General features: G+C 47.9%; 2 protein-coding genes and 3 long non-coding RNA genes across 6 annotated transcripts in view; 3 read left to right on the forward strand and 2 right to left on the reverse strand.

Moving 5' to 3' along the window:
• Positions 1–986, reverse strand: part of LOC107321242 — an 8,340-nt gene extending 7,354 nt beyond the window's left edge. Inside the window, exon 1 of the long non-coding RNA XR_001558510.2 lies at positions 804–986. This is a non-coding gene — a long non-coding RNA (uncharacterized LOC107321242). The remainder of the gene's footprint in view (positions 1–803) is intronic.
• A 72-nt stretch (positions 987–1,058) lies between these two features.
• Positions 1,059–15,788, forward strand: RAB35 (RAB35, member RAS oncogene family). Its single transcript, XM_015877962.1, has 6 exons — positions 1,059–1,276; positions 5,142–5,192; positions 5,936–6,059; positions 12,262–12,386; positions 12,476–12,600; positions 13,151–15,788. The coding sequence occupies exons 1-6, from the start codon at positions 1,114–1,116 to the stop codon at positions 13,277–13,279; spliced, it is 717 nt and encodes a 238-aa protein (XP_015733448.1). The 5' UTR covers positions 1,059–1,113; the 3' UTR covers positions 13,280–15,788.
• Positions 15,789–18,760: 2,972 nt separating this feature from the next.
• BICDL1 (BICD family like cargo adaptor 1) lies at positions 18,761–57,474 on the reverse strand. Its single transcript, XM_015877960.2, has 11 exons — positions 57,136–57,474; positions 52,590–52,805; positions 32,699–32,815; positions 32,068–32,079; positions 30,669–30,815; positions 29,025–29,204; positions 28,540–28,758; positions 27,867–28,010; positions 26,267–26,397; positions 23,614–23,734; positions 18,761–20,568 (listed from the first exon to the last, which is right to left on the reverse strand). The coding sequence occupies exons 1-11, from the start codon at positions 57,472–57,474 to the stop codon at positions 20,368–20,370; spliced, it is 1,827 nt and encodes a 608-aa protein (XP_015733446.1). The 3' UTR covers positions 18,761–20,367.
• LOC107321244 lies at positions 30,750–37,590 on the forward strand. The gene is made up of 4 exons (XR_004309041.1): positions 30,750–30,858; positions 31,592–31,692; positions 32,537–33,054; positions 34,368–37,590. It is a non-coding gene; the product is annotated as an uncharacterized LOC107321244 (long non-coding RNA).
• LOC107321243 lies at positions 46,362–57,138 on the forward strand. 2 transcript variants are annotated; one of them, XR_001558512.2, is made up of 3 exons: positions 46,362–47,384; positions 49,491–49,650; positions 55,973–57,138. It is a non-coding gene; the product is annotated as an uncharacterized LOC107321243 (long non-coding RNA). The 2 variants fall into 2 exon arrangements; XR_001558511.2 differs by lacking the exon at positions 55,973–57,138 and adding an exon at positions 54,561–55,955 and having other exon boundaries at positions 46,365–47,384.
• Positions 57,475–60,948: the final 3,474 nt, after the last annotated feature.

Consider the following 60,948-nt stretch of genomic DNA (forward strand, 5'->3'; position numbering starts at 1 on the left):
ACAGTGTTTCTGTGGGTATCAAAGCAGAACTGCACACGCTTGTGTCTGGTAGCACTCCAGCCTGGGTGTGGTGTGTTACACATGTGAACTGTAAAGTCCATTGCATAGGATCATGACATGGAGGTGGTGCAAATGGATTTCAGGATGAGGACGTGACAGGGCTGAGCTCTGAAGGCCAGAACACTTTTCTGTAGGTTAAGATCAAGGAATGTTCCTAACTAAAAGCATAGTTGTGTTTTCAATCAGAAGTATTCTATTAGGCAACGCCTACAGATGCCATTCACCCTACAGATGCTATTGACCCTAGAGATGCTATTCACTCTAGAGATGCTATTTTAGCCATACTGGCTTGGTTTGTTTTCAGATGCATCTACCCAGAAGAATCTGCAGCTTTTTAGTCACCAAAAGCTGCAGGTACATCCTGAGGGTCTTTGTAGGCTCAGCTGATGGCAAAGATTGTGTTCTTTCAGAGCTGATCCAGCTCTCACTTGGAAGCCCAGTGCATGCTAATGAGATGCTTCTGTCAGTGAGCTGTAAAGCTGATGTTTCTAATGTTACACATATTTTAATTAAACGGAGTCATTATTTTGGTTCGAACTTCTGCTAAACACGAATTGGCGGAGGAATTATTTTGAAGGACTTGTGTTGTCTGTTGTCGCTTATTTTTGAGCTGAAAAATAACGAAGTCCTGAATAACGGAGTCCAAACACCAACACAAAGAAACGCTCCTGTGGAAAAGAAACCACAGAGAGACCAGCGCACCTCTGGTCAGCATCCACCTAAGTGACAGCGCCCTTCCTTACCCCAATCATAAGCAGATCTCTGCATTAAACCCCCAAGAGTCGAACCCCAGGTTGAAGATGCCGCCGGTCCTGGCTTTTTCTTATCACTTCTCCTTGGACTCAGGCTGGGCGCTCACTCCCCTCCCGGCGCTGTCATGGCGTCCTGAGGAGAACCAGCGGCACCGCCCCGCCCCACCCAGCTCAGGGAAAGCGCGCATGCGCAGCTCAAAGCCGCGTTGGGCGGGCTGCGCGCACGCGCCGCAGGGAGAGACGTTGCGCATGCGCGGCGGCGTGCCGGCGCAGCTGGAGGCCTACGGCGGCGCTCAGACGCATGCGCGGTTGTGCCGCTGTCAGTTCCGGCTGTTTGTTCGGGAAGTGGATCCGGGCCCGCCGCCGTCCCCTCCCCCTCCTCCCTCCCGCCGCGCTCCCGCCGCTCCCGGCCATGGCCCGGGATTACGACCACCTCTTCAAGCTGCTCATCATCGGCGACAGCGGTGAGGGCTCGCGGCCCGACCCTCCCCGGCCTTTAGGCACTGAGGGGCGGGGGCTGCGCGGCGCGGCGGGGCCTGAGGGGGGCGGCGGGGCCGGGCTGGGCCCGGCGGGGTGTGTGTGTATGTGTGTGTATGTGTGTATATGTGTGTGTGTGTGTGTATGTGTGTATGTGTGTGTGTATGTGGGTGTATGTGTGGGGGGGTTGGGGCTGTGTCACCCTGTGGGGACCGCAGCGCTGTGCGGGATGCTGCGGTGAGCGGCACAGCCACAGCCAAGGGTGGGTGACATCGGTGTGTGTGGGGCGCAGGATGGTCGCTGTCGGGATGGGAGGGAGTTCCCTCCTGAGGTGGCCGAGATAAAGGCCCCGGCAGTGTTGCTTGCACTGCAGCAGTCGCCGCTTTCTCTTCGCTGTTAATTCTTCGTTATTAACCGAGCCGTCCCTCGGGACTGCCTGAAATCTCAGTTCTGGAGTTCGACGTTTCTTTAAATCCTTGATGAGATCGAAGCGTTTGTAGTCCTGGTATGTGTGTAAATACCTGGGAGAGCTGCAGAGAAAGGGTCGTTACACGTTTTGGAAATAAACCATTGAATGATTCTACAGCACTTTCAGAAACTTCTGGAGGGCCGGCGGTGAGCTCAGGTTGTGCCCAGTGCTTTGGACTAGGATGTGGGGCTGGGAGATCCATCCCACCCTCGGTCCCATTCAGTGCTGGTAACCCTCCAGCAGCTCACAGTTACATTTCCATAAGCCGGAGTAGATGGCATCCACCCTCTTCTTTTAATAGAGGTGTGGTCCATAAGGCAGCAGGTCCCAGCACGCAGCGTTGCTCGCTCTTGGCAGTTGTCATCTCCAGAAGCTTTTGCTGTATGTAAAAATATTTTATTCTATGCTAAACTGTGTCTGCAAGAAGGAAAAGGCTGTTTTTAAGACGGGAATGGGAAGAAAGGCTGAGAGCTTCAGAACAGCTTAAAACCCTGGGCACTTCTGAGAGCTCGTGGATTATTAAAACCAAATGCTGCTTTCTGAGTAAAGCAGTAACGCTGCTGCTTGCTGATGAGTTCCAAACTGTTCAGGCAAGATAAACAGGATGGTGAAAACTCTGAGGAAGGCTTCCACTTGTCTTGAACAATTAAATGGAACGTCTGAGCTGAGTCATACTGTGCAGAGTCCTTGTGCTGCATCCAGAGAGGAGAAAAGTGCTGTAAGAACGGTCTGGCTGTATGAGGTTCTCTTTTGCTGTAATTAAATCTCACTGTGTAATCTGGAGATTGATTTTCCTTTTTCTTTTTTTTTTGCTTACCACAACAGTAATGCTTTGTCCCTGCTTCCACACATCAATCTGTTCGCCTTGTTTGTTGCTGTTCAGAAAGGCCTTGTAATAGGAAGTGGACTGATATCTGGGTGAATGATAGTGTTTCATCCACTTTCCTCTGTAAGCAAATTTGTCCAGGGTAGTAGGTTTGTGTGTTTTTAGATCACGTCGTCTGGAGAAGCTGCTGTTAATCTCAGTTGTTCCAAACGTTTAAAAATAACCCGGATGATCAGTGCTTTGTGTGTGTGTCACTTCATTTGTGCTTTTTAATTTGCTTCACTGCTCAGTAAGATACGGGTTTTAGAAACCAACAGGGCTCAGAAATTTGCTTTTAATGTTGATTTTGCCAAGTCAGTAGGCTGTTTGTGTTTTGTTTCATTTGACTGTCTGCAGCAAGACAGGAGCCCTGTTATCCTTCTCCCTTCAGATCTTCAAATAACTCTATGTAGGAAGCAGAGGATGAAGAAGAGTGTGGTTTCTCAGCACTTGCAGCATGCGGGTCAGGGGCAGCGTATGTTCAGTGTGATCGTTGTCATCTGGAGCTTAAGGAACTTGCTGAGCTCGGGAGGCTTCTCTTCTTTGGAAGCCAGCTGAGAGCTGTGCATGAGGTTGAGTCTCTACTGCAGTGCACGGGCTGACGGAGCAGTGGTCATGTGCAGCCCATGCAGCTCTGCAGCATAGCTTGGGGCTGGCTGGCCTCTTCATAAAGTGCTGTGGTCTGACATGTCTGTGGGTTCCAGCGTCTATTTTCTTTTTATTAAGCTGGAGGCGAAGGCGGTTTGATGAGAGAGCAGGGTACTTGCTGAAGACTTGTATTTTCTTCTTCTTTAAGCTGACTGGCACTTTGCATGGGATTAGCTCTTCCTAAAGAACTAGTGTGTTATTAAAGTTTGGGAGCTGCTCTGCTGCCTTTTTTGAGCTCTGAGACATATCTTCAATATATATGTGCTATGTCTGTGGGTTTTTTTCCCCCTCTCCTTAATGAGAAATGAGTAAACCATCTCTGAATGTATGGTGACTTAAAGTGCTGTTGAGATCTGGTTTACTGGTATAATGCTGGTTTTGGTTGTGGTTTTTTATTTTTTATTTTATTTTTTATTTATTATTATTTTTTCCCTTGGATTTTGTTCCATTTTTTTGCTGACATCTATCTTCAGATGTGAACAGAGAAGAAATATTCGTAGGAGCTTAAAGTGCTTTGGGCTGGAGGGGACCTTTAAGACCATCCAGTTCCAACCCCCTGCTATAGTCAGGGACTGAGCAGGTTGCTCACAGCCCCATGCAACCTGGCCTTGAGTGCTTCCAGGGCCTCAAGGCATCCACAGCTTCTCTGAGCAACCTGTTCCAGTGTCTCACCACCTTCAGCTTCTATATATGTGTGTGTTTGTGTATATATAAATGTAAGAGTTCTATATAGCCTTTACATCTACCTTTAGAACACTGATGTTGGGAAGAACTTTGAAGTTATACGTCATCAAAATAGTTAGCTTAAATAACTTCTACCTGAGAAGATTCAATAGATAATCACCCTGGTGAACTTGAATTTCCTCTTCATGCTGTAGCAGGTTTTTTTTTCTGGGGGGGGGGTGGGGGGGGGGGGTTGGAGGAAGAGGGAGGTGGAAGGGACAGCTACAGAAGAGTTGTTATGCAGAGTTAATAACTTGGAAGCATTCTGATCCCCAGATTCCCTTGGCTGGGTGTGCAGGAATGAATTTCTTGTGATTCTTGTTTCTAGAGCAGTGAGAAATGTTTCCATGCAGCAGGGTGTAATCAGGGTGCACACAGTTGTTTAGGGAAAGCAAAGCTGATGCTCAGATCATGTTGGAAAATGTTTAGTAGAACATTTTGGCAAAAGGTACGATTTCAGAAAGGTGTGTATCCTTCCTGCTAAGTGTAGAACAAGCCTTTTTTGGGTGCTCTAAAGCAAACAGCTCCTCTGTTTGGCTCAGGGTTCAGTTAAATTGTGGCTATGATAATCTAAGCTTTATAGTACCAAACCCTGGTCTGATTATCTAAGTAGTCCAAATTCCACTGCTGTTCAGCACAGATGAATGGGAGGTAGGCAGTGTTGTAAGCCCGATGTGCAAGTGAAATTCAACAGAGGAGTTTAGAGTAGTGTTCTGAACACTCGGTAATTAGCAGGGCATCCTCATTTTTGGACTTTTCCAGAGCAAACATAAACCAATGGATCATAATATGGCTTTTGGTCATTAGACCCTTGAGACCTCTTTGAACTGTGGTCTGCAACTCATTCTAAAAATACTGTTTTGAGCTTGCTGAGGTCTGGAGAAATGAGTGGACATAAAACCCATAGCAGCCCTGTGCTGCCACAAGAAGGATGCCACATCTTGGAGTAACTGCATTGTGCTACTTAACAGCTGATCAAATCCTCAAGAACAGTTCTGAAGTGACTGCTCAAAGGGGATGGTGCTGAGGTATCTGCTGAGAAAAGATCTGACTTAAAAAGTAAATGCAGTGAGTGGTTAAAATATTGTTGTTACCTGACATCCAAGATGACCGCATTGAAGGCTCTCAATGTCTTTATTTGTCATAGGTGTGGGCAAGAGCAGCTTGCTGTTGCGTTTTGCAGATAACACATTCTCAGGTGAGTATTTTGTTGACTTGGGTAAGTGAAATGGTCAAGGTCTGCTCTGGGGCTCCTGGCTGGCAAGGAGCTGTTGTGCTACATTTGCATGCTGGTAGCTGTACTGGGGATACACTGTTTCTAGCTCTGCTGCTTCTGCTACAGGCCTGTATAAGCCATCCTGTTTGATCTTCTCTTACTGCTGAAAGTACCGCGGTATTTAAATACTGACATGGTTCCAGAAATAGCTTGGGTGTTTTAGCTTAATCAGTGCTCGGTGCAGACTTCCCATTGGCCCCTTGGGATTTAGGCTGATTGAATATTGTAGCTCAGTCACTTACATTTATGACATAGCTAATTTATTGGGAGGAAACTCTTAGAACAGACTGTATTAAAACAAGCAATTGCATTAGCATTTGAGGAAAAGCTTTGTCTCAGAATTTTTCCACAAAGAATACTTGCATAGTTACTTAAGATACAAAGATAGAAGGTGCAGACTCTTGACCGCCAATAGAAGAATAGTATTTCAACATTTAACAGTTTTTAGGATGGCCTGGAAGATGTGGTTTTATGGCTGGAAAAAAAATATCTGTGGATAAAAATATCCAAATCAGCATAACCTGAGAGGGCATTTTAAAAGATGAGCAGATGGTGGGGGGGGAAAGTTGTCCTGCCCAGTCTGAAAGCTGCTGCCAAACAGGGGTCAGAAGTGTGTTTTGAGATATACAAATAAACGAGACTTACATTCTCACTTATCCTTTCAGGCAGCTACATCACCACAATTGGAGTGGACTTTAAAATCCGGACGGTTGAGATCAATGGAGAGAAAGTGAAGCTACAGATCTGGGACACAGCTGGACAGGAGCGCTTCCGAACTATTACATCAACGTGAGTGGAACTGTGACTTACAGCTTGGTGTATGGAACTTGTAGCTGGGATATTCTAATGTTGCAGCTGATCAGCTAATGATGGCTTTGCTATTAGTGTAGTGGGACTTCTCTCAGCTGGTTTAGGGCAGGTGGGGTGGTCTCATTCTGGATAAGCTTGAAACTGAGATTTCAGATTTCTTCAGCATTCTTTGCGTTTGTGACAGCTTTGTCTTACTCCTCTGCTTCTAGTTCTCAAAGCAGAGTTATTTCACTGGTTTGCATATACTAGAAAACTTATCCTGAAAGCCTGCCCAGAAAGATCCATCCTCTGGTTGAACGTGCTGCAGAAGTGTGGGTGCAATTTCTCTGTGCTGTTTAACTGAGTAGCTTAGGGGACTAAGAATGGGATATCTTTCTTCTAGAACAAATGTGTTTTAGAGGCTATCTTTGTGTCCAGTTCTGTGGAAGCAGACACCCACACAAAGTTAACCTTTTCCTTGGTTTGGGTTCAGTTTCATGCTCATTGTCCTTTCGAACAGCGTGTGCGCAGCTTTTCCTGTTCCTGGACAAACCACACCCAGAGCTGCAGCAGTGGGAACTAAGAATAAAATGCGTTTGTAAATGGATTGCAGCAAACATTTGGACTGCTAATGCCTGGCTGAGGGGAGTAGGAAGAAACTAGGAGAGTGGTTAGGTCCTGGAACAGGCTGCCCAGTGAGGTTGTGGATGCCCCGTCCTTGGAGGTGTTCAAGACCCGGTTGGACGGGGCCCTGGGCAACCTGATCTAGTAAAGGCGTATGTTTGGTGGCCCTGCCGGGCAGGGGGGTTGGAACTACATGATCCTTGAGGTCCCTTCCAACCCAGGTCATTCTGTGATTCTGTGATTCTGTGAAATGTCTTTGGAAGTGGAACTTTTGTTTCCTTTGAGTATTAAAAAATGCATATATTCTTGAAAGACTCAGGTATTTCACTTCGTCTCTGATGTCTGACTTCTTTATCTTTTTTTGGCTGCATTTTGAGAGGAGGATCATTTTTAGCTGGTGTATTGATTAAATTACTCAGACATAAAAACAGTGGGATTGCTTGCATCTATTATGCCTGAACAGCTAGGAATGGTAAAATTGGGCATGTGTACCCCGCCCCTTTCCTGTGCACTTCTGTACAGATACTACTGGGTTACTTCCATTGTTTCCTAAACGTTTAGCTTGAAAAAACTCAGTTACCTCTTGTAGGGTTCCTGTGTGTGACATCACTTTTTGTTTCAGCACTGCAGCAGCTTGGGGCAGGAAGCAGTGAGGGGAGGGAAGCAAAGCACTACTGCAGCTCCTATCAGCTGTGCATGCAGGGCAGGCAGTGCCCCAATTAGTGCTGAGTCAGCAGAGGGCCTTCCTGTTTTCTGATTCCCTGACACAATTCAGAGCTGTGTTAATGAGTGTTGGTTCATGGGGCTGAGGGGCTGATGCCAGCTAGTTTAAAAAGCCATGGTATCCGGCACTGAATGGGGAATACCAGGAAAAGAGGCTTCCTTTTGTGAACAGGAATAGCTACAGGTCAGACTTTGCATAGTATTTGATGGATTTTGTTTCTTCAATTGCAGTAGAAAATGGACAATCTGAAGGGATTGGAGGCAGTTGTGCCATGACCTGTTTGACTTCAGTTCTTCCTTTATTTTGCATGTTTTGCCAGAACAAGTACAAATCATGCTCTCAGGGAAGTGAAGGCCGCAGCCTTCCTGGCCTGATGCTGGTAAAGCAGCTACAGAATCTTGCGTGGCAGGGAAGAAAGGTTTGAACTTTGTGCAGCTGTAAGCAAAGAAGTTCCTCTGTTGGAGTGCATTTATGCTGTTGAGGAAAACACTTTGACAATGCTGATTACATTGTGGTGAGGGCTTCTCTTGCTGCTGGGTGGGCTGCTGTGACTGTGTAGCATTCCCTGGTATTTTTCCAAGGGCACTCTTGACCTAAATGTATCACCTGTGAAAACAATATGTAACAAGATTCTGATTTTGGAAAGGGTTTTTTCTCTCTCTCTCTCTGTTTATTGGCAAAGTGATACAGGAACTGATTTGCTGAGGCCAAACTGAGCCTCAAACAAATAGAGTTGTGGTGTTAGTATTTATGAAAGGGCTTGGCTCACCGCATCATGGGTGGGGTGCAGTCAACTGAGTGATGTAAAGTCTTTGTTACAATGACTGTTCAGATTGAATTTAAGAGTTGAAAATGTGTTCCTTCAGTGTTACTGTAGGCTGGAAGTGCCTTTACACAAGGCCAACAAGACAGAAATAAGAGTCCACTTGGTAATAGTTGTAATAAGTTGGAAGTGCTGCAGTTTAGACCTAGGATTGCAAAGTGACTGAGACAGTGGAAAGTTAATAATAAAAAATTGGGAAACATTCTTATGTTGTTTCAATTGTACTTGACTACAGGCACAGAAACCGAAGAACAGATTAAAAGTGCTAAGGGATAGAAATAATATAGAAATAATTGAGAGTATTCTACAGAAATGGAGGAAAGTCAAACATCAGAATTTCAGACTGAAAATTATAAAAGACAGCCACTATTTTTACTGCTTATTAAATGTGAAAGAACTGGGATGGCTGCTACATGCTGGTGGGAGAGGACAAATTGTATGCATTTGGTTGGTGTGGAACTTCATCCTAACTATACATTTGATTTCAGTTCAACAGAGATGTGTGTGCCACCACTTTGTTGCATTAGCAGAAACTCTTGAGGTGTGTGAACAACTTGGTTCTGTACTTTATTTGCAATTGGACTGCTCTTATTCTGATTCAGGATTCTGGTTTTAGAATTAAAATTTTATGTTATAGTTATTAGATGATAGCAGATAAACTTTTTTCCATACCTTTATATAAATATATATATATATATAGGAATATATATATATATCCCTATACATTGATAGGGATAAGCTTTCTGAGATGATGGAACTGTTATATTAACATGTTTGTCACTGGGGGTTGTAGGAGATGCTGCCTCTTACAAGGGCTGTGGCAGAGTGCAGCTACCTTACAGAGGAAAGCTACCATGAGTTAGTTATGTAGTCCTTCAGCTGGACTCTGAAATTGAAGACTTCATTTCTCTTTTGCTCTCATTCTTACAGTATCCGTCTTCCATGAGATGTGGATGGGAAGATGTTAAGGCATTCTTTCTCTAGTGCCAAAGCCTAAACTACCTCTTGGTTGCCAAAAGCACAAAACCTACACGTCCTTATCCCTGAATGCTGCAAGCCCCATCTGTTCTCTACTTGCCAAAGCCTACAACTTTTTATAAAAGCAATTCTGCACTGCATCATTCTGAAACCTGAAGTATGGAGTAGGATAAGCCAGATTTTGTATTTTTTAGTGCAGTCCTGCTCTTGGGTTTGGAGCATCTTTGCTGTACTTGTCAAGCCTAAAATGTTATCTAGGACACAAGGATGTATCTAACAAATGAGAAAAAATAGCATGGCTAGCTTTTCGTTTAAAAAACCAACAACAAAACAACTATACTTTTAAGGCTTAGGAGTTAAAGAATAAAAGGTAGTCATAGTCTTATCTCTTGAGCTGCTCAAAGGTAATGTCAGCCAATGGGGAAAGTGGCATTTTAGTGTAAATGAGGGGTTGGCAACCTTTCTAGAAGGATGCGCCAGGCAAATCTCTCTTCCAAAAATAGAAGCAATGTATGCTGATAGGAACTCAGCAGGAGTCAGGAGGTGCTGTCTTGCACAAAGGAAGATATTTCTGATGAGGTGGCTGGTGATATTAGGAGATCCCAGCTCCTCCAGACTTTTGAATGTCATAGTGGTCTGTGCTTCATGGCCCAGCCCACAGCTCTCATCTCTAGAAGTAAATGACTGTGTGCTGACAGTGTGTTAGGATGGGGACCTATATGTGCAAGGTGCCTGTTATCCTACTCCCTAACACCATATGCTTCTGCTTAGAAGAAAACCTGGGTGCGTGGGCAAGGTAGGAGCTGCAGGATGCTGCCTTCATTGGGTCCCTGGTCTGGATGACGGGGATACAGGGCATGGTTTTGTGGTGTGCCCAGCAGAGTGAAGCAGCTCTGCGTAGGTGTAACTGAGCCATTGCTTTTCTGTAAAGGCCAAGTGTTGTCTTGTGATGCTCAGAGCTGGGAGGAAGTGGTTGGCCAGCCTCAGAGATGCTGAATTAAAAGACTATGAAGGGACAGGGGTGAGCTTGAAGTCCATATATAGTGAACTCTAGTGTTTTGATAGGATCAAGATTCTTTCCCTTTCTGGTACTGTCACATAAAACAGTATTGTCGGGAGGTTTTGAATGTGTGGATTAAGGTTGTGGAATGCTTTTTTCTCTAAAGGATATAAATTTGTAACTAAGTAAAGCATAAGTGCAGCGCTGTGACGAGTTTTCAGGTGTTAAAGGAACTGATTGGGAATGGATTAGGATATGAGATAGTGCAGGGCCTCTTACTGGCTGTAAATAATTCTCACCTGAGTTCTTGCCAAGGAACATGGGTGTGCATGCATGGATGTCTGGTAAAGCATCTGAAAGCACTCAGGTGAGCAAGAGGAATGGGTTCTACTCCTGTAGAGTATGCGTCATCATCACAGAGAAGCATTGATGTTCCTTGACTATCACTGCAATGGCTTGCTTGAGTATATTGGTAGAAGTGAGACAACGTTGAGTTCTTCTAAAAGGTTGCACCTTTGGATTAGATTAAACAGCCTTGAATTTTGCTGTGTTGTAAGAAATTATCAGAGCCAGGGTGGTCACAGCTCACATCTAAAATGCAGCAGAAGGGAGTCTGCTGCAGTAAGTAGTTGTGGTAGAGCTCTAGAAACACTATCACAGTGTAAAGGAAATTCCTAAGGCTTCATATGCATTTGTTTAATTAAGGATCTTAATATAAATTATAAGAAAGAAGAGGTGAATGAGGAAGAAATAAAGCTACGTGAAATATGAAAACTGGATACTGGTGAAAGCGTTGCTGTCAGCTGTTTCAATTACTCTTTATTGGTCAAAGGTGCCAAACTTGCAGTAAATACCTGGTGTTCCTGGGAATATGGCTGGAAACTGAGGATCTACAGCTTGCTTTATATAGCTCATTATGGTGGGCATACTGCCTGCCTTCAGCAGCTTTGTGAAGGTGGTAACATTGGAACTTGAATTTGGTTTTCTGTTTTTGTATCTTTATTACTTATTTCTTAGAGGTGCCGATTGCCCAGGTCTAATAGGAATAAACCAAAGCAAAGCTTGTTTTTAATGGCTGGAGGTAGCAGTACACACTGAATGTGCATATGGAGTAGATCTGTTGAGTAGGAAGGTGTGATTGGAGCACAGTTGTTCAACAGGACAGAAATTTTTGTGAGCTCAAGAGAACTGTGACTGGGGGTTGAGTATATTTGGAGATTTTAATCTGGAAGTAATCCTTCACAGATAACAAAATTACTGCAGGGAGTTGATGTGGCTGACGGAGCGCTAAGGTTCACAATACAGCCAGTTCTGAGGGCGTGCTGGGAGCAATGCTGCCTTTTGCTCACATTGCCAGGAGACGCTGTCATCTTTGAGGGATTTGGCAGCATGAACAAGGCAGTCAGCAACAGGCTTTGGGCTTTGAAATCTGTTGGAATGGACTAAGTGAGCAGGGAAGTCTAGATCTAGAAGAATTAAATGGCTTCCATTAGAAAGGAATCACTTGCCAGTGTGACTCCCATTTACAAGAAGGATTGCAAGGAAGGTCTGGGGAGCTGTAGGTATGTCGGCCTGACCTCAGTGCCAGGAAAGGTTATGGAGCAGATTATCTTGAGGGAGACCACACACATGGCGTGTGCTGGACAACGGGGGGTGTCAGGCCTAGGCAGCATGGGTCTGTGAAAGGCAGGTCCTGCCTGACCAACCTGATCTCCTTCTATGATATAGTGACCCATGTGATGGATGAGGGACAGGCTGTTGATGTAGTCTACCTAGAATTCAGCAACGCCTTTTGACACTGCCTCCCACAGTATCCTCCTGGAGCCCATGGCTTGGACAGATGCACATTTTGCTGGCTAAATATTGGTGATAGGTGGATGGTGGGACTAGATGATCTTAAGAGTCTTTTCCAGCTTCGGTGATTCCATGAAGTGGGGGCATTTGACTGCCTTGACTTGGGGATTTATTATGAATCTTGTCAAAACTAAGTGCAAGAGCTGAGAAGGTGATGCATAACTTGAGTTAACGTTTGTTGTCTTTTCCTGCCCTGTAGGTATTACAGAGGAACGCATGGAGTCATTGTTGTCTATGATGTAACCAGTGCAGAATCTTTTGTGAACGTAAAACGGTGGTTGCATGAAATTAATCAAAATTGTGATGATGTTTGCCGGATACTAGGTAAGTTTTTCATCAGAGAGTTAAAGCATCTTGTTTAGTGGACAGACCTGTCAAAGTACCATGATGACTTTTTCCTTTCTTTTTTCTAGTGGGGAATAAGAATGATGACCCAGAGCGAAAAGTAGTAGAAACAGAAGATGCCTATAAATTTGCTGGGCAGATGGAGATCCAATTGTTTGAGACCAGCGCCAAAGAAAATATTAATGTGGAAGAGGTAATATAATATGCGGAGCAGAGTATGGAAAATAACTACTTGGAGATGCTGGCTTGGGAAAAAGGAAGGGTTACTTTATTTCTGTTGAGGAAGAAAGATAAAATGCTTCGCTCAGATTGTGTGTGAGTAGGTAGTGTGACAAGAGATATCTGACTGCATTTGGAAGAGGTTGAGAAGCAAAGTGAAGACCCCACTGTATTTTTACTAGCTTTACAGCTCTAACATACTAGGCTTGTTCTCAAGAAAGATGTCTCACTGGGGAGGATACTTACAGACGCTAGAACTGCTCACTCTTCACTCTAGGCTTCAGTTGCCAGACTCACCTGTTTTTATTTATTGGTTTGGGAAAGGGGATAGCAGCATTACTGATGTAGCTTGGAAGTGACTCTGGAGGATACCTGATATGAGCTTGGTGTGTTCTGGTAGGTTGGGGAAGGTCTCTGAACCGTTACTGAAAAGTTTAAGAGTGGACTTTATTTTTTTTTAAAGCAACTCCCTGATGAGTAGCCTTAGTTCCTAGGTGGTCTGATCTTGCTTGTTTCTCTTGCAGATGTTTAATTGCATTACAGAGCTAGTTCTGCGAGCAAAGAAAGAAAACTTAGCAAAGCAGCAACAGCAGCAACAGAATGATGTGGTGAAGCTAACGAAGAACAGTAAAAGGAAGAAGCGGTGCTGCTAATGCCCTTCCCCTGCTGCAGAGACTCTGCTCTGACAGATCAGCCCTTCCAGCTAGACTCGGGCAATTCCACTGGGACAGGCTTTGGGAGGACTTCCTCAGTTTTGTGCCGTTATTTAAAGATTATTTTTTTTCTCCATGTTTTCTATCAAGAGGCGCTGGCACCTTACCACTTCAGTGCCAAGAAGGTATCGGATGGAATCTTGCCCCTCTCTCCTCCCCTGCTCATTCCAGTGCGCCTTGTAGACAAGAAAGGACGTTGCCTACCAAGTGGACTAATTAACCCAAGAGTTTGTATATAATGTATATTGCGTTAACCAGCCTCGCCTCCCTGTTGTTGCTTTGGCTTATGCCTTCTTAATGTCAACCAATCATGGACTGCAGAGTTCACCTTTTTAATGAAATAGTACCAGGTTCTTAATTCAAGTTGGCCTCAGGCTGGCAGCAATTGCTTCCTGGGGTCTCTGGCTTCACTTCTGTTGGGCTCCAGGCTGGCAACTGGTGCCCCTGGGGCCTATGGCTTCACTTAGAGTTCCAGGCTTTTACTTGGAGCTCTGGTTTTCTTTTTCTAGGTACCGGGATCGCAGGTGTTGTTGCTGGAGCCTGGGGTTTCTCTTCTCAAGCCCCTGGGCTGACAGCTGGTGCTGCTGCTGGGGCCTTGAATTTCAGTTTGCCACGATCCAGGTTTGTGGCTGGGTCCTTGGGTTTCATCTTCTTGTGCTGCAGCTCAGCTGTACCTGCGCTCTCCTTCCATTTGTATCAAGATACTGAAAAAAAAACCGAAACACCCAGCCTGCAGAAGTGGGATTTATTTGGATAAAACTTTTTTTTTTTTTTAAAGGGTGAAATTAAACTCCTTTGGCCTCTGCTTCTGGTTCTGCCACGGTCCAAAGTGAGGGTCCATTTCTTTTGAGAACAAAAATCATGTGGTTCTGCCAAAAAAAACACAACAATTCCCCTTTCTCCTCATTGTCCTGTCAACAAATAGGAGATCTGAACGTGAATGTGAATTTTGATGGCAAAGCTGTGTTTTTCAGTGAGAAAAGGCATGACAATAAATCTAGCCGTTCCGGATTGATGTCTGAAAATGAAAGCAGCTGCAGGATCATTCCCAGGGCTCTCCTATTAGAAATGAGGATTGCTTTTTAATGTAAGGAAATGGAAAACTTGCTTGGGGGTTCACCTTTGAAAACAAACTGGTCTTGCTGTGCCCAGTGATGTTTTCCTTGCCCGTGTTGGCTCTTTTGGGAAAACAAGGGCTCAGTCTGTTGCCCTGGATAGATATAGTTAAAGGTGGAGAGATTGTTTGTGTAATTGAAGTATTAGATTTCTGGGCTGAATGTACGTGCTCAGCACCTGAATAATTGCCTAAATAATAATGAAGAATTTTCTTTAAGATGACGAAAAGGCCTGGAAGATTCGATTTCCTTTAAGACCTTGAAGGAAGACTTACTCCATTTGTCAGTGAGCCCGATGGAATTGCTGGCCTTGGTTTGGTAGGATGTGATTCACCGATGTCCACGAGCTCTGGATCAGCCCTCCTCCTCTCTCCCTTCCTCCCCCTCCCCCCAGGAGAGGCTAAAATTTAGTCACTTATTTTGTCTGTATTTTTTTTTTTAAGGTTTTTCCTGGTTGTGGTAGGAGCCCTAATCATACAATCACATCACGGTCAATCACTTTGGAGACTTCTTTTTTTTTTTTTTTAAAATGCCAAGAATGAATGTGTAAACACATTTTTAATCAGTTCAGGTGCTGGGAGTACATTTCCAGCTGCCTTCACCCATCTGTTTTCTTCACATATCTTGTATTGGTAACCCAAGAAATGAGTTGGGGTGACATTGCTAGCGTGAGCTCTGATGATGGTTACACTCAAGCAGCTGTGGAAAGGGGCAGCTTAAGTTGCACCAGGTGTCATTCTGTATGCTTTCTCATGTTGAATGTGGTGTATGCACAAGGAAGGAGCTCTGTCAGTCCTCAAAGCCTTCCTGTTGGAATGAAGCTGTCCTGTGACAGTTACCACTTTCAGATTAACGGGTCCAACTATGTTTCTTTTGGGCTCTGGTGGTAGCGAGCGTGCAGATCCAGGAAGGAACAACTTCTTACAGACTGAAGTAAAGAAATGTCTGAAATGACTGGAACCGATGCAATAAAATGAGGAAATGGTGCACCCAAACCTGGAGTGTTCTCTTATGTGGAAAGGTTGGTTCTCTTTGAGTCCAGGTCTTTGTGGCCACAAATTGAACTCTGCCAACCCAGGTGTCCAACTTCCTGAAGTGGGATTTTTTCCCTAATACTGGCTGTAGAGGAGTGGTTATATCTGCTCTTGCCACTGGCTGTTCAATTGGAAGGGGTGGGGACTGCATCTCTTGTGGTGTGCTGATGTGAAGTTTCCTAAATGTCGAGCAATGGAATGTCTAACTGGTTTGCTAGGATTATTTCTGTAATGAAAGTTTCTAATTATGCTTTTTAAATAATTTTAAAAAACTAAAAATAAAGGTTACAAGCTGCCAAATCTTTTTTGAGGCTTTGTTTCCTCTGCTGTCCATCATCTGGAGGTGGAGGGTGGCAGGCCAGGGCTGAGCCCTTCTGCTGGGTGTGGAGGGGTTTTCTTTCTGGGGAAGGAGGTACTGGTGAAATAACCATTCATGTGTATCTGTCTAGGAGCTGTGCAGCTGACGTTGTGCTGGTTGCCAGTTTACACAAGCAGGCTATTGAAAGCAGAAGTGGTGTGGAAGTACCCCCCAAGTGTTATGGAAGGATGCCTTTTCACCTGCCTGCCTTGTTCAGGTATGACTGTTAATGGGAGAATCTTCAGGACATGCAGATGGCCTGAGCTGCAACTGGGACATGCTGGATGTGTCTCATTGTACATTTGAGGTTTAGCTAAGTTTGTTAGAATACCCCTCCATGTAAAGGCCCCTAAAGGATACAGATGGTTGGATGGTGGAGGAGACCTGAATTTGCCTGCTTTCCTGTGCAGCAGGAGGTGTAAATGCTTCAAATATTCTACTCCTTCTCTGCAGAACACCTGCAGGTGCTGTCTGGGCGAATTTCCTGGGATGATGAGGTGCTAAAGATGCTGATAGGTGCCAAGATGCTTCTTCAAGAAGTGAGTTTGTTCTGCAGGTGGGCAGGATAAGCAGTGACTTCAGAGCTGAGACAGTATATAAACGATCCGTTTTATTCTGAAGAGAACTATTTACAAAAGAAAAGCTTTTTTTTTTTTTTTTTTACTAAAAATATGCCTTTATAGATTTTTCATAATATGTATCTTATAAAAACCATACATTTATTTACATGACTGCTACATACAAAAATTACAGCACTGTGGTTTATGTACATATCTATAGGTACATTCTTTCTGCTTGTCCCTGCTGTGTGCTTTTCCCTTTCAGTGTAAGGGAATGGTTACTGCAGCACCCAGACGCTTCCTTTCTTGGCTTTTGGTTACAACAATCTTGCTTTTTATAGCCGAGTGGGGAGTGGAGAGTTTGCCTGCTGCCGAGGCATATCTGGAATTTACCATTCTAAGTAGGCCAAGTGCATACAGCTATGAAGTCCTTGTGCATGCAGCACTGCCTCTAACCTCACTTCTTGCTGCTCTGTGCAAAATTCTTCTGTTGTCATTAATTGGCGTAGCGTTCATCTTGATGGCAAGTTGCTGATCTACATTTGAATTAACATAAAGTGCTAGTGACTTGCCTTTCGTTTACACGTTCCTTGTTTACTGTTGCTTCTCCTGCAGAGTTTACTAAAGGGAGAATCATTCCTTTTCCCTTATGCTAACACAGAAAATACTTGCCCAGTCACCTGTTGCTCAGCTGTGGGGAAGTTCTTTGCAATCTTAATGTCAGCAGGTGTCTTCTCCATGTGCAAACTTGAATGGTGACTGTGCAGCACTACTGGATTATTTACCGTCACCTCAGAGGGGGTGAGTGTTGTATGTAGAGCTGCTGATCCTGCTTGTTAAGTCTCCTCTGGGATCCTGAGCACCTGCTGGATTAATGCATTTCCTCCGTTCCATTTGCTGGAGCTGATGTTTTCTTTATGCCATGTGTATCCTAAAATATAGAATACCACAAGCGGAGCATCTTCCAACCCAGCCCGGCAAGGACAGTTCCAGGTTCCTGGCCACCACGGAAGGGGATGAGTGCTTCAATGACAGTTCAAGGTGAAATAGTTGGGACCTTCTTAAAACACAACATGACATACAAGAATGTGAAGGACTGAGTAAGTTTTCAAACAACAAAACGAAGCTTAGCTGCTATGTTAAGGCAGTTTCTGTTCCTGTTGAGTAGCAGCTCAGCACAAGGAGGTCTCCTTTGGTCTGTTGTCCAGTTCGTTAAACCCAATTCTCTTCTATTTCTGGGTTTAGTAGTGCAACTAAGTCTTTAGGATTAGGGGGTTACTTTGAAGAAACCATACCCAACTGGCACCTTGGAATGCACTGACTTTCCTTTTGCAATCTCTACCATCACTGCTATTAAATAAATCAAATTGCAATGGGATTAAGGTAGGTTTCTCCTTAAATGCAGAGATGTGCTGTGCATTTCAATTGCCTACCCCTGCAACCACATGAGTCACTTTCCTCTCAGCAAATGTGTAGCAGAAGGCACCTTTCTTCATCTCATTACTGCATCTTCACTGGGTAACTGAAGGCCCTTTACTTAGGATTGCATACAGACAGACAGATATCTTCAAGGGGGGAGGGTCCCACTCAGCTGCTCAGCATGAGGTCTGCAGAGAGCTGCTGGGGCCCGGGAGGTGATTGCTGATGGCAGAATAAGGAGCTGTGAGGGCTGAGATGTTCACACAACTCCCAAAAACATGCAGTGTCATTTTCAAAGAACTGCTGTGTCAGACAACTGCTCACAGCTATTGCTGGCATCCATCTACCCACACCTCATTCTGCAGGTATCAGAGTTTCTTAATGCGTGGGGGCATGAGTGAGTCCTGACAGCAGGAGATGCTGAGCACGTGCCTCGTGTCTCCATCCTATGAAGAGTCATAATGTAGGTACGATGGGAGGGTGAGGGTTTTCTGTGCTGAGAGCACTCTTGGCACTGCACAGAGTCCTTCCACTTGCATAAGTGGATACAAGCAGACTCTCGGCAGGAGGAGATGTTTGCTTTCCTTTCCTGCTGATGAGGCTCCAGGCTCCCTTCCCTGTTAGCACCAAACAACACTGATGGTGCTTTAATTATTTCCTGGGTAGGACCTGGAATCCAGGTTTCATTGCTTTCAGGTAAATGGGTTTCACAACTCATCCTTCTCAATCCCCAAGAACGCTCTGCTTTTTGCAGAGCTGACCTGATGCTTCCTGACTTTGTACCAGTGTGACAGCTCCGTGCTAATAAGGAAATGTGGGGATGCTCAAATCTTTGTGGCAGAAAGGATATTTCTACTGAGGTATTGTATATGTTCTATGCAATAAATCAGGCAAACAACAACCCACCAACCTCTTACCTGCTTCTTAGGAGGAGGTGTTGGATAGCTAATTCTAGCAGCAAGCCTGTGACTGTAAATATGGAGCAGCTCCCCTTAAGAAGGTGTTTTAGCACCTGTGCTGAGCAAGGCAGAGCTGAGCATGTTCCTGGTTCCAGATGGGAGCCTCCTTGAAGCAGCATGGAAACAAATTGGGGACTGTGGGCATTGTGAGCTGGGATAACATGTGAAAATGGCACGGTGGAGGCAGGATGACTCTGAGCTTGGCCTGGCTGCTTCGCTGTCTCATGAAGGCAGACTCTACTAAAGGGTAGAGCTCTGAGGTGCCCATCCGGTGCATAGGGAAATGTATTGCAGGGTTTCCAGCACCACTGTGTGCATACACCAAAAACGCTATTTTCCTTCTTGTTGGTCAAGTCTTGGTTGCAGCAAAGCAGGCTTTGATCACCTTTGGTTAAAAGGAGATCTGGCTGCCTGCTGGCTGAGGGGCTGAGTGGGAAATGACTTATGGGCAGGATAAATCCTCATTGTTCCCATCTGGTCACAGCTGATGGTACTGTGTGGGCCAAAGAGCCAGCTGCCGGATCCCCAGAGCTCTGCAGATGCCCTAATTGCCTGGGGCTTTAGCGAAGGAAGGTGCCTGTGTGTTTCCTAAGGATCACACCTGCCAACCTAGCATTGATTTCATTATGGACAGGATCTCGGTGAGTTGTTAGTGGGTTTTCTGGGCGGGTGGGAGGGTATCCTGTTACAATAACAGGTTTCTTACTCAGTTTGGGAGGGATACATGGCTTTGGGGGAAAGGTGCGTGTGATGTGCTGAAGTTCCACATCTACCTTTGACCTTTGGAGGACCTCAGGACTGAACGTCCACAACGCTATTCAGTTTGTAATCTGCTGTAGATGGCCATTAGGGATGGGGAGAAGTCCTTAACGTTTTTGTGCACCTACAGTCTCTGCAACTCTTCTGAGAGATGGAAGAAGACACAAACCTTCATCTGCCCTGACCTGCAAGGAGCCTGGGTTCCCAGCAAGGGATGAGCAGCTCCGCAGAGCCACGGGCACAGGCGGCACCCAGGTAGGACGTGCAGTGAGGGTTCGTCTTCCCACAACATGGCAATGCTGCAGCCAGAGCAGCTCTGCTCCCAGTGGGATGGATGAAGGACATCAGCTGCCAGGCCTGGAGAGCTGTGTGAGGGCCGCCTCTCTTCTCTTGCACTGGGCTCTCTTCTTCCCCCTGCACTCGCTGTGATGGCAGTTCCCAATCCCCTGTTCTGCTTTGTCTTGGGGCTGCTTATTTCCTTCTCCAGCATCAGAATGCTTTTAAGACGATCAATCGGATTATTCTTCACAGCAGAAACTAAACTGTGTCAAAGCGCCTAAAATATACCCTGAAGTTCATAGCTTCACTTGAAGAATAAGAAAAAGTTGCTTTCTATCAGTAGCACAATGTCAATCTGCAGAATTCCAACTCATGTAAACATTTGGTTCAGACCAGGTGCGGCGTTAGTAGTGCAGAGTCTCAAGGTTAACTCCTTTGCCCCTTCTTATTCCTGGTGGATCAGTGTTGGGTCCATCAGCAAGCTGGGCAGCTGCCTCCTCCCCATCTCGAAGCAAGAGTGGCTGGAGAGGTTTCTCTTTTTCAAGTTAATTTTTCTTGAAAAAGGAAAAGAGACGGTGCCCTTCTGCCCCGCTGGGCTCGTCCCCCTGTGGCTCTGGCCGGAGCACAGGGGAGGGTCTGGCACTCTGCTTTGCCACGTAGCCACTGGAGAAGGAATAAGCAAGCTGGCTCCATTCCTTCGGGTGTTTGTCCATCAGCTGCTGGTCAATGACCCTGTGCATGTCATCCTGCGGCAGGGGGAGAGGAGATGGGTGTTAGAGGCAGCTGATGCTCGAGGGGAGCTTGTGTGGGGATGTGGGTGTGAAACGTGCTGCGATGAGATGGAGGAGGGATGATGAGAAGCATGGGGACAGCCCCAGCTCCCTGCCCAGCAGCAGGCTCAGCCCCAGTTGCTACTGTGAGGTCTCCTAGTGAGTGAGAAGGTAACTCACATTGCTTGGGGGATGAGTTGCAAACAGCAAGACTTGCAAACCAGGAAGTGGCAGAGCTGCTTGTGCAGCCCCACTGAAAGGCCTGCCTGGGGGAAGATGCTCCCGAGAGCAGAGGGACTGGGGTCAGGCACAGGCCCACAAAACCCTATGTGGGGTTTGTCACTTTGGTGCTTGTCCCTTAGCCCAGCTCCTTCCCAGTGGTGCTGGCAGAGCAGTGGGAGCTCTCTGACCGACAGCTTGGCACCAACAACTGCACTCTGGTTTTTTGGTTTATTTTTTTTTTAAGCACCAGAGATGCTGTGGTTTCATCCATGTTTGCAGCACAGTGAAGTTGCTCTAGGCAGAAGAGTTGGTCAGCTCTATTGCTGCTAATGGCATGTACTGATGTGTTCCTTGAAACCCCAGCTACCAATCTGACAAAATCTTAAACTTTCAGATACGTTATTTCTGCTGTAATTGTATAATTAAGCTGAGGATGAGTGAAAATCCACACACGCAGAATATCCCTACAGGGGAAGTCACCTATTCTCCACTGTTTTGGTCCCTGATTAGGACTAAGCAGGGAGTTGCTTCTCCATCTGGGAAGCTGCAACATGACTGGTGTTGAACTGGTATGCACCTCTCTTTAGCACTTCCTTTATTGCTCCAATCTCAGTTTCCCACCTGGATTTAGACATCAGGCTTGATGCTGCTCATAGCTGCACTATTTGGCAGCCTGGGAAAATTAGAGTTCCCTTTGCCAGCCCTGGGAGCCACAAGTGGGGCTCAAAGGGTAGAAGATGACATGGGAAAATGCCACTTCCAGGAGGGAAAAGGATTGATGGCCATGGCCAGGACCTGAATTCGGTATGAGGGTTTCTCTACAAAGCACAAGGGTGCAGAGCTAAGTAGACAGGGGAAGCTTTGGACTGGAAGGGGAAGAGGCAGAGGGAGAGTTGAAAAGGTTAAGGTAAACATCAAAGTTAATGGTTTCCAGAGGTGAAGCTGCCATGTAGAAATTTATAGCAGTTGGATTTGGAAAGCAACTTTACTATCAGATGAGGTGGACATCCAAGCTCCAGCATGGCAGATCCATCTTTGGTTAATCACATAATGAGAGATGGGTATGATTTTATATAGAACCATTGTAGAATCATTTGAGTTGGAAGGGACCTTTAAAGGGCATCTGGTCCAACTCCCCCGCAGTGAGTAGGGACACCCACAGCTCCATCACAGCTCCATCACAGCCCCATTCCCTGACACTGGGTGTCTGCAGGGATAAGGCACCACCACCTCTCTGGGCACCCTGTGCCAGTGCTTCACTGTCCTTGTTGTATAAATCTTCTTATTTCCAATCTATATCTCCCCTCTTTTAGTTTGAAACCATTGCCTCTCATCCCATCATGACAGATCCTGCTGAAGAGTCTGCCCCCCTCTTTCTTACAGACTCTCTTTAGATACTGAAGGCTGTTCTCAGCTCTCCCCACAGCCTTCTCCTCTCCAGCTGCACAGCCCCAGCTCAGCCTGTCCTGATGGAGCTGTTCCATCCCTTGGAGCACTTTTGTGACCTACAACAGGCTCATATCTCTCCTGTACTGAGGACTCCACATCTGGATGCAGTGCTCCAGGAAAGCTGCAGCATGTGTATATGATTTACATACACGTATATAGACAGGTAAATAGCGTGTTACTGAGTGTAAATGCCTGCTGTCAGAAACCTAAGCTGGAGATGTGCTATGTGATACAGGCAGTACTAGTAAGCAGGTCTGAATTTACACCACTCATTCAAACTTGCAGGATGCAGCATATCCCTTACCAGATGATGAGGGTGAGGAGTAAAATCCCAGCAGGGATTCCCATCAGGAGTTTTCCTGATGCTGGACAAGCTGAGCACGCAGGATTAGTGACATGTGGACCTCAGCTTGGCTTTCCCCATGATGCCCTGTGGGCAAAGCCTCACTTCAGGGTTCTGGCCCTGGTGCTGGGGGATGCAGGGCCCTGAGGGGTGACGAGGAACCCCCGCTGGTTTCTTGCCAGATGGTGGTGAGGACAGAGGCGGATGCAGGTGGAGACAGCAGTGAATGGAGCAGGCAAAGTGATGGTGGGTGTTCAGTGGGTGCAGGGATCTCACCTCAAAGGCAGGAGGGGTGTACGACTAAAGCTGTTGGTACAGGAACTGAGAAAGGCCACTAGATCAGAAACCAAAGGAGCCAGATAGTAAAAAGCCCTGAGGAAGCAAACTGTAAGCAGGAGAAAGAGAAGAAGAAAAAAGAAACGAAAACACGGTGGAGTTGAAACAGGAGTGAGGTTGTATGGGAGAGGTTTCTACCGGTCAGGTTGGATGGTAGTAGAGTTGGGGTCTTGCAGGGTCTGCACCAATTTCCTGTAACTGACCCGGACCTTTTCTCTTGTATCTGCTCATTTTCTAATAGTCATGCTCCCTCAGTGCCAGTTTCTCAGAGGACTCAGCTTTGTCTGCCATCCAGGCTCTCTGCTTGGCACGGGTCTGTCCCACTGACCCTAAGAACATCTCTGGGGCATCTGCCCTCACCTGCTGTGGGTTTGGGATTCCATTATTTATGTATTTATTCATTTTACCTTGATTGAAAGCTCTCATTTTAGCTTTTCCATCGTGCCGCATCTTCCGCGTTGACAAAAAACAGTGCTATGCAGTAGAGCAATGACCACAACCTCCCCACCTCCCACCTTCTGCTCGGCTATAGGAACAGATGTGCTGCATCTGCGTATCTCGATGCTGAGGCTGCCCAGGGGGCATCCTCAACGTGGAGACCCAGGTGGGTTCCTCTGCTGTGTACTCTGAATGCCCTCAAACCCTGCCCTGCTGCAGTGGGCACTGCTCACCTGCCAGGCCTCCAGCTGCTGCGAGAGGTTCACCTTCTGCTGGATGGCATCCAGCAACTGGCTGTTGAGGGACATCATGTCAATCTTGCACTTGGCCAGCTCCACCTCCACAGCGTTCTTCCTGGGGGGAGAGCAAGAAATGGGACTTTTCACTTTATTATTGTTTTAAGGAAATATTGAACGTACCCCTCGGAAGTCAACAGGTTATTTATTTTGGTCTAGAAGGGGTGTCAAAAGAAAGAAGGGGACAGCAGGGTCTGTGTGGTAGGACAAAGGAAAATGGTTCCAAATGGAAAGGAGAGGTTTAGATTGTGTATAAGGAAGAAGTTGCTTACAGTGAGGTGCCCAGGGAGGCGGTGGTGCCCCATCCCTACAGACACCCAGTATCAGGGAATGGGGCTGTGAGCACTAATGGAGCTGTGGGTGTCCCTGTGCACAGTGGGGGAGTTGGACCAGATGCCCTTTAAAGGTCCCTTCTGACTCAGACCATTCTGTGATTCTATTTAATTGGCAAGTCCCTAAATCCTAAGCAGCTTTCCATTGTATTCTGGTCTACTTATCAGAATTGTGTCTATTTATTGTTGTGACATTGTATTGTGTTTATTTATCAGAAGAGTGGGCCAGAACTGCAGACATCCTTACCATAAGATGAGCAGATTTTAGGTAACAACACCATGAAAAATAGGAACAGATATTCAATCATGCTGCTCTACAGAATCATATTGTATATCTGAACAACATGCAGGACCCACCATCAAAAATGGAGGACTAAAATGAGTTACATGTTTGCATTTCTTCTGTTTGCTGATGTATGGGAAATGAAATAGAATGCTCTAAAAAACAAAGACCCTCCCTGTGCTCAGCTGAGCAGCAAGTTTCAATATGGAAAAATAACCCTGCAAGAAGTACAACTCTGCTCTCAGTTTCTAGAGATGGTGCTTGGGCTGAGCAAAGGACCTGGCCACAAACCTGGAGTTACTGATTAACTGCTGTGCGATGGGAAACCATAATGTGACTTGCTGGGAACCATTTTTCCTTGAAAATATTTTGGGGAAGAATCACTGCATTTTGTGAACTATCTCTAACCCATCACTTCCTAACAGCTCCCTCACACTCCCCTGCAGAAGAGCAATGTGGGTATCTGTGTTTATATCCCAGGTAGCGATTGCTGAACGCTTCCTATTCTGGAACTCTCTTTTCCTATTGCTTCCCATGTTTGCCAATCTTCAGCTTTGAGCTCAATGTTTTCCATGCCAGATGTCTGCTGCAGGCGGTGATTTTATTTGCGTGCAGTGTTGGGTTGGTTGGTTGCTTTTTTTGGGGGGAAGCACTTCCACAGCCGTGATTTAACCCTTAAGGTGCAGGTGGGCAGAGCAGTGCATGCCTGGTGGGCAGCTCACTGCTGTGCAGCATCCCCTCTGTCTGCAAGGGAATGCTTTCATTTCTAGCATCTATATGCTGTCTCCTTTCACTTGCAGCTACTGCTCATTAATCACCCACCACTCATCCGTGCACACTTGTCACGTCCCCTCCCTCTGGGCTTTATAGGGTCATTAAGCACTGTGGAGAAGCCGTACCCTTCTGCTCCTGGTTGTGGGTCTGAGCACCTGAAATAGCCTTTTGCTCTGAAGCTCCTCACTGCTGCTTGTGGATATTACAGTGGGATTTACTGCATGTTGCCATAGCCACAGCAAGAGCCAGCAGCCCACACGCACAGGAAATGTCAGAACGACGTCCCTGCACCCGGCTGTGCAGCTGGGATGCTCCTGCTTTATGCCAACAGATGGAGGTGTAACAGAGGGCAGTAATGGGAATTTGGAAGCTGGATATCTGGGCAAGAGCAGCATGGGTGAGCCAGTTCATTTAAGAAAAGATGCAGGGTCTCTGCATGGAGATTTAGCTCCCTGCATCCTCGGAGCTGCAATGCTCTCACCTCCTATTCCCACAAGCACCTGAGTATTAGATGTGTCTGTAAGGGGATATACTGGTGGTGTTCTGGCCACCTCATATGGAAGAGATTATCAGGCCTATCCCTTCTACCTAGAGGACGGGGGATGAATTGTTCTGCCTGTTCTTCGTGAGGGAAATTACTGAGGGTTGCACTGTTCTGCAGCATTGCAGGGCAGCTCAGCAAGGTGCAGAGCCAATGGAGGAGGTACAGGATATGGGGCAGCAAAATGGCAGAGGGCTGTGAGGGGGAAGATGGGGAAAAATAAAGATTCAAAACAGTGGGAGAGTTCTGACCAGAGAAAAAGAGAATTATGGGAGTGGAGATGCAAAAAAGACCCTGGAACAGGAATGGAGAGAGAGTGAGCAGAGGAATGTTTTAGAGATGAGGTCCAGGAAAGGCTGCAATAGAGATGGGCAGGGAAGCAAGTCTGGAAGAGCAAAAGAAGAAAAAGGAATAGGGCAGAGCTAGGGGTTGCATTTGTTTCCCTAAAGCCTTCTAGTGCCACTCACCAGCACCATGATGGCAAAATCAGGGCTCACAGCATCCCCTGGAAGGCCCCTGGTCCTGCCCTGGGGTAGCTCCTAAGAGCTCCTGAGCTCCTCCAGCATTTCCCATCAGCAGCAGGGCTCAGACTGGCCACCCTGGAGGCAACATGCTCCTGTACCCCTAGCCCAGCCTGGCTCAGGCTGTGTCCCCACTCACTTGGCGATGGCCTCGTCCCGATCCCGGATGGCCTGCAGGAGCCGTTCGCTCGTCTCCTTGTCTTCTGCAGCGCCCCGCAGCCGGTCCCGCTCCTCCTTCAGTGTTGTCATCTCCACGCTCAGCAGTGTGACCTGCACTCATGGGGGAGAGTGGAACACCCAGGGTGAGCACAGTGCAAGGGGGGTGCAAAACAAGCCAGGGGGCAACTAGAGACTGAGGTGCCGTGACTGTAGAAGCTACAAGTATCATCTAGCAACAAGAGGGATTGTTTTTCCTGGTATATTTGTTTAGGAGGGGGAACAGTTACATCATTGTGTCTTCTGAAGCAGTGTGAAGCTGAGGACAGGGGATGTGCAAGTTCCCTTTCGCACCATGGAAGGTGTTACTGGCACGTCTTACAATTTTAATTAGACTTCAAAATGTGTGCAGAGCCTCAAACGGTCTGAGAAATGATCCATTGGTTTGGTCCTGCGCAGAGCGAGGGGGTGAAAGCGGGCACAGATTCACAACATTTCATACGCATTTGGTTTCTCTGTTTGTGGATCACGCTTGCTCTGTTATGCTCCTCTACCACCTGGAAACCCTTCCAGCGCCTGACCCACCTTCTCTGAATCCTCACAGGAAGGATTCAGACGGCTCCCACCGCCCCGTGTGAGTCCATCGGTTGTGCTGACCTTCTGGACAGGGTTGTGTTTTCTTTTCCTTTCTCCTATGATGAAAGGGTGATCCAGCACTGCTGGCAAAACCAGCTGAGGGTGGTGTAACCCCATTCCCTGCTCCTATGCAACTGATGCTGCATGAGCAGCTGTGCCAAAGGCTGCTTCTACCACAGCCTCCACATCTCCTGTGGCACATGGAGACCTGTCCCATAGGAGATGGGGTTTGCCAAGTGTGTCTTTGAGTGCCTCTGCTTGCTGCTTTTAGAATATGACCTCAGACGATGCTTTGGCTGGATTTGGTGTGGATAGAAGCAGACTGATTCAACACATTGGGTGTGGAGCTTGGATTTGGGGCTGGACCATTTGCTTCAGTTGTGTTTGATTTAGCATTAGCCCCAGTGAGGGCTCTCTGGGTGTGCAATTAGCACATGTTATGATGCTGCAGTGGGATGTGCTGGGAGAGTGGGAGCCTTGTGCCATGTGCAACACATGCAGTGCTCTTCAGAAAATGCATCTATACTCAGGTAAAAGCTAATTAGAACCTATAAAAACATTAGGAGGATTTAGGGCGAGATGAGTCTGAATGGATACCTATGGGTTCCAGCATCCCATAGCAAGCAGCCTCATACTTTGGGATCTGCTGAGAAAAGTTTAAGTGAGACAGGCCAGCTGGTAAAGCAGATTGGGCAGAAGGTTCATATTTGGTTACTTGGGATGATGTTGGGGATGGGCACCCGGACACCTGCAAAATGCAGAAGCTCTGATCCCACATACATGAAGCCTCTGCACTGAGTTTAGCATAGATTTCCCTATCCAACCATAGCTTGTGCTCACCCAGATCCTTCTGGGCTGTTTATCATGGTGATCTCTTCTACAAGAAGCATATGTTGGAGATGAACGCTGTGTCAAGAGGCCACCTGCAAAGTGTGGGCATTACTGACCTGGCTGTGCAGCCGCTGCAGCTCCTCCAGACTTTGCCTCAGTTTCCCCCGTTCTCCCTCCATTAACTCCCTCAGGGCTCGCGAGTCCTCACTTGTTCTCCTGATCTGTTCCTCCAAGGAGTCATCGTCGCTCCGCCGAGAGCTCTGGCAGCAGGAGAGGAAAACTCTTGATCAGGGTTTTATTGCTTGCTTTTTCTTTTTTAAAGGGCAGTTGCATGAATTTGAAGGGCAGTGCTCTTAGCTCAGCATAAACTGAATTCACTGGGACCTACTGACCACACACATGGCTATGCTCTGTGTTTGCAGACCTGTTCCAGGACTCTGCTTTTGCTTTTACAAATGCCACTTCACCTCTTCTACTGACACACTGGAACAGGTTGCCCAAGGAGGCTGTGGATGCCCCATCCCTGCAGGCATTCAAGGCCAGGCTGGATGTGGCTCTGGGCAGCCTGGGCTGCTGGTTGGCGACCCTGCACACAGCAGGGAGTTGGAACTGGATGAGCACTGTAGGCCTTTGCATCCCAGGCCATTCTGTGGTTCTATGATGTTTTGGGACAGAGAGCAGGCTGTGCACCAACACAGCTCTTCTCCATGAGCTTTCTTGGAGGGTAAAGTGAGAGCCTGTGACAACTTGGGCAAGGGGACATGAGCAATAACAGTGCTGCCAACTCACCGTGGAATCTGCCCCATCCAGCACGTTTTGTATCAGTCTTTTCAGCTCGCTGAGAGCTGCCCGTAGGCTGCCGGCCGGGACATCTTTGGCTGATGAGGTTTCTGAAGACTCATCCATGGAGGAGTCCGTGGAGACGGCGGAGTCTGCGCTGTCATTTCCTCTGAGATGGGAGCAGAGGTACCGCACTTGGCAATATGCCTCCCAGAGCTGCAGCCTCAGCTGGAATGAGAGAGCCCCAGGTAAGCTTGGGTTGTCAAGGCTGCAGAGGTTCTCTGCCTCCACTGCAATGAGGAGTTTGATTGCTAAAGCTCACAAACATTCACCTGCGTTGCTGTATTGGTTTTGAAATTTACCCATCCTAGAGCTGGGGCCACAATCCCCGTTTCTGGTCATGGGCTCAGCTTCAAGCCCAGATCCAATGTATTACATCTCTTTCTGGGGCTGGTGAGGTCCATGGGCATTCTCAGGGGCGGGAGGGCCAATACCTGTTCTCGTTCTTGTTCCAGCTCCTCTGCCTCCATGCTCTGCTCTATCTCAGACAGCAGCGATGTGCTGGTTGTGTTGAAATTTTGGAGACTTCTCTCCTCGCTGAGCTCTTCCACCTTCCCCTGCAGCTGCCGGTAGGACAGCCGCACCTCCTGGAGCTCCAACTGGCTTTGGTGCAGCTTCCAAAGAAAATTAAGGAAGCAGAGGAAACAATGTTAGTGGAGAGGTGATACGGGCTGGACGAATCTCTTGATTCATGAAAGAGCTGAAAGGGAGGAAGAGGTGGAATGAAAGAGGGTTTCCAACCAGAAGGAAAACTCTCCTGGCTGAAGTTGCTGTTTATTGGAGCTAAATAATCTCTGAGCATTATTAGACACTGCTTAGGCTTCAGAAAATCCTGGAAGGTGAAATCAGCAGGTTAATCAATGCTAAAATGAGGACCACTGTGGAGAAGCTGAGACTCAGGAGAAAAAAGCTCACCAAAACTAACACAACAGAAACTGAATCAAAAAAAAAAAAAAGGAAAGCAATATAAATTCACCTTGAAATAAGTCTCATAACCACAAACATTCTGCCACAAAACCCTGATGTTGAACTCCTATATTCACTGCTTTGCAGTCTGAGTTCACGGGGTGTCTGAAACACGCAGGACGCAGCGTTGGCATTGATTTGTTTTGGGCTTTATCTGTGCTCACCCAACTGTGTGATTTCATAGGCACTGAGCTGCAGTCTGCCTGGGCAGGAGCTGTGCATGGGGCTGGGGCACAGCCAGGTGTCGTGTGAGCAGCAGAGCTGAACGTGCTGGTGGAGGATGCTGCTGTCTGACACATGGGCAGCTTTCTTGTTCCTCTGAGGAGCGGGGGAAAAAAGATTCTGACTGTTCTGAAGAGCTGGGGGTGCAAGTGGTTGTCAGATGTGAAGTAAAAGTGAGGTAAAATGGAGCTCTCCATGAAGATGCCCAAAGCTACAGCTGCGCCAGCTGTTCTCCAGGGAGTGACATTTGCTGAGATGGCTGCAGACGCTGCAGAGCTTGCAGGGAAACCACCTGAGCTCTGAGAGCCTCACTGTCCTCCAGACTAGAGTAAATGAGCCCCTTCTGGCCCCCGTGCTGCTATTAATGCATTAAGTAATATATGCCCCAACCAGTGTTTTCCGCTTCCTTTTACATTTCCCTTCTTTTCCTGCCCTCCCCTCCTATTCCTTTGCTCAGCTCTCCCCCCAAATTGCTCTTTGTGTCAAAGTGCTCCATATTTTTCTCCATCTCTATAGAGAACAAGTCCTCACATTTTATTCTCTCATAAAATCATGAAATCATTACGGATGGAAAAGACCTTTAAGATCTCCAAGTCCAGCCCCAGCCCACCCTGCCGTGCCCAGTAACTGCAGCCCTCAGTGCCACATCTCCACAGTTCTGGAACACCTGCAGGATGGTGACCCCACCACCCCCTGAGCAGTTGTGCCTCTGCATCACCTCTCTTTTTTTCCTAATAATTAACCTGAACCTCCCTGGTGCCACTTAAGGCCATTCAGTTCTTCCATCTCCCAGTTCCTCGTTATCTTTCTTGTTGACTTTACCCCAAACCACATCCTCGACCCATTTCCCACCTCCTGCCCTCTTCCCTCTCCCACTGCTGCCTTCTCACCTGCAGGTCCTTGTCATGGCTTTGTCTCTCCAGGATGAGGACTCGGTCCTGCAGCTCCTCCACCGTTCCCTGCAGCAGGTCGTTCTCCTCCATCATGGCACTGAGGCGATGCTCCAGCTCACGTTTTCTGTCTGTCAGCATTTTGATCTGCAGAGGGATGAGAGCCGGCGTTGGACCCCATACTTTCCAGGTAGTGCAGATGAGGGAAACCACATCCCCATGAGAGGAATGAAGCAAGAAAAAATAGACACTCCAAAATACACATGTATGCATTCAGCACCTGTGTGCAAAGAAAAGCAGGTACCCCTTCTACCCTAAAACTTGCAAGAATGAAACCAGCTACTTCTCCAGGTCCATCCCTGCCTGTGCAAATGGTGGGACTTTCTCCTGCATGGATGCTGGAGAGCACAGGGAGAGCCCCTGCACTCCTGCTCCCCGTGGGGCTGTGTGATGCACTGCCCGTATGCTTTTCTTAATCATTGTACATTCACCAGGTTCTCACCGGGGATTTTTCTTTCTTTTTATTCATGAAGGCTCCTTTTCTGTGCCACGCTTATTTTTAATTTCCCAGAGATGGGCTGCCTTTAAAATTGGTTCATCTCTTTTAATTGTCAAGGGCAGTGATTTTAGGTGAGGAGGGACAACGTGCCAAGCAAAACCTCTGTGATTCACTTAGCTGGGAACGGCACACAGGATGAATCAGCACCAGCCAAGGTCACTTTTTGTTTAACCAAGAAAAAGGAGCCTTTTTCCAGACTTGTGCACACAGGACCTTTGAAGACTGTGGATGCCGTTCTCCAGTACAGCCCTAAATATGCCCTATGGTCTCCTTTCAACTCCTTTCAACACGGATGACAGATGAATGTGACATGTCCTACTGTTTTCTTGGCCTCTATGGGCTCCCATCTTTTGTTGTTTTCCAGGTTGCTGGAAATGTTTGGCTGCACAGAGGAATATCAGCAAAGCACGTCTTGCTGTTTCTGCAGGGTAAAGGCTGTTGTAGGGATCAGAAAGCTGCTCGCAGGTGAGTAATGGTTTCTGAGGTGTCTCTTCCCACCACTGTCGTGATTTGTGTGGGTTGGAGAAAAGGGGTATAAGGAAAATAAGAGGTATAATACAGAGAATGTACTGAGATTATTTGGTATCCAAACCAGTGATGAACACGCTGTGAATGACCATGTAAGAGAAAGCCAGCACTCTGGACTAAATGATCCCCAGGGGGCCCTTCCAACCCCTATGATTTTGTGGCTCCGACGTGGGCCTTGGGCCATGCAAATAGGGGGAAAGGATTAGGAAAGCAGGAGATGGGGAGAAGTCGAGGTGAGGCATACATAACGACATGCATGCATGGTGATCAGGTGCACGTGTAGGCAAGCCCCCTCCAAGCCTCCATACTTACTTCAAGGACCTGCTGCTCCACACCGAGGGGAGGGGAAGAGAAGGCGAGGGACCAGCAGGGAGCAGGTGGGAGCAGGAGAGAAGAAATTGAGAGATTTTAGGAAAAGCTCTTCTTAAGCTCTTGCTTAAAAATAAACAAAGCGACAGGGTGGTGGGGCTGGACATCTTCTACCCCATCCCATTAGTTCCAGTGATTCCATCAGGGGAGGGAAGTAAAAAAAAAAAGCTATCAATCCTGTTAATGTATCAGATCTAAAACAGGCAGGGACTCTACTTCCATGCATGACTGGCTCAGAGGTAGGGGAGGATCGCTGCTTTCTTTGCAAGCACGAGAAGCAGCAAAAAGGACCCAAACCTTACAGATCTTCCCACCATGGCCTTAGAGGTCAAGCTGTACAGACAGAAGCCTGATGTGACTCAGCTCCATGGTGAAGGTCCTGGAAGATCCTTCCCATCCATTCATTTTGCAGGTGGACGTTGTCCTTTACCAACCTGGCCAGCACAGCTACCAGCCTTCACCTTGCTCACCCCAAGCAGCTGGTTTGTTCACCCAGCACAGAAGGGTTCGTCTTATGGATGACAGCAGCCCTGACCGCTGTCTGAAGGAGCAAGGCCAAGCACGGGTGACTCACCTCAGCCTGGAGGCTCTCGAGCCGCACGATGTGTTGGCTGCTGGAGGAGTTCTTCTCCCGAAAGTCCTCCCGGAGCGTGTGGACCTGCAGGGAGAGCTGCCGCTCCACCTCGGATGCCTACAAGGAGACACCAGCCGGCATTACCATGGGGGGTTGTCCCATGGCTGGAAAGCACTGATCTGCAGACCTGCCCTCGTATGACTTCTGCACAAGCCTTGGTTTTGGTTGAAGCTTTGAAGTTAGTTGAGTTTGGACCTGGGAAATTCTCATTTGGGATGGGAGTGAAGGACAGCACCTGGTTAGATGGACCACGCTAATTTTCCCTTGGGAAAACTTTCCCTTGGAGGACACAGCTTGTAAGTTTCTCTTGCTGCAGAACAACATGACGTTTCCCATGTCCCACAGGGAATTTAGTTTTCCTGAACACACCCAGTTGGGGCTAAGGAAGAGACCAGGCACTGGGGGACTCGATGTCCACATTCCCTGGCATACACCATTATATTTACGCTTTGTAAACCTCCACACATCTTCAGTGCAGATTTGAAACAACAAATGTCCTCTGCTTCTGATCCCTGGCTCCCATCAGGGCCAGACAGAGAAGCATCAGATGACTGCCAGTGCAGCATCACTGGGCTTGGCCCTCACTCCCATGTGGAAGGAGGGATGCCCCCGTTGTTCAGGGTGCTTTGAGGACAGCAGAAAGGCCATTCCTTACCTACAGTATGTGGGCAGGCTGTATAAACGATGGCTTAGAACTTTACAACCCTCTGGACAGTTTTATTGCTGTTTTTCACATGGTGAGCACACTTGTTTAGGTTTGTAAGAGAACATAAGGTTTTTATGACAAATCCCTAATGAGATAGCATAAATGGATGGCTTTCTGTTTAATTAGCCTCCATTTGGTTCCATTGTGCTTAGGCACAGACTTCCCCCCTGGCAGATTAATTGGAAGTGAATTAATCCTCTTCAAGACGAAGCACTGCCGTCCTGTTCAGAGCGCAGGCAGAGCTCTGTGCTCAATGGGAAACGCCATCAGGAGCCTCAGCCAGGGAAGTGAGATGGGTGGGAGGGATGGGGGCAAGAAGAGAAAACCCCCATCACCTTCAGCAGTTGTTTGGGAGAGCATTCTTGTGTCTGTCAGGATTTGGCCAGGGGTGCTCTGGCTGCTAGAGAGCTCCCAACAGCTCCCAACCTAAGGAAGGAGCACACAGATCCTGAGCTGCCCATCAAAGCAACACTGCCCCTTCTAGGGATGGTCCCTGAATTTCTGCAGCATGCAGTCACAAAATCCAAATCAGAGGCAAGAGGCACTGGTTTCCTGAATGAGAAATGTTTTCCAATAGTAAGAAATCATCTTGTCTACCAATTCGTTTTCAGTTTTTAGTTCCCTTCCTGTCCTGGATTAGCATAAGCAGCCTTTCTGCTTTCTTTAAAGCCTCACACCAGAGGCCATTGCACTCCCTTCCCCCATTTGTTTATGTAATAAAATTCCCTTGCACAGGCAGAGCACACAGAACAGCATCAGCGCAGCACTATAGGAAGGGGTTGGCTGTTTTTCTTCCCTTAAGCAGCTGTAGATCTCAAGGCATCCTGAGCCGCTATTAATTGGTGACACTAAAGGAGATGGATGGGTTGTGCTTTCTGTGAATGATTCACTTTGCATTTGTAGAGGCTGCTGGAACATCTTCATGCTGAAATACTCCACGGGAGCTATCAAGGATGAAAAAGCACCAGATGAGAAGCACCGAAGGATTTTGCCTGCGAGATGCTGACCACACTCCCAAGGAGCACAAGCGGTACGAGATGAGATGACATGGCAGCACCCAATGTTTAACTGCATAACATCACCTACATGCCTGAACAGCTCTATGTGCAGGCAGTACAAGCATGCAGCATGGCAGTGAAAAAGAAGGGAATGTTAACAGCACTGTAAAAATCCGTGGTAAGACAGTTCACAGCTGCTGGATCTGGTTCTGGTCCCTGTGCTCAGAGTGGAGAAGGTAAAGGGAGGGGCTGCAAGAGTGATCCAGAGCATGGCAAATCTGTTATATGGAAGGAGACTTAAAGAGGATGGCTTGCTTTATCTCATGCCATGACTGCTGAGAGAGGGCTCCCCATAAATACATCACAGCATGCAGAAGGGGAAGCACGATTTAAGCAGAAGTACAATTGAGGCAGAAGAACTGATGTGAATAAACTGGCTAAGAGTATATTGAGGCTGGGAACTGGAAGATTTCTATGTTTCCAAGGAGCTGCAGTCAGATCCCTCTTCTTGCACAATTACAGTAGGAGGAACGGCAGCAATAATGAATTCTGCAGTGGAGCTGGGTCACTTCATCACCCGGCGTCTTTCAGAGAACTGCCTGTGACAGAAGGGAAATGAATTGACCTCAGAGGTCTTTTCCAGTTCTACAATGCTTGCAGGACTGTAAGGTTTGCGTTAACCACCTCTTCATCCTCATCTGGAACGTATCTACTTGCTGCTCAGCTTACACACTCACACACCCTATTCCTGCAGCTGCAGCCCCCGGAAGGAAGGAAGGACTCCCTTACTGCCAGCATCCAGGGCACCAATGCAGACAGTGCTGTTGCCTCAGCCTACACCATTCACATCCTACCTAGTGCAGTAAAGTGAAAAGAATTCCTTGGCCTCACAACCTGCAGAACACTATCCCTGAGGAACTGTTTAACAGAAATAAACAGGAATGGCTCCATCATGTCTTTCCTTCCACAGGAGAACAAGGAAAAATCCTCATCTGCTTCTTCTAGGCAGTGAAATGGCTGATGCAGATGTATCCCTTTTTGCAAAGATTTGAGTTTTCATAAAGGCAAAGCCTGCTGAGCTGAGCTGAGGTCATACAACCCTCCCTGTAGAGCTGTAGAGTTTCATGCTACATTTGTTTCCGACATTATTAATACTGCTGCCAAATTATCCCTTCGAATTGATTAGAAAGTTGAGATTTCCACATTCATTTGCATTGCACATAGGAAGCCACCTTGACAGCATCCAACATTCTGCAGGTTTTACAATGTATTTTCATATGTTTTCTGCTTGGGTTATCACACCGCCGCCAGCTTCTGCGCGTTGTGCCTGTTTGCTCTAAACCACGAGCTCACTATTGATTATTTCAGACATCAGTGTCATCAGAGAATGTAACCTTCCATCTACATTTTCCATTCACTGCTCAAATAAGCCATGGCTCTCACATCTGTTGAACTGACGTGAGCTTCCTCTGCCCCAGCCAGTCTGGCTCTACTCTTACTATGCGAACCGGAGTGCTTTCTCTTCTCCATCAGTGTTTTCCTACACAATAAAGGCTACACCAGCTGCCCAGGGGGTGGTGGGGTCACCCACCGTCCCTGGAGCTGATCCAGAGCCATGAAGGTGTAGCACTGAGGGATGTGGGCAGTGGGCACAGTGGGGTGGGCTGGGGGATCTGAGAAGTGTTTTCCAACCTCGGTGATTCTATGAAAATAAATGTAAATACTGTCACTAAATAACGTGTAAATAAATGTCACGACCATCAAGAAAGGCTCTCTAACACTTGGGATGGACTGTGAGAAATGAACGCCTTGCTGGTCAATTTCACTCAAAGAAAACCCTCTCTGGAGAGGATATTTGCTCCATACATCCAACTGCGTACAGAATGTTTGGTTATAAGTCGTGTCAGAAAGGAAAAAGGAATGCAGAAAGTGGAACAGACTGTGACTGGGTGAAGAAACCAATGCTGCCATATGATTTGCTTCTACAAACAACATGATTCCAATTTAACAAAGGATATCGAAGATTTGCTTGCCTAAAATAGATAAGAGAAGAACTAATTAGTGCTAAATTCAGAAACTCCAGAGAGCGTTACCCCTGCATTGATTTGCTCATCACTGAATCCAAGGGACTCCCCGTTCCCACTGTGGTACTGTTAATAACACTCCACCAAGCAAAGGGCAGATACCAGTAGTGAGAGCACAGCTACTGAGCTACTGCGGGTAAGATTTACTTCCTAACACAGACCTTTTTGCTCAGGACCCATCTCAGCCCTCAGCTCTCTCCCCAGTGACTTTGCTTCCTACCTGCAGCTCATCGGGGCATCCTATACTAACAGCAGGTGCACAAAAGAAGGAAAAACTGAGAATTTTTTTAGCACAAAATTCATCTGTCAAGGAAAAAAAATAAAAAGGAATGGAAGATGGAAAGGGTGAGGATTCTTAATTGCCAAAGCCAAGAGCTTTGTAAGCGAGGAGACCTGGAACTGCTCTTTTCTAAGCATCGAGCTCAGGAGATGTTACTGATAGGAAATGGCTCTTAGCCGTAGCATCAAACCTGCTTCATGAAACAGAGGAGGCAGTGGCATCTCATGTTAAAATCTGCACTTCTCACACAGTGGTGGTATTTTGGAAATGAGATACTTCATCCCTTGCACAAAAATGAAAGCTCTTTGCTGCAAACATGTCTCTTACTCTTCAGTTTTTTCCCTTCTGTAGGACAAATGGGAAATGCTTTGAAAACCTGAGTTTTAACATGAAAAATGACAAGACTGTGAGCAGTCACCTCTTTGCACTCATCACTGACACGGTGGGTTCTTGTGGGTAGCAAAAGGGTTAATGCAGCATCAGGCCAGATATCTCACACCTGAGCCATGAGGGTCAACAGGGAGCTGGCCTGTAAGACAACAAGGAGCAGCTGGTCTGCTTGTGTGTGGGGTGGGGTTTGTGTCTGTTCTGGGAGATAAGAAGTTGTTGATGGAGCACTGGATGTTTGGTTCTCAATCTGAAGCCTGTTTTGAAGGAGGAAAGCTGCCTGTGTTGGCTGGCTTTGGTTGCTTCCCATGTTTCATGTAGCTGGGGAGTCAGAACTGCTGCTGGAAATAGCTGCTGTTAACATCCAGGTAACACAATAACGTGCTGCTATGTTTTTTCTTTCCAAGTGTCCTTGAAAAATCCTTCTAATAGGGGCAGTAAGCTCTTGCTGCATCACCAAGCAAAGCATGGAAGAGTGGATTATTGAGAGTTTCCTGGCAATGCAGCTCTCTTTTCCTTCCCTAAAAAGCTGATTTAGAGATCTAGTCTGCAAGGTGAACAACTGAATGTCTTGGTGAAGAGCTCAATGGAGCGAGAGTCAAACTGTGGTGTTCATCTTGTTTGTCTGTGAGCACTCAGACAATTGGCTGGCTGATACCAACAGCCGTTAACTTGGGCTAAATCACCTTACAGGATTAGGAACTGCTGCTCATAGCAAAAGCAGGGAGAGTTGTGTGCCATATGGGGGCACCTCAGGCTGGATGTAAGAACCCTAGGTTTGTTGTTTGGGAGAAATAGCTTCACAAGTGGATGCCCATTGTATGTATGTTTTAGGAGGTGCTTAAACATGAGCCTCTTTTTCTTTTGTGTGTGATTTATTCTTGACCTGAGCAGTTGGAGCTTATGGAGAGAAAAATAGTGTGTGGAAAAATGAGTCAGCCAGCTTCCTGTGGGAGGGACTGCTGGAGCCCCCTGTTCACATGCTGCAGTAAGTTGGTGCTGGAGATAACTCAGGGGACAAAGTGTGCCTGGAGGACACGCAGTGCAAGAAGTGGCTCTTGTTCTCTGTATGTGAATTCAGTGGGAGATGAGACCACCCTCCCAGGGCTGGTGTCTGTCACTGGGCTCAGGATGGAAAGCTGCTGGCTCCAGCTCCTGTGTTGAGAAGGAATAGCAGCAGCTCTTCCAGCAGTGCAGACGGTGCACGTGACCTTGAATGAGACATCTGTTGCTCTGCAGTTTAGTTATGCACTTATAACTGGAGGCAGGGAGGCTTACAGCTTCCATCAAGTCAGCGACTCTACAGTAGGACTGAGAGGAGCCATCACACCAGTTTCAGTGGAGCATAGCTTAGGTTCACTGTAATAGTAGCAGTGTTTGGGACTCCCAGGTCTGGTTCCAAAGTCTTGCCTTGATCTAACAGAGAGCTGTTCTTGGAGCTGACTTAAAACCTTTTCATTTCTATGAGGAAGCTTTGAGACAAGAAGGGAGAAAACTTCCTAAGATAGGTATGTATTTAAACTTGGGTAGGTTGACCTGGGAGTCAGACATGGCAGCTAATGAGACATCTCCCAGTAACCTGTATTAGCCTTGAGATGAAACTGAGCAGTTCATCTCAAAACCCAGAGTTAAGAACCCAGGGTTAAGAAATCTTTCTTCTTGTTTGGCTTGACTAAGGCGGGATAGAAGATGCTCTCTGCAGAATGCTCATTGTAGTTGATACAGCAGAGCTTGTAGTTGCTTTCTGCAGGAACATAAGGAGAGCTGAAAAGCTGTAGTTAATATTGGCTATCGTGGAAGCCCCAGCTTCAGGCTATTACTCCCATGAAGTCATTAGTTCCATTAAAGCCTTCTCTTCACTGGGGTGTTGGATGGGGCCCTGGGCAGCTTGGTCTGATATTAGATATGGAGGTTGGTGGGCCTGTCTATGGTGGGGGTGGGGGAGTTGGAGCTTCATGATCCTTGAGGTCCCCTCCAACCCAGACCATTCTATGAGTCTGTGTTTTAATCACTCATAGGTGCAATCAGTCACAAATGAAAGATGAGGGACATAAAAAGGGACGGGCTTGTCATAAAGCCTCCAAAAACCAAAACAACCCTGTGTGGCAGCGCATCACAACTACGGCACTTAAGTAAAACCATCCTAATCTGTTTTGTTGAAGGATAGTTCTGGAGCTGACAGGTCAGCTCAGTTTTGATCTGTCACACATGACAGAATCATGCTGGATTTGTGCAGGTGAGAACAATTAACTCGACAATACTTATTGCTGCTATTCCTGAATCGTTCTCTCTTGTTGTCTCGTTAGAGCACAAGGTCTTTGGAGCAGACTTGTAACGCGAGGCAGACCTTGCTCTTGGTGATCACTGACAAACGATAATTACCATGTGTTAGTAACAGCATCTGAGCAGCCTGATCTGCCTAAGCAGAATAGAGTCATGCACAAAGTGTAGGTCTGTGTGTAGTAAGTACATGCACGCTTCTCTGCTCCGCTTTGCTCTGTCTCCACTAATGTGGCTCAGCTTATGACTCAGTGCAGCAGATGCTCCAGCACTGAACTACTTGTTTACCTTTTTGTGCAGTGCCGCAGATGTAAGAACTGTAGGGACTGGGTCTTTGTTGTAGTTCCTCAGGGCAGGGCCTTGACCTTCAAGAGCACCTTGATAGCAATATGTACAGTGACTTATAGCACGAGCCAGAGCTGCTAAATTAAAACACAGCAGGTGGATATTCCAAGTTCAGGATGAAGAGTTTCTGAATAGCACCTGTGACTCAGATCAAGAGCTGAGTGTGTCTCCCTAAATGGGCAGATCCTATGTATGTGTCAGCCTGGTCTCCTCTGGAGACCTCACATGGGTGTTGCTATGGCCAGAGACAATGTGAGAGTTCAGAAACAAGAATATGGACCCCTCCTTGGAGCCTTGTCCTCCCACAGTTTTGTTCTTACAAAGTTTTTGCATGAATTTCCTAAAATAACAGGTTTTGGCAAACACGCAGGCGTTCTGGCACTTGAAGTCTTACAGAGAGCTGGGCTTGGTGGAAAAATACATAGAGAAAATGCAGGCAGCAAATGTAGCTGAAAAGAAACAGTGAATGCAGCACATACTGTGGGACAGTGCATAAAATATAGGTGCCAAATCATATGCATGCGGGAGAATGCATTAACAGTTTCAGTGACTGGAAAGAGCCTCCTTCTGTAACTCCATGTGAATGGGAGTCCACTGAAAAGGATAAAGGCTCTGTTCTTGGCCACGGGCCCCAAATTTGGCATGCACGTACTCTTAGATTTGTACCCATAGCCAAAGTTTTTCCAAATGTAGGTCGTGCTCCATTGAATCAAAAGCCCTTTTTTTTCCCCTTGCATCCCAAGCTTAGAGGCACCATTCCTAGTGTGGCTGTTGGCACTGAGGTTGCTGCTTCCTGACAACTGCCCTGATGCAAAAAAAGCTGTCAGGGATCCTGGGCTCAGGTGCTTGGTGGGGAGCAGGTCCTAGGAGCACGTGGGGCTGGGGGAGGCCCGCAGCCTGGGTTTCCATGCAGCTGAGCTGTAAGCTGCTCGTGTCGAGGTGTGGGGTTCTGTAGGCATGGCACAAGGGCTTAGACTGGGAATGCTGCGATGATGGGGGGTGTGAGAATTACAGCCCGCCCTCTCTGTCTGGTATTGAGAAAATATGTCTTCTCCTGGTGGCTGAAGGCAGCTTTGGCAATGGTAGCATGGCCAGGGCAAGGACAGTGCTCCTCTTCTTCACCACTATCTCCCTTTGAACCTCAGTGATGTAGCTCAGAGGATGGAGTGGGAAAAGGTCCACAGACCCCATTTAGGGGATAGAAGTGGGGTGGAAATGCTGTTGGCTTTGGTGCCCTAAAGCATCAGAATGGATGAGAGCATCATGTACCATGCGTATGCACTTTCTGGCCCTAAACAGGTAACAGGAAGCCAGTTAAATTACACCAAGTAAAGCATGACCAAACTGGTGTGCCAGTGGCTGCTCTTTACCTTCCAAATCTCCCTGATAAGTTCCTGGGTTGTTGGGAGTGGTTTCCTTCTGCAGTGCTGACTGTGCTTAGACTTTAACTGCAGCTGCTTTGGTTTCCAGTTACATCCTTTAATCACTTTGCCCTTAAAGGAGGGTGAGGGCTGCTTTGCATGGACACGTGGATTATCCCACACTAAGTGCAGGCAGATCTGCTGCCCAGTTTTTACGCTACTACAGCAGGATTCTAAACTGGGACCTATTCTAGCATCACAGCCTCCAAATGATTTAATTTCTCTTCCTCTTGCTGCCAGAAAGCAAGAATAATGTCATCAGTGACAGGAGATCACAGAATTTGGCTCCCAGCAAATACTTTGCTCTTGCTGCAGCAGCTGGATTTCTTTATGCACGAGCCTGTGGTAGCAATATTCTGTCTGCTGACTTCTTGCTGTGTCAAGGAGTGTCTAAAATGGTGCCGCTTAAAACTTCTGCCAGAGCACAGGAGTGCAATTCAGTCAAAACCATTTAATCTTCCCTGTGCTAAACCACCTGCTCTGGGCAGCTGACCCCTCTCCCTGTCCTGCTTGTGACAAGGTGTGTGCTGGAGCGAGCAGATGGCTGGGGAGCAAACAGATCCATGGAAGTATGTAAGGAAATCATGTTGCATCATTGCTAAGGAGCTTGTGCCAGGACTTGGATTTTCTTATTCTGCCTACAGCGGCTTCCCCATTGCCTCCTGCCTCGGCTGGTTTGTGGCCCAGCTCCTGGAACAGTCCTGGAGACCTTCCTCAGCTCTCCAGCTGATCTCTCTGCTGGATATCAGCCATGGTACATCGCATCAGTGCAGCACTGTGCCAGAGATCTGTATGTGTAATTACAGCAGCATTCTAATTCCTGCTGCAGTGTATCTAGGTGATTTCTTTTTTTGTTTTTGTCCTGTTGAATTAGAGCAGATACTGCCAAGTTGAGGATTATGGAGACTGAAAGGAACCAATGGAGGGAGTGTGGGAGGAGAATAGGTAGTTTAAACATGTCACTTGTGCACCACAACCCCTAATGCCACCTATCAGATGGTGCTCCTCAACTTCCTAAGCTAAGACACTGCTGTGGGATGGCTCTCATCTGTGTGTTATTCGCCTTGGCAGCACAGGCAGGCTACCTGGAAACAAACAACTTCTTCCTCGCTAAGCCCAAATGGGTTTTGTTACTCAGAGAAAAGCTCTGCGTGCAGAAAACTGGCAGTGTTGGGGTTGTGCCTCATTGATGTGATGCTTTGGTTGTGTCTGCAAGGTGAGGGTGCAGACCTTCACTGTTTGTGGGGGCAGAATGTTTTGATGCAGCTGATGTCAGCGGATGCACCTGGATTTCAAACACTGACCTGAATTCGGGTTATTTTTCAGAAAATCCGGGTTAGTTTTCAGAAATTAATTGCTTCAAAAGCACAGTGTGAGTTTAAGCTCTTGTGGGGATTTGGAATTTCCCAGCACGATCCTCACTGGCATCCAGGAACAAAGGAGATAAAGATATTAGAGGCCAAGTTTTCAGCACGAGCCTTCTCTTAAGCACTGCTTCAAAACTCAGCTTTACTCGTCGGGCTGTGAGACGCCACATTTATCCACGTGTCTCAAACTACTTTTTGGGAGGATAGAAGACATACTGGCACCTAAAAAGCACCACAATAGCTTCCATCCTTACTGAGGCTTGCTGAAAGGTTCTTGGATTTAACGTTATTTATGGCAACGCTTGAATGTTACCAGGAAAAAAGAGAGTCCTGCCAGGTCTCCCCACAGAGCAGGAATTTACATGGGGTTATCAGGCTCACCGAGGCTAATCCCTGCTGGCATTATACATCATCTGACAGTTGCCAAGGAGACGGGAATAATCTCAGAGAGACAAGATATGCAAGAAGGGTATTTATGGACCTCTGCCTAACGATGCTGGTGGAATGCACCAAGAAGTGATTATTTGAGTGCCTCTGAAGTATCACCGTCACTGTGCTTGAACGTGGGAGACGTGCTGCTGCAATAGCCCTCAGTCTCCCTGTGATATTAAAGCAGCAGCTTGGCCTTCAGGTTTCCAACTCGTCCTGCAAAGGCCTCGTCTGCTGTCATGTGCAGGGTGGGTGGTGCTGAGATGGCTGCCCATCTGCCTGCGCTCTGCAGCGTCAGCAGGCTGTATGGATAAACAAGTCATTACGGCCCGCAGTGCTGACACAGGCTTAATGGAAACCATCCACTGCACGTGCTTGAAATACTAGCAGGTGCCTCCTGCAAATGTCTTCTATGCCAGACAGCGTGAGGGGAAGGGAGAGTGGAAACTGTGTGTGTGTAGATACAGGCAGAGATGTGTGTGTATTCTGGCAGTGGCATCCCAGTGCAACCAGCTCTTTCCTTCTTCCATGTCCTTACAGTGAACCCAGTTGCAGTGAGGCCAGCTGGCATAGGGTGGGGATGCTAACTAACATCATGTGCTGCTTGGTATGTGGATCTGAATGGGCATTTTGCTCAGGCTGGGCTATTTGCCCTGACCTGGAGTTGGCTTATAGCTCTGCTTAGGGAGATTAAGAGAAGCAGGAGAACTAATGTCTTCATTCAAACAAGCTCATGCTGTTAAGAAAGGCTTCTGCACTGCATGTTTCACATAGCAAGATGTTTTCTTAGCAGTGAGAAGGGACAGAGGACCTGGAGCACTGAAACTGCCACCATCCCATGCAGGGCAAACCTCCCCTCCCCAGTGCTGAGGCAAGGCAGTGACCTGTAACAAAGGGGTGAGGGCTGCCTGTCTCCTTCCTTCCTCACAAGCTGAGCTTTTGGGCCTGATGCTATTTCTTAATGGACAATTATGGAGGACAGGGAAGAGGAGGGAGGAAAAAAGGAGTTTCCCAAGTTTTCAACACCTTGATGCAAATGGTTTCCTTAGAAGGAAGGAAGCTCTGAGAGGAAGCCCTCAGCTGACCGGCTGTGCCTGTGGTGCCAGAGTTAATCTCGGTAAGTAGCTCTGAGCTGCTGGGTTGGATAATGCCTGGAATGGAGGAGACCTCTTTACATGAACTAAATCAATCTGCTAATCCCCTGTGGGTGGGTTCCGAGTTGGTTCAGGTTGTGCAAATCAGTGGTGGCCATCAAGGATGTTTCTGCAGTGGCTCCCATTCAGAGCAGGGTGCTGACAGAGGGCTCTCATGGTGTCTGTGTTTACTTAGCTTCATAAGCATCAGGGATATGCAATTGCCTCTTGCAGGAACAAATGACGTTCCCAAGTGTGTATCATTGTCCTCCACTACCCTGTGGGTTGAGCTCATTCCTCCATGCTACAAAAGCAAGCCAGGTGAACCTGAGTGGGTTAAATAGTGGCTTTCTGGGCTGCCTTGCTTTGACTGCGGTGAAACAAGCACACTGCTTGCCTGCAGTTCTGCAGGGTGAGGATGTGCACACATGGCCCCGGAGCTCCAGGGATAAAGCAGCCCCAGGAAGAGGAGATGTTACTGAAATCATCAATTTCATGCACGTTTGCCTTGAGCTTGTCAAGCTTTGAATATTTACCAGTTGTTGAAGCAACAAGCTCTCCCATGCTAAAGTGGGGAGGGAAAGGCCAGCACCACGCTGAAGAACCTGTGCTCCAAGTGAAATACAACATCCAGTAAAGCCCGGGGAAATAAATATCTCTGGATCAGAGGCAAAAACTACAGCAATCATTTGAGTTAGCAAATCCCCGTGCAGCTTTGCAGCCGATCAATGGACGCTATTTGAAGAACGATCACATAATTCAGAAGAGATGGTAGATTTTGGCAAATGCTCTCATTTGAGGCTTTCTCATTTGGCATCATCTGTGCATAAATCTGCTGGAAAGCGCAGCTCCCCCAGCAGCTGAATCTGCTCAAGAGCTCCTGTTCAAGCAAAGGTTGGAACCTCTCTGAATCCTTCCCTGTTTGCATTTGTTTTGCCCCCCCCTCCAATTGCTTCATGCCCACACAGGGTGTTAACATACGTGTGTTCCAAAGCTCTAAGGGTGCTGTGTGGTTTGTGAGCGTTCCTTGGGGCCTCTCTGCCTTTTTCCTTCAATATTCTAATATTCAATATTCTAACAGCAGGATGATTTGACCACACACTACTGAGAGGCTTCTCTGTATGGAAGGCCAGTTGCTACCTGTGGAACTCTCACCTCTGGGAAGCTTCTTGCTCCCATCTGTGCTAGAATTGCCTGGCTGTACGGCATGTCTCCATTGCATTGTGGCATCTTTTAGAAGCCACATGGAAACACAGAAGCTCAAAATAAGCAGGATTTTGCTAAATGCAGTTCTAAACAAAATGCTTGATGAAGCTCTAGGCTGTTTTGCAAGGGGCCTCTATGATTTCATGGCTAATCAGAGCACCTAACACAGCTTGCAGACCTCCCTTCTGAGCTGTTGTCTACCAGATTACATTTAGGAAAAGCAATCCTACTTAAACAAGAAAAAGGAATTTAAAGACATTCATTATGATGTGTGCAAAGTTTATAACCTGGAATGGTTCTTTAAAGTCCAAATGTTTGACTGTTTTTTCTCTTAGGTAGAGATGGGCAAAGCCTCCGATTATGTTTAGCTCTGGTTCCAGCTGGTAATGCAGTGGCTGGATGCAGACACCTTCAGTGTCCTACTTTCTAGAATATCCTGGAGGAAGTGTTTACAGCAAGTGTGAATAAGCAGAAATACTTCTACAGAGTCTTTGCTGCCCACGTTTCCCTACCTCTGAGCTACTGCATAACGAAGCAGCTCCTGTAAACACTGAGACCTGGGCTCAGACAGGATTTCAGCCACCTGAGATTTTTAGTGCGGTGCAACAGGGGAAGGAAGGGTTCATTCAGATTTTTTATTCCGTCTTTGTTTTATGAGGTTGGGCAGTGATAGGACAAGAGGGGGATGGTTTTAAACTGAGACAGGGGAGGTTTAGGTTGGATCTTAGGAAGATGTTTTTCACTCAGAGGGTGGTGACGCACTGGAACAGGTTGCCCAAGGAGGCTGTGGATGCCCCATCCCTGCAGGCATTCAAGGCCAGGCTGGATGTGGCTCTGGGCAGCCTGGTCTGGTGGATGGCGTCCCTGCACATAGCAGGGGGTTGGAACTGGATGAGCACTGTGGGCCTTTTCAAACCCAGACACTCTATGGTTCTACGATCTATCAGGTTCAATTGCAGTTCCATGTTGCATTCCTGCTTCCAGGTATTCACAGCTCAGTGATGCTACTCATCTGTCAAGGCACAAAGCCTTGCAGAAACCTCTGAGTTCTGCTCTAGAACTACTTGCTAGAGGTGAAGGCAGAATGTGAGTAGGGCTTGGCTGGAGTACAAGAACAGCATACAGCTGACTGCCAGGCGATAACTGCTTGTACACAGGTGTCACCTGGATGGTGCTCTGGATGCTTGTTTCAGCTGATGAACCACCTGTGGTGTGAGGATGATGGCTGAGCTCTGGAGGTGCCTCACGGGACCAGTGTCTGCAGCTCCATGTGGGCACCACCAGCCTCCACGGATGGGAGATGAGCTGTGACAAACAACCCTTCCTGCTGCCCTGTGGGCAGGGCTCACTTGAGGGTGAGTGTGCATGGAGCCCAGCCCTGGCAGTCACTCTAGGTAGAGTAGCAGCTAGTAAATCTCCCTGTGGGTGGTGTGGACAACAGGCTGCCTCGGGCTGGGAGATCTCCAGGGTGGTGGTTTTCTTTTATCTGTTATTTTTTTGGATAAGCAGCAGCGAGCAGGAGAGGAAATAAGGGGATGAAGTGGTGATGCTGGGGACACGTCCTGGCAGCCAGCCGAGCCCGCAGCCCCCACCTCTCACTGCCTCGGACGTCACCAATGCGTTTCCCTGCGCGTCCTCTGACTGTCACAGCATCACAAGCCGTGGAATCACACCCAGTCGCTGTGGCAACGTCACCTGCTGTGATGTGCTGTGCCATTGCCTAGCAACAAGCAAAGGGTCCCTGTAGATGGTGGGGTGCAGGTCCCTTGTCCTGGGGCTCCACCCAGCCCATGTGTGGATGAATGCTCTCCCTTTTCCCCACAGACAGGGAATATGCTTTTTTAACCTGGGTAATTTTTAACCCTTTCCCTCCAGAAGGTTTTGTGCTGTGGTTTGCTAGCAGTGCGTGCCCTTGTTTCATTCTGCGTACATCCAGAAGAATGGACAGAAGTCCCTTCTGCCTCTGCTTGCTCGTAACCAAAGGACACAGGTGAAAAAACCTGCTTGAAATTAGGTGCAAAACCTCTCAGCAACCTCTGGGAGTGCCTGTTCCCCCGCCTGCTCCTCCTGCCTCGGTGTTTGTTACATCTATCCCCTGCTGGTTCCCAAAGCTCCGGGTGACCTGAGATGGGGTTAATGGGTGCTGCAGGGTTGGTGAGGTATTTGCTGGGGGTTGAGCCTTTCCTTCTGCCTGGCTCCCTCCATCCAGATGGGTAGAACCCCACTATGCAGTGACCTCAAGATGTCTTTGCTACCTTCCAGGGCACCAATTCGTTTCATTGTAGGACTTTGCAGTAGAGGACATGCAGTTGCAGTCACGTCCTATATTTACAGCTTGAGCATAGAAAGCTTCAGTTTTCCAGTCCTGATGTGGCACGAAGCTGAATTATTAACAAGTGCTTTCTGCAAGGGGAGAAGTAGCTGGTAAGAGGAAGCCATTCCTGCCTGCACAGTAATCAGTATTCAGCAGGTGATGGGGGATCTGGTTACGTGCTGTTGGGGTCTGCTGATGCTTCAGAGGGGGCAGGCAGGTGCAGGTGCCTGGTGTGGTCAGTGGGACGCTTGCTGCTTTCAGTGTCTGGCTCTGGTTTGTGCTGTCTCTTTTGTGTTGAATTTATGCAGTCCAGAGGTGAAGCAGACCAAGGTTTGCTATGCAAGTCTTGGCACACTATCTCCATTACTGAAGTTTCTGACTTGCAAAGAATTCAGTGTAGTGACTGATTCACACCTTGAAAGGTCACAGTAACTCCCCTTCAGCTTTGCACCACTTGGGGCCTGCTTCTATCTAAAAGATAAACCCCCTGAAGCAGTGCTTGTTTTGAGCCTGGCTTGCCTCCACGCTGAGCATGGAGATTCTCAGTACACCTTGCTGTGCTATAGCAGACAACTCTATAAATGTAAGGCAGCTTGCGTAAAGCATCTGTATGTTAGAAATAAGGAATTAAAGTTAAGCTAGCTCATACTGTCATGGCTGTGCATCTCTGGCATGGAAAAAGCACCAAATCTTGCCCAAAACACCTGTTAAGTCACTGACAACAGAGCCATTGTTTTCCCTAAGCATGTTATTAATCATGAGAGATATTTAAAGCACAAATGATTTGGAAAGGATAGTACCATATATTCAGTCCATTCTTGAATCATAGAGTGGCCTGGGTTGAAAAGGCCCACAGTGCTCATTCAGTTCCAACCCCTGTTGTGTGCAGGGTCACCAACCAGCAGCCCAGGCTGCCCAGAGCCACATCCAGCCTAGCCTTGTATCCCTGCAGGGATGGGGCATCCACAGCCTCCTTGGGCAACCCAATCCAACATGCCACCATGTTTCCTTCAGCTCTAAGTGCAGGCAGTGCACCACAAAGCAGGAAATGGAACTCCTTCCCTCGAAATATCACTGAAAGGAATGTTTTGTGGCTAGTGAATGCAAAGTCCTTTGGAGACTTTGAGGGCTGGCTGGTTACTGCCTTTCTTTACCAAAGGGACTGCCTGAAACGCCTCATTCTTTGTAGCAGTGTGTTGGCACTGGATGCTGAGAGAATATAAGAAGTTGGTGATTGAGGGTCCCTCTGAGGAATGCTGCAGTGCTCCTCTCTAAACAAAGAGCTGTTTCAGTGGTGCAAGATGACACTCTGCTTCCTGCTGCTGCAAAGAGACTTTCATTGCAAAAACCACCTGAGCTTGATGTTGTGAGATTCCTGCTTTGTACTCAGTGTACCAGAAAAGAAACCCAGCAGAACCAAGCAGGATGCATCCTTGCCTGAGTTGCATGCAGCAAACAGCTCCTGGAGCTCAGGGCTGGTAGCAGGAAGTGTGTGGGAATGCCATCTGGTGAAACTCCTTAGAAACAGTGTGAAAGTCTTTTTTTTCCCTCATTCACTTCCTGACAAAGTAGTAATATGTTGCCTCAATATAGACAAACGGCTGCTTGTTGTTGTTATTTATATTAGTAGCTCCTGGAAGCCCTAAGGTGGGAGCAGCGCTCTTGCTGTGGTTGCTGCTGTGGGTGCATGGAAGAGGAAACCTCTCACTATGTGGCTCCGTACCTCCATTCCCTGCTTTATAACTTAAAAAGATAAGGATTTTATTTCTTTCTTCCAAACAGGGAACTGAAACAGATGGGAGAGAGTGGAGAAGTTGGAAAGAAAACAATCTCCAAGCCATGGCTTTCTTGGTGTGCTCTGCTTCACCTCCTGTACCCTGTGTGTCTGTGGGGAGCAGTACATACCTTGGTGTGCAAGCTCTGCAGCTCAGCGTTTTGCTTGGTATGGTTACATGCTTTGCTATACTGAAGCAGGGGAAGGGAAATCTGGTCACACAGGAGGGATTGCAATCATTACTTAGAAAATTAAGAAATAAGGTTACTGTGAAGATCTTAAGCTTTATCTTCAGTATCTGACTCGTGTCTTTTACCATGAGCTCCCAGCCTTACCTCATCTTCGTACTGTTTAATGCTGTTAGAACTCTGACTGGTTTCTCTGTTCAGTGTGGTTCTTTGCTTCTAATAGAAGGCTATATTGCAAGAAGAGGCAAAGTTCCTTGCAGCTGACTTACGGTAATTTGTTAGGTAAAGTTCTCCTGTATCATCATCTCATCCGGAGACCCCCAGTCATTTTTCAGACCTGATTGTAGCCTCATGGCAACTCTAAGGCATGACAGTTACCCCCAGTTCTAGAGACTGCAACAGTCTCTAAACCTCTAACACTGAGTTTTCCTTAGCAGTCTATGCCAGCATCAAGGATGGATTTTTCAGTCCCATGGTTTAATTGCAAGCCAGAGCTTCCTAGGTCCCTTTGCTATCTGTGTGTGGGAGTGTGCGCTCAGCTGGGTAGCAATTGTGCCAGGTTTATACTGGAAAAAAGCATGTGGTTGAATTGGCCCTTCATCTCTGGGTAAGGCAGTGTGAATAAGAAGGAAACCTAAGGCTTAATTAGTAAAAGATTAAGACAGCAGGAAGAAGGAGGGTCAGGAGACAGTGGATGCTGCCTGGCTCTAAGGTAGAAGCTTGGAACCCCCAAGGAAGCAAGCAGGACGGTGTGGGCTGGTAGGCTGTGAGGCTCAGACCATCACTTGATGTACAGAGTCTGGTGCCAAGGGAATGCCTTTCCCAAAGGGATGTTCAACTATTGTGAAACTGGGCCATGAGGTGTTAATTGCTAATCTGTAGAAATTAAATTTTAAAGAGCCAGCGTCTATTTAGCATAGAATGACTCATATCAGAGAGCAACATTTCCTTGTCGTTCTGTGAGTGAAACCTCTAGTAGGGCACTCAGTGACAGATGGGGGTAGAGCTGAAGCTCTGAACGAAGCAACAAAGTTGATTAATCAGAGGTTCAGTCTGTGATTACCAGTTTCCCATACAATGCAGTAATCAAGTGCTGAGATATACAAAAGCCTCAACCAAAGCCTTGACTGAGCAACAGACCACTCCTGAGCTGGCTTTGGTTTGTTTACATTTTTGTGACTCTAGGAAAGCTGTTTGCACACCTACTACGTCATTGTCTATATCTGAGTTATTGGTAAGTCTTCACCAGGTGACAAAGCCACTGAGTGGTGAATCTTGGCCAGGAAGCCTCAGCAAGAGTAAGCTGCTTCCTCTGCTCATCTGAGCATTGCAGAACAACTGTCCCCTGCACAAAGCTGGGGGCAGGGAGGGGCTGGAGCAGCAAGGTCAGTGCCAAGGAGCCCTTTTTTTTCCAGAGATGGGGTAATTCTGAAGTAGGAGGATTATTTCTGGCAGTAATAGGGAGCTGAGGGAACAAAACCCATGCATTGACACTGCTGGTAGACCTAAGTTGCTGAATCCTTCGCACAAGGCTTTACTGAGCAGCTGGGCTGTGAGAGGCGCCTGTGGCACAAGTGTCAACTGAGGATAATCCCATCCAGTTTAAAGCCCAAAGCAAGCTGTTTGGTTTTCCTTTCCTACCTTCTAGACTGTCTTTATTACCTGCTTACGACTGGGACCATGACAGATCTGGCATCTCCTAGCCAGCAATGGAAATAATGCGTTCACAGAAAACCCCTGAGGGCCACCAAATCTAATGACAGCCACCTCTTTGGCCTCAGGTAATAAATCTGACATAACACAGGAAATCTGCTAGGGCATGGATAGAACCTCTTATCTACGTTGCATGTGAGATGCTCTGCCCACAGGGGAGGTGGAAGTTCCTCTCTGGCTCATCTGTTACACTTGGGAGATACTGCTTTAAAAACAGTGGTAAACTTAGCAGCTCTACTAAGGAAGGGTGTTTTATTCCTATTCTTTTTCCTTTTTTAACGCTGATGAATCTGCAGACTAAGTGACTTTCTCAGGACTTGACAGGAATGATTTCTTTTCAAGTTCCAGTACAAACTATTTTACTGATGACCTCTTCTAGAGGCACAGGAAAGCAGCACATCCAGACTGAGCAGAGACGAGGGAAAAGGCCTTTATTCTTGGCCCATTTCAGTCTTCTGTCCTAGTGTTGCAACTGAACTACTGATCTGATCCCTCAAAGCATATCCTTGCCAACTCCAGAGACCTATCTCTGACTGAACCTGGTCTGAAATATACTCTCTTGCCCTTGGATGGACCTCTTCAGCATGAATTTGGTGCATGTTTTTGTTCTATTGTGGGGATGTGCAACCGGTGAGAAAATGCTTTCCTCTGCTGTAGTAACGGTGTTCTCAAGCAGTTAAGATTATGATTTGTCCCATCCAATAGGGAGAAAAAGACAAGATTCTTAATTCTAAAAGACAGGCCAGCATCTGGGGGGGAGGCAGCAACTTGTTAAGTCTTTTGCTGTCAGGACAAAACCTGCACTGGAAAGAGTCAGTCAATTAGGCTGATTTGTAGCAGCCTTACTCCAAATCCTCTTCCACCCAGAGGCTGAGCTCTTTGCTGAAACATTCCAAGGAGTTTCAGTAGGTTCTCAGATGTTCACACATCACATTATTTGCAGGGACACCATCGTGGTATATTCAGTTTAATAGCTTTATAGTCAATGGCTGTTGACTATAAATGGAGGTCAGCAAAGAGCCTTTCACCTCCCCGGCCCCACCACAGATGTGCTTTCTTTCTTGCATTTCATGTTTGCCCAGCCTATTCATAAATGAGGAACAGATTTGCCAGCTCAGATTGAGATACAAAGAGCTGAGAAAGGGACCTGTGTGATAAATGACCACTCAACCCACACAACACAATGTTATGCCAATGCTCACTCACCCTGCTGAGCTGGTCCAGAAGTCTTTGGTTCTGTTCGGAGAGTTCCTGGACAGCCCGTGTCTTCTCACGGTCAGCTTCCCGCAGGTGAACCTGCTGCCTCTCCAGCTCGTCCTGCAGCTGCTTCACGTCGCTTTCCAGCTCAGACACCCTTCCTTCCCATTCTCCTTCCTTGTTTTCAAACCGCCTCCGCAGTTCATGCTTCTCTTGTTCCAGGTGCTGTAGGTAACAGGGAGGAGGGAGAAGAGGTTAGGAAGGGAGAAAAAAAGTGAGTGCTGCCTCCTCCTGCCCCCTCATGTTCTGCACTGAGTCCTTTGGTGCAGGAAGGAGAATGGTAGTAGAGCCTGGCGGTGCGTGGAGGTGGCAGTCCCAGCCACATCAGGACAGGTCACAGGCACTAAGTTTGCTTCTTGTTTCCAGCAGTCGGCCTGTCCTTGGCCTCTGCAGATCAGCACATTGAATTTTTACTGAAATAACTGCCAAAAGAGCAATGCAGACTGCGTGGCAATAGGTGGAAAATATGGGTCGGGCAGGCCAATCGATTAGCGGAGCCTGGCTAATTCCAAAGCAGTATTTCATGGGCAGTAGGAGAATTCTTTTAAAGGCTGCCTTTATAGCCAGAATTACACAAACTGTACCCTTCGTGCTGATGAGGAAGCTAGATGAGGCATCTTTCTTGTCATTAGGGTCTTATGAACAACAGTTGAATCATCTGTCCATTTGCTCTTTCTATTCCTGACCTAATTAGTTGCCTGGTGATTTGAGAGTCCACAGTAACTCCATTGTTTGCTGCAGTCCCCTCTGGGGTGGCAGTGGGTGCACTGAAGTAGCTTCTCTAGAGGTGACACGTGCACATTCCAGGCTCAGGTCTTTCAGAAACAACCCCTCAGTTCTGGAAACTGCTCTGCTTAGGGCTGGTTGCAAAATGAGGGACAGCGTGAACCTGGTGGAACTTTGAGATGCCTTACAGGCTCCGTTAAATGAGGGCTTGACTGATACAGAGCTGCAAATTAGGTCAAAATAGATTTGTTGTGCCCGTTTGAAAGAATCTCTGCTCTGAAAACCTGAGCTCGGATTTCCCCTGGTGCCTGAAACCACGTGCATACTTGTAGAGCGGTGGCAGACTGGGACGTGGCCACGTCCTAAGATTAGCAGGGAAACCTGAAAAGCAGGAGCCATCTCCTTGCTGTTTGTTTTCTGTCCCCCATCATAACCTGCTGCTGCTCTCTACCAGATTCAGAGCCTTTTAGGAACATGTCTCAGCAAAGAACAGAAAGCTGCTGGGCCCAGCACTGGCAGCATTTTTCCTAGGTTATCATCCCCCAGTGAGCAATCCCCTATGATGCTTACGTTAGGAAGGGAGAATAAACCTGCTAGGAGGGAAAGAAAATTGCACTGCATTTATGTGAAGTGGCTCTTTATTGCTTGTTAGGAACATGGGCTGTGAGGTGGCTGTTTCCCCTGGGTGCCTCCTGCTGATGACACACAGCCTGCCTGCCTTGCAGGGTCTGTCACCTTCCTGGGCAGGAGTGAATGTCAGAGCTCTGCACTGCCCCGGCAGCCCTCTGGCCTGTGTTATCACTGATGTTCCAACCCTCTTGCTCTGCAGAAGATGCTGTATTATCTCTTTTTGGATCTCGTCCCTAAATCTTCTATGTGCTCTTCAGCACAGCGTAGCAATGCCCTGCTTGTAACCCTCCCAATCCTTCTGCAAATCCAGGACTTTCTGGAAAACCTTCAGATGCCAGGAGTAAAAACAAAGCTGAGTGTTTCCCAGTGTTTCCAGATGCTGAAGGAATGAGCACCCCTTGCAAATACACAGCATCACAATCATCATTTTTAATGCACTAAGTAGGCAGATCCTAATGCAAGGCCCATGGCAACTAAGGGTGGCTGGAGCAGCCACAATTCTGCTTTCAGCAGTGCACTAACAGCGCTGTGTTTCACAGCTCTGTCTCTCTCTCTCACTGCTAGGCAACGTTGAGAAAGATCCAGGGCCTTCTCTAAATGGAAGGTGAAACTTCAACCTGCCGAGGAGCCAGCATCGCAGCTGAAGCCCCTCAGCGCACACAGACATACCCATGTGTGATTTAGAAGCCATCAATGAGCCTTGCCAGTCATTTACACACCACTTCAGAGCCTTAGTGCAAAGGAAAAGCCACACCGCACATAGCATCCAGCTCCTGCACTCAGAGAACCACCAGGAGTGGAGTAGACCTCCAAGCTCATCCAATCCAACCACCCCCCCACTGCCAACATCACCCTATTAAACCATGTCCTTTAGCACAACAAGTGTTTCTTGTTCACCTCCAGGGCCAACAACCCAACCCCTTCCCTGGGCAGCCCTATCCAGTGCCTGACCGCTCTTTTGGAGCAGGTATTTTTCCCAACATCCAGCCTCAAAAAGCTGGGATGAGACAAGCATTTCTGCACCAACAGAACAAGATACGAAACGTCTCCACCACTCGCAGAGGATAAATCTGGGATCACAGATCAGAGTTTATTACAGGACTTCAGCTGTATGTTTAGAAATGAACTCAAATTCAGAGTTCTAAGTGAAACCAGAGTAGGCGTGTGTGGTAGGAACGCTGAGCCACACCTGCAAAGCCAGAATACATTTGGCCAACAGCAGCTGTCTCTGCCCTACGTGTGCACTGCCCCAGGGAACAAAGCTAACATAGGAATTAGAGATGTTTCTCACCAATGTGGTGATAACTCTGCAAAAGCAGAGTGTTGAGGCAAGGTATCAGAAGAGCAGGCCAGCGTGCTGGCTGCCTGGAAATGGAGAGGCTTCACTGGGTTCCCATAGCCAGCTTGGGGCTGCTATCTGGGGGGAAATCTCTCCTCCTACGTCACTATAGCAGAGCAATTGTCACCAAGGATTTCATTTGAGACTTTGCTTTTGGCTATCAGAGAGTTCTCAGTGTAGGGAGGGAGGTAAAAGATGCCAGTCTTTCCTCCCCGTTCCTCTGAGAGGGAGAAGCTTACTGTGAAATTCAGTTCACTTCAATGGCAACAGGAAGAGACTGGCTTTTAATCTTCAGGAACAAGGATGACAAGGCTTGTGTTGTAGAAAATTACTGTTCAAGTTTGTGTGGGCCAAGAGCACAGCCTCAGACCTGACAAACTCAGCAGGAAAATACAACCTGGCCCTTAAGCAGAGAACTGCCATCAGATGCTGCTATCGGAGGCATCACCTGAAAAACCAGAATCTGTCATTCAACCGGAAAGTTGGAGCAATAGCAGCGGGATGAAAAATGCAAACAATTGGCAGCATTTCCTTTCCTTCACCTCCCAAATGGGTCCATAAAAGTGGAGGTAAACACTTGGGGAATGTTACTTTAAGCACTGTATAAAGCCTGAGCTTTCCCCCCTCTCCTTTTCAGCTTTACATTTTGCAGACAGCAGCGTTTGAGACCCCCAGACTCACAAAGGGGCAGCCCAGGAAGTGCCCCACGTTGTGCATCTCTCTTGGATGATAGGAAAGGTTTTACTCCAACTCGCAGGGAGTCCACGTCAGCACGATGCCACAGACGTCTGTTCCTGCTCCAAGACCAGCCCAAAAACATTCACCCCACAAATCGTCATGCTCTGAGAAATTCTGAGCTGACAAATAGCGCTGCTAAGTAACAACTTGGGCTAATGTCACCTTCAGGATTGCTTCTAACCCAATAGCAAACACAGAGAGAGCTGCCTGCAAAGAGGAAGGGAGCAGCTACGGTGAAGTGCTGAGTTTAATAACAGGGAGGAAATGCTCCTTTTGGGAAGAAAAAGGTCTGAGAACAAAGGCTGTGCAGTAATTCCATGAATCCAACAGTGCTCGTGGGGGGTAAATCCAGCAGGAATGAACACAGGGATAGGTAGGAGTGCACAAAGAATCGGCCTAGGGCCGGTACTTGAAATCTGGGTGTTAACCGAGCATTGTTCAGACTCTCCCCTGGAAGGTGAGAAGCAACCAGGAGCTGTGCTGCTCACACGGAGAAGGAACTCTGCAAGAATATCTCTGAACAGAAGGTAGTTGTACACAGTTGTGCGAGAGGGTTGATCTGAAGGAAGCTGCCTACACGACTCTTATTCTCTGTAATAACTCCATCTCAGCCTTAAAAATCAATACGTGACTCGATGCGCCGGGCTCCCGGCAAACGGCTCTGAGATACCTGTAGGTATTTTTCAGGGCGACCAGCAAGCAGAAACCTGTCAGTGGGGCTTATCTCCTGCCATGCCTAAAGCCTCAGCTGCGGGTGCTTAAGCAGAAGGCTCCCAAACGCTCCGTGCCTCGGTGTCAATGTAACTTACGATGCAATTCTGCCGCGATCACCCGGCAGCAGAGCAGCACCCGGGGCCTCCCGAACGAGGCTCGCAGCCCGTCCTCAGGCCCGGGAGAGGGAACGGCAGCACCCCAGGCCTAGGAAGGGGGGGGTGGTTTCCACCCTTTCTTCTCTATCGCGGCCGCGCCCGGGTTCGGCGGGGAAAGAGAGCGAACCCCCGGGGCTCCCGGGGAACGCGGCCCGGAGCGGGGGCCGTGCGGAGCGCTGCGGGCCGGCCTCACCTCCAGCTTGTCGGTGAGCTCCTTGTGCATCCTCTCGTACTGGCGGCTCATGTCCTGGTTGCGCTCCAGCAGCGCCTTGCCCAGCCGCGCCGCCAGCACCAGGTCCTTCTCCTTCTGCCGGATCAGCGACAGCAGCTCGGGGTCGCGGGTGGCGGCGGCGGGCGGCGGCTCCGGCGGTTCCCCGGCGGCGGCCAGCAGCGCCAGCTCCTCCTCCAGGGCCAGCTCCAGGGCGGCGGCCCCGGCGGCGGCGGCGGCGGCGGGCGGCTCCATGCCGCCGGCGCTGTCCGCCTCCGCCGGTGCTGACCCGGCGGCGGGCAGGCGCGGGCACGGCGCCGACATGGCCCTGCGCGCCGCCGCCGCCGCTCCGCGGCGCTCCGCCCGCCCGGCTCGCGGCTGCGGCTGCGGGGCCGAGAGCGGCGCCGCCCCCGGCCCCCGCCCCCCGGAGCCGCGCCCCGCGCTCAGCGCCCCGGGCCGGCCCCGCGGACGCGGCGTGGCGGTGGCGGTGGCGGTGGCTGCCGGCGGCCGGAGCGCTGCGTGCGGCTGAGCCGTGTGCGCGTGTCCCCGTGCGCGATCGGCTCCCGTTGGTTGCGCCGCGGGACCGGGACAAAAATCCCCCCGAAACGCTGGGCTGGCGTGAAAGGCCCCAAAAGGGAGCGGGGCGCTCGGATGGGGCATAGCGCTCCCTTCCTACTCGCCGCCCTCTCCTTCAGAACCTGCCTGGTTCTCTGAGGGCGGCTCTCAATACCTTTTTACTCCGTAGCTCGCACCTGGAGAGCTGACTACAGCTTCCAGCAGCCATTGGGGCTCGCTTTCGTTTTCTGATTGTTTCGGATATTCCCGGATAACATTTGTCTTAAGAGCGGCTTCAGTGAACGTTGGGAGTTGTAGTCATCGGCTCTTCTGTCTCTGGGAAGAGCCTTTACCAGGGGCAGGATTTCCAGCTAATCCCAGTCCGTGGAATTGGTTCTTTATTTTGGTGGGGGAGGGTTCATGATTCGTTTATTAATGTGTTTATTTGGCTTCATGCCCCTTTAGATCTGGACATCACTTTCCTCCTTGCCACAAGAGGGGATGCTGAGGCAGAGTGCAGCAGGGTCAGCTCAGATGGTGCTCCCTCGCTTCCTCGTGGTGCTTTAATTCCAAAGCAAGTGATTGAACCAAAGTATTTTAAACACAACTTGTGCTTTTGACTTCCAGAAGCCTGCAGGAGTAAATGTCAGACTTAGAGCTTTTATTTCCAGACCCTGCTTCTATGGGGTTCGTTCTCCTATAGGCATCTCACTTAGGCTGTGTCCATCCCTGTGCAGCTGCCCCAGCACATCGGTCCCCAGCAGCTCTCTGGCTGGGACAGCTGATGGCTGATGCAGCTTTCTGGCATTGCTGGCTGCTGCCTCGTGACAGAGCCGGGACACTGGAGAGCTGCTGATTATTCACAACGAGCAGAGCATGAATTGTGGCACTGCCCATCTTCCTCCGGCCATCTGCCACCAGGAGGTGGGTTTTGTTGGGGATGTGCCCCAGGAGCCCAGGTAGGAGGACTCGTTGATAGGTGGCCCCTGTTCTGGCATTGGTGTTTTTGTGCTGCAAACGTCTGCTCTACTGAAACCCAGGGGAGTTGCAGCGTCTCGTGCCATGCTCCTGCCAGCACCTGTCCTGCAGTGATAACTGTTGGCCATCAGGACCCTGATTTCTTTTGCACTGGTGACCCAGAAGTGATTCCTCCTTTATCTCATGGCAATTCCCCAGGCACCAGTTTTTCCAGACCTTTTGTCCTTGCAATCAGCTGGGGCCTATATTGCCAAAGAAGTGGGATTTGCCATAAGGGGGGATGGCTCCAACGGCTTTTACAAGCAGCCCCTGGCCTGACGCGGGAACCAGGCTGCCACAGATTTGTTCATCACTGTTTAAACAGGAGGGAGATTAATGATTAAACTGATTGTGAGCACCTTCTGCTGGAAGTGCCTACTACAGCAAACCAAGCCTGGTGTGATTAATGAAATCCATTGTGGCCTTAGTGTTCATCTCTAATGCTTCTTTCGGTGTATAAAACAAAAAGAGATTATATCGAGATGGTTTTAATCCCTCAGACAAAGCCCAAAACAAACCCCAGAGCTGCATCTGTTTGGATGGGGAGGGAAAAATGCTGTTGCTTGATGGAGGAGATGTAAATCAGTGCTATGTATCGCAGATATGGCACTATGTCTCTGCCCATAGGCACCTGACTGCAGTTGCTGCTTCCCTTCCCCTAGATGGGCTCCGATATGTCCTTGAAGAATTACAGCCAACAAAAAAAAAGGGCTGATAATAGCACAGACCCTTTCTGGGAACCCATAAGGATGGGCTGATTCAAGTATGCAGAGAACTGAGAGCAAGTACTGGTACAAGTGCTGTAATCACATCACAGGTATGTGTGGCATCTCACCCAGGATGGGTGGCCTTCCCAGTGGAGTCAGGAAATGAGGGTGAAGATAAAATAGTGGTATGAGAGAGCAGTGTAAGGTTGTTTATGAGAGAAGTGATCGTTGTTTTCCTGCTCAGGTGAGGACCTGCAGAAGCAAGTAGCAAGAGTTAGTCTGACTTGGATAGGGATAAGGGGCACGTATGGGAACTGCTGAATCATGACATGAAGCACTTATGGAGCACCTGGGGAAAGGACCCAGTCAGCCCTGGGAGCACAGGTGAAGGCAATGCAACTGAGTGAGTGATAGGAAGGGGTTGAGCCTGGCTGTGCCTCTCTTAGACCCCACTGAAGATATGACTGCTCCTGGGGAAGGATCTCTGGTTCAAGATCTCTCCCTTGTAGGGTTTTACCACTGAGCCTGGATCTTCAGAGATGGGTGAGCACCTTTCCATTCATACTGTTCCCTCTGTTATTATACCTTCTGTACTGCCATTCTGCCGTGTTGATCTTTCTGATTGTTCTTAAGTAGTTTCCCCTTCTTGCTTTTCCCCATCTTGTGATCACCCAGCTCAGAAAATAAGCCATGAGAAGGGTTGGAGTACTCACCTAAAGGAGCCACTCAGGGCAGTTTGCTTTGTTGGATGGGTTCTGAAAGGATTGAGATGCTGAAATGGACAATCCAATTTAAGCAGCAGATATAGCCATGTGTGTTGTCCTTCCCACAGGGTCGAGGAGAGGTGAGCTCAAAGCTGTGCAAGCACTTCAAGCCCAGTGTCAAGTGCACTGTTAGAAATGGTGCCTTGAAATGAGTGCTCTGCCTTCCAGGGATTCCACTGTTGGGTCTCTCCACAAAGCAGGTGTAACAGAGGGTCTGGATCTCTCATGGCTGTGTGAGTGAAGCAGGACAGATCATTTTGAGTACATCAGAAAAGCTACAAATGCAATAAAGGCCCGAGTGCTTCCACTTGGGCTGTGAGGGCAGCAGGCAGAAATGGAGCGCTGCAGGGAGTCACCCTCTCTTATTTAGAGGAAGGAGTCTGAAAGATGTGTTACAGGAAGGCAGGTTGCTGTCCTGTGCTTTTACAGCTACCTGTGATGGGAGAGGAATTCCCATCAGCATCCTTAATCTTCCAGCTGGGGGCTGACAGTCCTGCAGGGAGGACAGCACACGCTCTCAGGTTTACTTTGCTGCTCTCTCTCATATCGGTTTGAGTGATTAATTGCTCGATTTTTCTCTTTGCTTTGCCATGTTTTCTTTCTGTCAGAAGTTTGAAGTTATTCTGGTGTTTCACATCCGTACACGCTGAGGTGCTTTCCATGTTGCTCAGCCTCCTGCTGCTGTAAGATGGGCAGCAAGAGGTGCAAGCAGGCAAGGAGAGTTTGCTCAGAGGTTGCAGTTACCCAGATGAATA

The sequence above is a fragment of the Coturnix japonica genome, chromosome 15 (genome assembly GCF_001577835.2).
Source record: "Coturnix japonica isolate 7356 chromosome 15, Coturnix japonica 2.1, whole genome shotgun sequence".
NCBI classification, from domain to species: Eukaryota; Metazoa; Chordata; class Aves; order Galliformes; family Phasianidae; genus Coturnix; species Coturnix japonica.

Coding starts and splice junctions, on each gene's coding strand:
- RAB35 (XM_015877962.1), top strand. CDS start 1,114: ATGCGCGGTTGTGCCGCTGTCAGTTCCGGCTGTTTGTTCGGGAAGTGG. Junction 12,387..12,475: donor TGATGTTTGCCGGATACTAG/GTAAGTTTTTCA, acceptor TCTTTTTTCTAG/TGGGGAATAAGAATGATGAC. Junction 12,601..13,150: donor AAAATATTAATGTGGAAGAG/GTAATATAATAT, acceptor TTTCTCTTGCAG/ATGTTTAATTGCATTACAGA.
- BICDL1 (XM_015877960.2), bottom strand. CDS start 57,474: ATGTCGGCGCCGTGCCCGCGCCTGCCCGCCGCCGGGTCAGCACCGGCG. Junction 28,759..29,024: donor TGGAACAAGAACGAGAACAG/GTATTGGCCCTC, acceptor CTCTCATTCCAG/CTGAGGCTGCAGCTCTGGGA. Junction 28,011..28,539: donor TGGATGGGGCAGATTCCACG/GTGAGTTGGCAG, acceptor TCCTGCTGCCAG/AGCTCTCGGCGGAGCGACGA.